A 72,089-nucleotide genomic window follows, 5' to 3' on the forward strand; every position below is an offset into this window, starting at 1 on the left:
GAGTGGATAAAGGATTGGCATTAAGCACAATCAAAGGACAGATTTCTGCTCTGTCAGTGTGGTTTCAGCGGCCGCTGGCCACCCACTCGCTGGTTAAGACCTTCCTTCAAGGGGTCTTACGTATTAGACCTCCAGTTAAATCCCCGCTTTGTCCGTGGGATTTAAATCTTGTTCTGTCAAGTTTACAGAAACAACCGTTTGAGCCGTTGGCTGAAATTCCTTTGGTTCTACTGACAAGGAAGTTAGTATTTTTGGTTGCCATAGTTTCCGCAAGAAGAGTTTCGGAGCTAGCGGCCTTATCCTGTAAGGAACCATATCTTGTTTTTCATAAGGACAGGGTCGTTCTCCGCCCTCATCCTTCCTTCCTTCCTACCGAAGGTCATATCCAGTTTTCATTTGAACCAGGATTTGGTATTACCATCCTTCTTCCCTAAACCTACTTCCAGAAAGGAAGGGTTGCTGCATACCTTGGATATTGTCAGGGCCATGAAGGCCTATCTTAAAGCTACAAAGAAGATCCGGAAAACAGATGTGCTGTTCATTCTACCGGAGGGGCCCAAGAAGGGGCAGGCAGCTGCAAAGTCCACCATTTCTAGGTGGATTAAGCAATTAATCACTCAGGCCTACGGCTTGAAAGGGTTGCCTCCTCCAGTATCATTAAAGGCTCATTCTACTAGAGCCATGGGCGCCTCCTGGGCAGCACACCACCAGATCTCTATGGCTCAAGTTTGCAAGGCGGCAACCCGGTCTTCTGTCCACACGTTTACAAAATTCTACAAGTTGGACGTAAGAAGGAATACTGATACTGCCTTCGGGCAGGCAGTGCTGCAGGCTGCAGTTTGAGACCCTCGGATTCCGGGGGCTCCTCTTTTTTGAGTTAAATTTAAAATTTAAAATTATTTTTCTCAACTAAGTTGGATTTATTATGATTTGAGTATATCTCTAAATTAAATCCTTTTGTCTTGGAGATGTTCTCCCTCCCCTCATTGTAAGCATTGCTTTGGGACATCCCATATAGTAATGAATGCCGCTCTGTGTCCCGTGATGTACGATAAAGAAAAAGAGATTTTTAATACAGCTTACCTGTAAAATCTTTTTCTTGGAGTACATCACGGGACACAGAGCTCCCACCCCTCTTTTTTGAGGACCATTTTGGGAGGCATACTGCTTGCTACAAAACTGAGGTACTCCTCCTATGGGAGGGGGTTATATAGGGAGGGGCATTTCCTGTTTGAGATTGCCAGTGTCTACACCTGAAGGTACTCCATATAACCCATATAGTAATGAATGCCGCTCTGTGTCCCGTGATGTACTCCAAGAAAAAGATTTTACAGGTAAGCTGTATTAAAAATCTCTTTTTTTAGGGGAACCACCCCTTTAAAGTGTCACTAAACCCACATTATAAAAACTTTTAATAAATGATGTAATACATGCTGTTCATACTCACTCTGGTTGATCTTGCTGCTATCTCTCTCTCTCTCTCTCCTTGTTCTGTTCATGTCCCCAATTCAGCTAGGGATTTTGCAGCTGTGGTGGCAACTCTGCACATGCTCAGTTTTCAGTGGGTTTCTATGCTGAGCATTTGCTCCCTATCACATTTGAGCAGCCTATGTGACTATAGAGTCCCACATGTGGGCATATACAGACCATTTCCTCCCTCCTCCTCCATGCCTGCTAACCAGCTAAACACAGTGGGGGGAGGGGGGATGGTATATTACATGTAGATTAATGGAGGCTTCACTTCCCTCTTCTTCTAAAACACATGCTACAGCGGCTTGACACAGCCTGTGACTGTCAGAAATTCCCCCACACCATGTTATTTCCACAAAATAATAAAGATTTGATTTCAAACAGTTTATTGATATTATTTATTTTTACTCTGTATTCCAAAGGCTGTTTTTTATTTTTTTTCCCCTTGTGACCAGCAGCAGAGAACTAGAAGATCCTCCTGGTTATGTTTCCCTGCAGACAGGCCAGAAAGATCTGGGTCAAATGACAGCTGTATATCGATTAGGAAAAGGGTACTTTTTTATTATTATTAATTAATTACAGTGCCATCATCCATATACAGGAACAGAAGGGACAATATGAATTAAACACTGTGGCCCGGATTCACAAAGCACTTACGCCGACGTATCTCGAGATACGCCGCGTAAGTGTAACTATGCCCTGTCGTATCTGTGCGCCGTGCCCACAATCTGAGATACGCCTGAAAATAGGCTTCGACCGACGTAACTTTCCTATGTCGGCGTATCGTGGGCGCATATTTACGCTGGCCGCAAGTGGCGCTCCCATTGATTTTCTATGCACATATGCAAATGAGGGAGATACGCCAATTCACGAACATAGTTGCGCCCGGCGCATAATATACGTGGTTTGCGTAAGTCGTACGTCCGGCGTAAAGTTGTTCCCTATATAGGAGGCGCAACTCATGCAAAGGTATGGACCAGGGAACACAGCCGTCGTATTTTACGTCGTTTACGTAGTACGTGAATATGGCTAGGCGTAGGTTAAGTTCACGTACAACGTATCTTAGGCAGTTGTTTCGACGTGATTCTGAGCATGTGCACTGGGATGCGGCCACGGGACGGCGCATGCGCCGTTCGTTTTAAGTACTTCTATGACGCTTGGCCCATCATTTGCATGGGGTCACGCCTCATTAGCATGGCTCACGCCCACTTCCACCTACACCGGCTTACGCTGAGGAAACCCAGCGCAGTTTAGGAGGCAAGTGCTTTGTGAATTCTGTGCTTGCCTCTCTGCGCTGCGTCGGCGTAGCGTATATTAGATACGCTACGGCGGCATAAATATGCGCCGATGTATGTGAATCCGGGCCTGTGTGTTTAGTATCACTTTAAAACTATTCTTAATTCCTCTTAAAATGGTTGTATACTACCAAATTATCCCAGGGTCATGTCACTACTCAACACTCACATTATAAATAAAAGTGAATGAAATGGATGGAAAAATATTTTTTGTTGAGATAAAGGGAATCATGCACTGGCCGTGTAATCTCTGCCAAAGAAGAAGATTTTGAGATATTGACATGCAGAGACCAGTCAAGCTGAGCAAGAATCTCTTCCTGAACCATCTGCTGATGTCGGCTCTCAAGATTTTCTGCTTTGGCGGAGATTACATGGCTAGATCTCTGCATGAGAACATGAACATCCCAATTACTTTACATATACTTCACTATGCTTTGAAGGGCTCTATATTTGCAGTTCTTTCCTATTTTGAGCTACTTATTCTTCACTGGTTCATTGTCAGGAATTGTGGGCAACCTGTGACTCTTCCAGGGCTAATGCCGCGTACACACGATCGTTTTTCGGCATGAAAAAAAACGACGTTTTTCAGGATGTCCAAGAAACAAGGTTTTTCCAACCTCATCATTAAAAACGATGTTGCCCACACACCATCGTTTTTGAAAAATGATGAACAAAGTGCAGTGACGTACACCACGAACGACAGCACTCTAAAGGGGAAGTTCTATTCGCCTTTGGGCTGCTTTTAGCTGATTCCTTGTTAGTAAAAGACGATTCGCGCTTTTTTTGTCTGTTACAGCGTGATGAATGTGCTTACTCCATTATGAATGGTAGTTTTACCTGAACGAGCGCTCCCGTCTCATAACTTGCTTCTGAGCATGCGCGGGTTTAAAACGTCGTTTTTGCCCACACACGATCATTTTTAACAACACGAAAAACGGCATTTTAAAAAACGACGTGAAAAAATGCAGCATGTTCGATTTTTTTTTTTACATTTTTCAGAAGCCAAAAAACAATGTGAAGCTCACACACGATCATTTTAAATGACGTTTTTAAAAACGTTGTTTTTTTCATGCCGAAAAACGATCGTGTGTACGCGGCATTATGCAATAAGTGGTAGAAATTCTAAAGTGCAATATCCTAGACCAGTGTTTCGCAACCTTTTTCCAGTCAAGGCACGCTTTAAAATTTTGGCAAGGCACCCTATTCTATAATTTAAATAACTAAACTAACAGTTTGTCACGAATGTCATGTCTGCCCCAACGCAGGTGGTCAGACACTATAGCTGGCTACTGTGTGCTTCACTTATAGCAGCCCGCCTTTCCCTTAAGACAAGCAGGCCTACAGATACTTGGTTGCCCTCAGGATGCAACAGGCAACACCCGGCAGCTTGGATAAGGAGCAGGAGCACTTAAGTGATCATGACACAGTTTTACTTAATGCAGCAACATCCACACATTTGGGATACCCAATGCTAAAGGTGTGTAGCGGTTGCCTTGCCAAGCTGGCCGCCGCAGAACTGATATTTACACACAGGCAGAGAGGGAGAACTCTCCTCTCACACACACAGGCATCCAACCACTCTGCTTTTTGTCCTGTCTTTCTATTGGCAAGGAGAGAGAGACAATTGTACAACTGCAGCAGTGGAGGACTATGGGACGTGCAGTCCTATCACAAAATGATTCCACTGATTCTTAAAGAAGCAGGACTACAAAACCAAGATGCTGATGGCTAGAATGGTTCACAATAAAAAAAACTGTGGCTTTGTGTAACCATAAGGCAGGCTGCATCCACATGCCGGCTTGTATACAATGTATACAATGTTTGGGCAATTTTTAGGCATTTTGTCAAGGCACCACTGAAGAAACCCGAAGGCACCATAGTTGAAAATACATATACATATATAGCATTGTGGGGTACTTTAGGACTCGTTCACTCTGAAAAGCAATAACAATAGGCAGTCAATGTATGTTTTTTCCAAGCTGAAATACAAACTGTAGGTGTAGCACCCTTGAGTTTAGGCAGGAATGCTCCCCACAAATTTACTTGCCAGGAGTAGTCCATCTGGTCGATTGTTAGAGATCCATTGATTTCTCTCTACTTTTGGCCTTATTGCACTTTTCTCTTCTAGGTGGCTGGGTACTTGGTGGTACTAGATATGAGAAGGGCAACTCAAGGTCAGGTTATGGGTATATGGGGTATCTCAGCCAATGAGCAGGGGTTTTCTTGAATCCCTTGGCCTGCTGGGAGAACCTATATATTCGGTTGGAGTTAGGTGATCTATGTTCTGTGCCACCCGAATGGCTGTCTGGAAAGATGTGTGTCGTGTTGCCCCGGGTTGCAAGGTCAGAGATTGGGCCTATCCCGGGGGCATCTAAGTTGTCTGAGAGCCTATACAGAAGCAAAAATGAGCAGCGCAGGGTTGGTATTGCGGCTTACAGTCCAACCAGAAGTGACGGTTCTGCTGGCCGAAGAACCTGTCAGCGGTTGGAGGTTGAGGGGAATCCGAAAGGGACCATCCGCCTTATTTCCAGTGAGTAACTGAAGCTAATACCGGAGTCACATTCTTATTGAATGGGCACGGTGGAGAATCGGGAAACTTTAGACGGTGATCAAGTCAGAGACCCAGCCAGTGGGTTGGTTGCTGATTGGTCGGTAAGTTTGAGTTTGGATATTCTATTTGTTTTTGTATGTATACGCGCCTTTTCCAGTGCTCCTTACTGTATAGACCAATCATAGGTAGGGGCAGTGACATTTGTTTTTTGTACCCAGCCACTGGAGGTGACGCTTGAAGAGCAGCATTGTGTGTCAAGTCAGGGACCGAGCAGGCCAGCAGGGGTGAAGCTTGAGAAGTATAAGAAGTGCCTGACTAGGGACCCAGAAGAGAAGCGGATGTGACGCTTGAGGAAGATACCACTGTGGAGATTGGAGTAGCTCAGGGGATTCAGTGGCAGGGAATCAGAGGGTCTAGTGAGAGACCGGAGCTAAGTGGGCTGAAGAACTACAAGGAGAAGTTGTAGTGAAAGTGAGGGAACTGTTGCGTTTGGTGTTAGGAACTGTTAAAGACTGTTGCCATAAGAGACAGCGGGGCAAATCCACAAAGATCCGGCGTAACTTATTTTTTTCCATTTAAGTTACACTGCCTTAAAATTTCTACCTAAGTGCCCGATCCACAAAGCACTTACCTAGAAATTTTGGGCTGTGTAACTTAAATTCCGCCGGCGCAAGGCGTTCCTATTCAAATGGGGGCGATTCCCATTTAAATTAGGCGCGCTCCCGCGCCAGCCGTACTGCGCATGCTCGTGACGTCATTTTCCCGACGTGCATAGCGCGAAATTACGTTACGCCGAGTTGCGTCGGGAAAAAAAAAAAGATACGGCGGGAAAAAAAAAATTCAAAATTTTAAAAAAATCGCGACGCTGGACAGAAAGGTCTGCTTTTACATGGTGTACTAACTTTACACCTTGTAAAAGCAGCCCAAATTTTGCGTATGCAAACTAAAACTTACGGAGAAAAAACGAAGCTGAAAAGCTTCGTGGATCTACGTAAGTGCTAATTTGCATACCCGAGGCGGCATTTCGACACGAAATGCCCCCAGCGGCGGATGCGGTACTACATCCTAAGATCCGGCAGTGTAAGTCCCTTACACATGCCGGATCTTCTGCCTAACTATGGAAAACTGATTCTGTGGATCAGTTCCATAGTTAGGAACAGGGATACGACGGAGTAACAGCAGTTACTCCGTCGTATCACTTTTGTGGATTTGGCCCAGCATTCCTGCACGTGCAGATGTGGCTTTATGCTGGAGGCTTTTCCCTGCACGGCTGTCCTCTTATTGAAGTATCGGAAGTCTGCTAATTGAACTTGCAACTACTCAAGGGAGTCCTGGCACTAGCCCTCTTTCCCCCATAAAAGTTTGTAAGAGAAATAAACATCTCTTTTGCATTCAAGAAGTGTCTGGGGCCTAATAACTTCCACCTTGCACCCATTATGCCTCACAACCCACCACATACTGAAGGATGTCAGCTATCTCTGGCCCTGAAGGTTCTCATCAGACTATAGGAGGCCGGAGACCTTGCTACATAGGATAACACGGCCATTTACCATGTTAGCACACATTGCTGTGGTCACAGCGCAGTAAAATGCTTACAGCATGTTGCATTTGGTAGGTGGTACCACCTCCCAAACACTACCCATTTAAGTGAATGCGACCGTACCCCAACCGCACTTGAAACACATGTAATACACTGGATTGCAGCATAGCAGGGTTTTACTGAACAGGTATCAGGAGGCAACATGTTACCTCCAATCAATCACCTCAGAAAAAATATCCAGTGCAGATTGCTTTTCAGAAGGGCAGTAAACTATACAGCAAATGGAAATAGGCCCTTACAAATGTCCATTGCTATCCCATGGCTTTGGGAATCTAAAGCCAGGAGACTAAGTTTTGTGAAGGGGAGGGAAAGAAAAGGCTGTCAACTGACCGTCCTCCTCCAATCACAGAGCTTGCTCTGTTGCAGTAAGCATCAAGAACTTCATGGTGCAATGGAAGCTTCACAATGCGGTGTGGGCGGAGCCTAGCGGAACGGTAATGCCGGGCTAGAGCTCTGCTCCGTGCAGGAGATATACCCGCATATAAACGACGGACCGTACCGTCAAAACGAACGGGGACACCGGAACGGACTCCCGGAAGGTGAGAGGCACCTAACGATATAAGATGGTGCTGGGAGGAAACAGGGGAAAGAACAAACACAGCGGCACAAACGGCGCTCAGCATTTTAAGAGCGCGGCTGTGAAAAAGGCGCCGGTCCCCTCAGGTGAATTCTCCTCAGAGGTAGTGAGGAAGAAAAAACCATTAACCAAACCAGAGAAGCAAATGGCTTCCCACAGAAATATAGTCACTGATAGTGAAGGAGAGGACACATTAGAATAACCCTCATCTTTATTAAGACAGGATGCAGCGGTCCCCTCAGGTCTTTTGCAGCAATTTGAAAAGATGCTTCACAGAGCGCTGCAAGTTACCTCAGACCAGATAACAGCCAATCTCACCAAGGAGATTAGGGACCTTGGGGGCCGCACTGATGCCCTTGAATCAAAAATGGACGAAATTGAGGTATTCACACAAGAGTGTTTGACTGAAATTGATACCCTTAAAGAAGAAAATGTAACCCTGCAAAACAGACTGGAGGATTTCGAAAATAGAGCCAGGAGGTCCAATATAAGGTTTAGGGGACTGCCTGAATCGGTCATTGATCTGCATACAACCATATTGGCACTATGTCAGGAACTGCTGCCTGGTATACCCGCAAACAGACTGGAAATGGACAGAGTCCACAGGGCTCTTGCCCCCAGGAAAGCGGATGGACCGCCTAGAGACATCATAGCCAAATTCCATTTTTACAAAACCAAAGAACTAATAATGGAGGCCACCAGAGAAAAGAAGAATCTATCCTTTCAGGGGTATGACTTTCAGATTTTTGCGGACATTTCCCAGCCGACGATAAATAAGAGAAGGGCTATGAAACCCCTCCTTCAAGAATTGCAGCATCGCCAAATTAAATACCAATGGGGTTTCCCCTTCTCCCTGAGGTTCACTTTTCAAGGTACCAAAATAGTGTGCAGAACCCCAGATCAGCTTCACCAAGCACTTATTGACTTCAAAATAATTGAAAAACCACCGACAACACATGCTGCACGCAGAAGATCTGCATCCTCCTCTCCTAAGCAGGACCACATTAACGGCATCCATCAAATGCACAAGCGTGGCAGATTTGTGGCTCAAGAGCTAGCACAAGACCAGGAAGATACTATGGACTGATTCCTCTGCGCAAGATACCTATATTTTTCCTCTGCCTAAGGGCAGGAACTTGTTCATATGTTGTTTGCAAAACACACGGCAGTTACAGTGACATTTTTTTTTTCTTCTTTATTTTTCTCTTTTACTTTTCAACCATTGTTATAACCAACGCCCTCACTGCAGGGACCACTAACATGCATGGGATCTTATTTAGTGGCTCAGCTTCTCCACACCACAAGATTAGTCACTCCCCTCCCCTATCCAGGGGACCAGTAAACCCAACTGCCAGATTGTCTACTACTTACACTATTTTTTGTTTTTTGCCAACCTCTCACTAGGACACTTCAATCTAACCCATCCCCTCCTAGTGCCCTACATATAATCCCTTACCTTTATGCTAATTCTTCCCTGCCTAATGGGCGAGAGATAACACCATCCCGGTTTTCACTGAGTGGAGTTTCACATTATTCTCTCCTCCCCCTTTTTTTAAAAAAATTAATAGTTTGTCTTATTTACACAGACCAGTTACCCTGTTTATTATAGAAGTTATTAGAGATGTTGTACATTCAGTGCCCGCTATGGGTACTTACAGAATTTTTTTTTGGACGCGGGCCTCCATCGCACGGAAAATACATGCGCCACATTTGGCTCCCCTCTAATCCTCGCAATAATATGCGGGGGTCAGACGTGGGCCCTTTTTCCCCTGGCCGGGTACTTCTCCCCCGGTCACGGGCCAGTTCGGAACATTTTATATTCATTCTGATGCTTGTTTGTTATTTTATCAGTAATATATTGTTTTCTTTTTTGAAGGTAATCACTTTCATGAACCCCCTCTTTCCTCTTCTTCCCCCCTCTGCACGGACTAGACCGGGTAATCGTTGTACAGGCTCACATGGTAAGAGGTGCGGAACGGTTTGGCTGCCATGGCTCCTTTGAATGTATTATCATTGAATGTGCAGGGTCTAAATGTTCCACAAAAACGAGTGAAGGCTTTCCGATATTTTCAAGCCAAGAAAGCACATGTAGTATGTTTACAGGAAACCCACTTCACCCCTACCACCACTCCTACATTTTTTCATGCTTCCTACCCTCAGGTTTATACAGCGTCCGCTTCATCTAAAAAAAGGGGCACCCTAATTGCCTTTCATAGGTCTACACAATTTACGGTAAAGTCTGAAATAAAAGATCCAGAGGGTCGCTATATCATACTAACAGGTCATATAATGGACACTGCAGTAACTATTGTGTCATATTACGCTCCCAATCAAAACCCACTCCCATTCATGTCGCACTTATTTCAAGTGGTAAACACACACAAATTTGGCTCCCTCTTTATTTGTGGGGATTCCAATCAGGTTCTCCTCCCATTTTTGGACAAAACCCCCTACTCCCCTCCGAAAAAACAGGTTAAATGGTCCCTCTCCAATTTGCTATCTAAGTACAATCTAGTGGACTCCTGGAGGGAAACGAACCCCACCAGGCGCTCTTACACATACTTCTCAAATCCACATCAATCGTCTAGCCGTATTGATCACGTTTTTTTGACAATAGGTATGCTGCCGGAGGTACTTGACTCCAGCATCATTCCTATTCCTTGGTCGGACCACAACGCAGTCCTTACCACTCTAGCTTCTACTATACCCAAAAAGCATGATTCCACATGGTACCTGCCAGACATAATTCTCAAACACCCATCTTATAAAAAGGTAATAGAGCAAAGCCTAAAAGAATACCTGACACTAAATGCAACCCCGGAAATCTCACCGCTAACACTGTGGGAAGCACACAAACCAGTGCTGAGGGGAATAATACAAAAACAATACGGGATCCTTAAAAGGGAACACAAGCAACTAGCAAATAAACTTGAACTAGAGCACAATCTGGCATTCATGGCCTTTCAACATAGTCACTCGCCCAAAACAAAAGCCCGTCTCGACAAGGCGCGAACGGAATACGACTTATTCCTCACGGAATCTGCCGATAAATCTCTGCGTAGGACGAAACACTTTTTCTACAAACATGCTAACAAATCAGGCTCACTCCTTGCAAGATCACTTAATTCAATCAATAAAACATCCAAACCCATTCAATTAAAAATTGCAAATAATAACATTTCTAGTAACCCGATCAAAATAGTGCAAAAATTCAGTACACACCATAAAAAATTATACTCCGAAACTAAAGCATTCAACTCACAGGAAGCTGATACCTTTTTTTCTGATTTACAGTTACCGCGATTGAGTGATTCCCAAAACGCACTTTTAGACGAACCAATAACACCAATAGACATCCTGACGGCCATTAAAGACCTTAAAATAAATAAAAGACCGGGTCCAGACGGGTTCACTGCGCGTTACTATACAACGCTCAAGGAGCAGATCTCCTCCACAATGGCTGATGCCTTCAATGATCTATTGAGCCACAAATCCTTTAGACAAGAATCCCTCACGGCCACGATTTGTATGATACCCAAACCGCATTCAGACGCTACCCTTAGCGAAAACTACCGCCCGATATCCATGCTTAACACGGACATTAAAATACTTGGCAAAATCCTAGCCAGCAGACTGAACAAGATTATTGGATCACTGATTCATCGGGATCAAGTGGGATTCATGCCCAATAGACAAGCAGGGGACAACATACGGAGGGCAAGTCTATTAGCACACATTGCAAGAAAGAGGAAAATTCCAGCATGCTTCTTATCACTAGATATTAGACAAGCCTTCGACTCAGTCTCTTGGTCATACCTAGAGTACTCATTGCTGAAATGGGGCTTTGGTCCCAACTTCATACGATGGGTTCTACAGTTATACAAAAACCCGAAAGCGTATGTCAAATACGCAGGCTATAAATCAGATGCATTCTCCATACAGAGAGGCACTAGACAAGGCTGTCCATTATCCCCTTTATTGTTTGCCCTCCTCATAGAACCTCTGGCTCAAAAAATAAGAGCAGACCCCAAGGTACTGGGTATTGAATTGGGTGGTATAAAACACAAATTATGTCTATATGCGGACGACATCTTGTTGTTCCTCTCGTCCCCCCAAGTTTATGGTCCCAACTTAACCCCAATTTTACACCAATTCGCGTCTTTTTCGGGTTTAGCGATAAACCCTAGGAAATGTCTGGCCCTCAACGTTTCACTTTCCAGCACAGAATTGAATGCGGCGAAAGTGGGTCTTCCCTTCGAATGGCCAGCCAAAAGCATCCCTTATTTAGGAATACACCTCACTGCTGACATATTAGATCTATACTCATACAATTATCCTGCACTTCTGAAACATTTAACAAGTCTTTTAAACTCGTGGGCCCTACTCCCCTTATCCTGGTTCGGTAGAATTAATGCAACAAAAATGACCATACTGCCCAAGCTCCTATACCTCTTTAGGGTACTCCCTATACCCATTCCAGCACATTTTCTTAGAATTGTACAAAAACGGGTCTCCACCTTCGTCTAGGGTTCTTCCAGGCCAAGAATCAAACCACAAGTCTTACATCTCCCCAAGACGGCAGGTGGACTCGGTTATCCCAATTTTGCCCGTTATTACCAAGCAGCACAACTGGCAATGTTAACAAAATATCATGCCAAAAATGAGGTGCCACTTTGGGTATCAATAGAAGCAGTGGAAAGCGACCCTATTTCTATGTCTAACTTATTGTGGATCTCTCCAAAGCTACGTAAGCATATAACCAACCCAGTCACGAAGCACTCGCTTTCCTTATGGGATGCAGTTAAATCCAAACATCACCTATTGTCTCCATTAATCCCGTTACTGTCCTTTAATAAAAACCCGGCATTCTACCCAGCTTGGGTCTCCCCCAGTTCCTTTAAAGAATGGGTGGAAAGGGACTGTACACTCAAATACAAATTTCTTGATTCAACGTCAATGACCCCCTTCCCATCTATGTGTAAAACACATGGTATACCACCGAAGGAAATCTTTAGATATTTACAGATAAAAAAAAATTTCCAACCTCCTACTAACTCAGCATTCTTGCCGAACAAATTCACCGTTTTTGAAAATATATGTGATAAGAATCCCCATGCTAGAAACGTGATTTCAGCCCTATACTCCCAACTACTTTCGCAACCAGACAAAGGGAAACTATCATATGTTCGTAAATGGGAGGAGGACTTGGGTACAGAATTGAATGAGAGGGAATGGGAGCAAATATGGACCAATACTAAAACAGCTTCTTCTAATGTGCTAGCAGCGGAAGCAAACTACAAAGTACTATCTAGGTGGTCCAACCATTGTACAGGTGGCCTGATTTATTTTACCAAAATACAGATAGATCCCCGGTCTAGTCCTGCAGAGCCCTCTACCCCCCCCCCCCCCTCTCCTTCCCTTACCTCCCCTCTTTTAATTTAATGTTTTATTTTTTTTTATTTATTTTTTTTCTTGATTTTGTCTTTCTTTCTTATCTCACATTTGCGACTTCTATTTACCTAAGTTATTAGGAAACTACAACATTAACTAGATGCCTCTAACGACTTGGAAGCAGTACAACGCCTGGAACGGAGTCCATAAGTTACGCTGCAAGACCTCAGATATCCAGGAATATGTGTTAATTGACTTCTCAGTTTTTCTTTTGAGTTTATTTTGATCACATTTTCAAGAATGGAGACTATATGTGATATAGAAGTTATGCTTCATTATATTATATTTAAGAATTTTCCTCTGTATATGTTAATACTATCTGAAAATTCTGTATACTTTTTGTTACTATTACACAATAAAGATATACTGACACAGAAGCTTCACAATGCAGCCCCCATGTAATGAATGGGCAGGCCACATAGTGCATAACCTAGTGCACTATATCATACCCCCAAACATTTTGAGATGGGCATGAGGGACACCTACTAGCAAATGTACGAAGGCATAGGACACGTCCCCTGCCACATCCCCTTAATGGAGAATTAACCCCAAAAAAAGGTTAACACAAGGGCTTTTTTTTTACCGCTACCATTTCTTTATATTGCCTTTTAAAATTTACAAATGCAGCAATTTAGAAATTGGATGAAAGGTTTATCACTGGGAAACACTTTTTGAAAGATAAAAAGTGCATTTTATATACAACTATATAGATCAGACCAAAATGAGGGACAAATGAGGAGGAATGAGGGACAGAGGGACATTAAGAAATGTTGTTCGTACAAATTGTACTCCCGCGCTGACCTTGTGATATACAAAATTACAAAAATAATATTATAATATATATAATGTAAATTGTGATAATTTCCTCACCACCTCTAATGGACGTGTTATCTAAAAAGATACCATGTACTTTTCAAAAAAAAAAAAAATATATATATATTTAAAAATATATATATGTGAAGATGGATAAACTCCTAGCCCTTACAAAATCTAGTGCGCCTACGCGCTAATTGATAGAAAATATAAACAATAAAAATAGATATAAATATAAATATGATGAATATGCAAAATACAAAATAGTCCAGTGCAATCATGCAATAATAAGAAACTCTCAAAAGCGTGTCTTCAGTTAGTGCCAGAATTAGTGCGTTGCTGCAAACAATTTTCGTGACTTTTCCACCTTAAAGTGTCACCACCACCTCCTATTGCGCTATATTCTCACCAGATTTAGGAAAATAAACTGCATGTAACCATATGGTGTGCGGTTTTCCACTGCTGTTTCCCGACTCTCTGCGCTCCTACTTTCTGTGGATGATTTTTCACTCCCAGAAAGAAAAAAGCTCATATGGTGTAGTACTGTTTGACAGGTGTTTATTCATAAACTTTAAAAACTTTAAAAACAATTTAACACTCACATTTTCCTGTGCCTAAAAACCGGCACTAGCTTATCCAGTATTACTGCTACCTCCCCGGCGTGTGTTTCGAGTTTCAGCCGTGGTGCGTCCCAGCGTACGAGAAAAAAGTTGGTGCGGTGTTGTTTTCAGGGGCCAAGATCGTGTGACCTGGGTGTTATATATATGCGGTACCCCCGCGCCTTTACGCGTTTCGAATTCTATGATCCGTTTTCAGAAAGCCCAGAGGGACATTGCTCCAAATCAGGGACAGTCCCTCAAAATCAGGGACAGTTGAGAGCTATGATATAATGGAGAGCCTGGATACCTGGTCTCTATTATAAATTGGCCCCTATGTGTTATGAATTCACCTGACTTGCAGAGAATGCTTGTAGTAATAGTTCTCGGCATGTAGTTACAGTCTGTGTATCTTTCTCAGTAATATATTTCTTTTTAGGGAGCAGCTGTTGGCTTCATCACATATTCTTTGTTTTTACTGTTTTGTAAATCACCTGTCAGCCATACAATGATCAGTTAATTTTTTTTATTAGTTTAGTTTCAGCAGGGCTCATTGTTAGACAGCCAACATATGCCGCCTGTCATAGAATGAATAGGCACTCTTCAATGAACATTACTTTGTGTCTCTTCCTCTCCATATGGATCAGCAAGTGATGTTTTCATGTCTTCACACTTCTGCATGAGATGTGTCACCTCACCACCCCTGAACATCAACTAAATCGTAAGACATCTAGTCGCAGAAGCTAGTTAGAGTTTTTACATATTCATTTTGTGCCACAGCAGCCCCTGGCATAAAAGGGCTCAATTCATTTACTGTTACTAGGTAACTTTTTTTTACCTTTATTTTCCATTTAAAACATATATTTTACAAAAATATTGTATATGTATGTAGTTATCATTCATTTACACAAAATTGCTTTTTATAGGGACTGTGGTTCCACCTACTGACCTCGTCATCATTACATATCATGATAGAGGCATATAAGTCAATGAGGCGTGATTATAGGTGTCACAGAGGTCGCAAATTCCGACCTGGCCCCATGCTTCAGGGGCCTGTGCAGCTCCCCTGTCACATTTGTCTACACCTGGGTGAGAGGGGTGGCAGGGGCAGCATATAACAGAACCAACGCCCTGCATTTTGCTCCTGCAGCTGCTGAATTCCTACAGAATTGAGAGAAGGAGAAGCGGGGCTTCAGTGGCAGCAGGAGCAAAGAGCAGGGTATCAGTTCAGTTATATGCTGCCGCCGCCACTGCTCCTATCCAGCCTGGTGCCAGGTGTTTCTGGCAGTCGTCAGGTGCTAGGACCACTGGCTCCGCCCCTAGCTCCACCCCTGACTCCAGCTCCCACTTCTTGCCTCTGGGCTTCTCCTGCTGGGTACGGTAGGACTAAGTGAGAATGCTGTGTTTTGTACTGAAACAATGCCCCCTCTTTTCACACTGTCCCCTTCACCTGTCACACTGCCATCCCACCTATCCCACTGCCCCCCTCTTATCACACTGCCTCCCCATCATACTGACCCCTCCTGTCACACTGCCCTCCATCATACTGCCCCTTCTTGCTACACTTCCCCCCTCCTTTCCCATTGCCCCCCTCTGGCCCCTTTCTTTGTCTTAATGAATGCAGTGAGTGATCGCTACTGCACTCACTGTGTCCATTCATAACTGAAGCATAGTAACTTTGTTTCCTGTGCGTCAGTTTTTGAATGAATAGAAAGCTCTGTACAGAGCTATTCCTGTCTATTTATTCTGTGCAGCTGAGCCTGCAGAGATACAGAGTGAGGGCCTTAGCTCGGAGTAAAGGGCTCCTGCCAGAGTCCGGGGGCCCTGGGGGTTCTAGATGAGCCTCTAGGTAGTGTGTAGGCAGGTGCCTAGAATGTAACTGGTACATGCACTTGGGTTGATGTTCGGTAATTCAAGGGTTAACATGCTGTGGTGTGTCTGCCTTCTTGGTCTGTTTATGTAGGCAGTGGGAGGTTGGACCTGTGTGGTTGTTGGTCATGGAACTTGGACAGAGACCATACACGTGGAGATGTAGTCATTGCACCAGGAGAGGGGTTCCTATAGAGGGAGGCTGGGTTCACACCATTGCAAATTGGATGAGGGTTTCCCCTCATCCAATTTGCATCTCAGGAGATTGTAACCGGCTCTCTATGGATCCGGTTCACACATCTACGGAGCGGCTCCAATGCAAATGACACAGGAGTCCTGTGCATTTTCTGGTCCATTTCTGGACTGAATTTGGCCAAAATTTCAAGCTGTGAGCCGCTCCACTCCTCAGTCTGAACCCAGCCTTAAACAGGAATAAATTGAGGCTTGTTTGGCAACTAACACAACCTAAAGGTATGAGCAGTAATGCACAGTATCTGCATAAAACTTGAAAAGGAGAGAATGAGTACTGCCATGTTACTAATGCATGCCTTGCCTATACAATCACTAAAGAACTGTATTGTGAAGATGTGCTTGAAGTAATGGTCCCAATGCCTTTTATTCTGTAAAGAAGGTTATGAAGAGGGTGAGTGTGTGCTCCTGCATTACATGCGGATGGGGAAACGAGTGTACATCTTTATGTTCACTTTCTGGGTAGTACGGCGTGAGAATAAAAGGGAAGAAGGAGAGTAGAGAGGGTAGGTGGAAAGGAGACAGGTTCCATAGGAGGGGTGGATTGATGGATGTGCTTTTTGTTTTTCTGATCAGCGGGGTCCCTATGTTAGGGCCCACTGCATAAAGGAAAAGTCCTAGGGACCAGACCTGGACCACAGTGTGCCAGGCCTCACAAAGTATGCAGCAGCTTCCCTCCATGCCTTAAGGATGAAGAGAGTTAGGCCCTGTACACACGATCAGTCCAAACTAATGAAAACGGACTGAAGTTCGGTTTCATCGGTCCAAACCGACCGTGTGTGGGCCTCATTAGTCTGTTATCCTTCGGTCCAGAAATTTAGAACTTGCTTTAAAATTGAACTGATGGACTGATAACCGATAGGTCAAAACCGATGGTTAGTACGCAAAAGCATTGGTTCCAAACCCGGGCATGCTCAGAATCAAGTCGACGCATGCTTGGAAGCATTGAACTTAATTTTTCTGAACACGTCATGCTTTACGTCACCGCGTTGGGCTCGATCGGTTTTTGAACTGATGGTGTGTAGGCACATCAGACCATCAGTCAGCTGAAACTGAACTTCAGTCCGTTTTTATCAGTTTGGACTGATCGTGTGTACAGGGCCTAAGGTGTATTGTGTAAAGTGGGTAAAAGAGCTAGTGGAGGGAATCTGTGCTTAACGTGGTATCTCTAAAAATTTCTCTGTAGTCAGTTCAGGGACAGATTTCACTGGCAAATGAAAATACATTGTCCCTCCAGTGTGGTGCCCAATGTGTAAGTATGGACTCCGGCCATGAGGGGCGCTAACTCACTCATGAAAGCTATACCAACATGCTAACACTTGGCAAAAGTAATCTTAAATAATCATAGAAAGTAATCTTCTGATTTACAATAATTCATACTATTTCCATCAAATTAAAACACAAAAGTTTTGGCTAGATTGATTTTAATGGTAGTCAGCAGGTAGTGGAAACCTACTTTAAAGTGTGAAAACTCATGCAACTAAATTTTGAATGAACTTACTGAAATTCTGGTAAAATTTATGACAAAATGTAAATGTGATAAATTCTTCTGATCAGTGCATTTAAACCTTTGCTACAAATTCTTATTTTTTTGATAGCAAAAATGGAAAAAAACAAGTAATCCAGCATTCTATATCCATTCCATGTTGGCCTAATAATCCAACTTTATTGGAAACGGGATCTAAGAGCAGTAACCTGCTACATTCAATATATTTCAAGTTAATAAAGATGGATTTAGGACCATTGTGGATATAGAGTGCTGGATTACCTGTTTGTTATTGTCTGTAAAAGGGCATTGGCAACAATGTTCATGTGCTTGAGTTGGAGAGATAATCCTTGAGTGAGTGAGCAGTGTGGAATTTGTATTTAGCATTTGTATTTAACAGCATGATAGTACAAATAGGACATGTGCTATGCTTAAAGCGGAACTAAACCCGTCAATTTAATGGTTTAAAAAATACATTGCATTCCCGGCATCATGCCAGGAATGCTAACTGTTAACTTTTGCTTGTGATCTCAACCAAACTGTCAAACTATCAAAATGCTTATGTCATAACTGATCACTTGTGTAGCACCTTTGCAGTTTCAGATCAAACTAAGCCTAAAATGACTGCTTCTTAGGCTGAAATGGATAGGAGGGTTTAGTGTCTCTTTAATCAAACTGATGTTAAAAACTTTATTAAAGAGGAGGTCCAGCCTGGGTGAAAAAAATTAAAAGTCAGCAGCTACAAACACTGTAGCTGCTGACTTTTAATGTTAGGCATTTTCGGACCTTCAGATCGACTCCAGGGTTCTGCCACCGCTATTCCTGGTAAGGGAACAAGGCAGTGAAGCCTTGGGGCTTCACTGCTGATTCCCTACTGGGCATGCGCCAAGTGGGCTGAGCTTTATAATTGGCTCGGCAGCGGAGGAAGGAGGAGGGGGGCCAAACTTCTGAGAGATCAGGTCACAGCCCATTTCCCGGAAGTGGGGAAGAGGACCTGTCAAAAACAGGTCCCCACTCCCCCCTGAAAGGTGCCAAATGTGACACCGGAGGGGAGGAAGTGTATAAGCGGAAGTTCCACTTTTGGGTGGAACTCTGCTTTAAGTTAAACTTGTAACCTTTAGTAACTAACTAGGCAAAGAAAAGTATAACATACGCCTCCTTAAATCTATGTGAAGAAAAAAGAGGGTTGGGACTTTAAATGAGGCATGTGTGGCATGACTGGAAAATCAGTCAAGTTTTAGTAACTAACAAGAAACCATCTTAAGCCGCGTACACACGACTATCTTTCATGTCATGGGAAAAGCAACGTTTTTCTCGACGTGATTCTTGTCAAGCCTGCCTTGCATACACATGATCAGGGCCGGATTCCAGACAAGGCCAACAAGGCCAGGCCTCGGGGCGGCAGTGGGTGCAGGGGCGGCACTGCGGCTGAGAGGAGAGGACACTTTCACTTTCATATCGGGAGTTCCCCCCTGTCATGCGGATGGTGAGAGGAGAAAAAACAGAGGTAAGAGGAGGTGAGATCGTTCTCGGCAGCAGCACCCCCCCTCCCGATTCTCATTGTCATTTTGTTATTTTCGGCAGCAGCACCCCCCCCCCCCCGCACTTCTCAGTGTGTCCTGCCGAAAAAGTCCAACGGCAGATAATGTCCCCCCCGTACTGCGCAGGCGGGGGCGGCAATGAAGGAGCCGGCCTTGGGGCGGCAAAGGGAGTAAATCCGGGCCTGCACATGATCGTGAAAAAAAATGCTCGAGCAAAGCGCTGTGATGTACAACGCGTACGACGGCACTATAAAGGGGAAGTTCCATTCGGATGGCGCCACTCTTTGGGCTGCTTTTTCTGATTTCGTGTTAGTAAAAGCTTGGTGAGAGACGCTTTCGTGTTAGTAAAAGCTTGGTGAGAGACGCTTTTCAGTCTTCGTGCTTTTCAGTCTGTTACAGCGTGACGAATGTGCTATCTCCATTACAAATGCTAGTTTTACCAGAACGAATGCCCCTGTTTCATAACTTGCTTCTGAGCACGCGCGTTTTTTTCCCATCATTAAAGCCTACACACGACTGTTTTTCATGACGTGAAAAACGACGACGTGAAAAACAACCAGAAAAATCATTGTTCTAAATTTTTAATGCCCATTTTTCACGTCGAGAAAAATGCTCTGGAAACCTACACACGATCGTTTTTAATGACCAATTTAAAAAATTGCATTTTTCACGTAATGAAAAGCGGCAACACTTCTCAGGCAACAATTTTTTGAAATTTGATTGGCTGATATGACCTACCAAATTTTGCACAAAAACCTGCTCTTTCAGTGTCTTATTAAACTAGCCTGATTGTTGCATTGCGGTAGTCTGTACAGCACATAATGATTACAATTTACACGCTTCATTATCTCAGTGCAATGTTTTACAATGTCAAACTTGTCAAAAGCTTGGTGTTACACTAAAAGCTTACTTGTAATGTAGCAGTAAACACTATGAAGTGATGAAGAATGGAAGAGAAGGAGAATTCTTTACTTGGTCCCTATAAGGGTTTAGGTTCAATGTATTTTATAGGTGTCAGGTGTACAGCTGTCCATAAGCAGGAAAATTAGCAGTGCTGGGACAATGTCATCCAGTGCCCAGGGTGAAGATACCAAACCGGACCCCCCTACCCCAGGATGAGTAGTGGATGGGGTGAATTGTAATGCATGCAGCACACCACACTAAAACATATGTAATGCCTCGTACACGCGATCGCGATTCCCGAAGAAGAAAAGTGCGATGTGAGCTTTTTGTCACAAATTCTGACCGTGTGTATGCTCCATTGCACTTTTTAGGTAAGAATTCCGGCCAAGAAAAGATTGAGAGCAGGATCTCAATTTTCATGACAGGAAAAATTCCTATCAGGGATCGTGGTAGTCTGTATGCAATTACGACGCAAAAAAAGACACGCATGCTCAGAATCAAGCAGAAGAGCGGAACTGCCTATTGAACTTCATTGATCTCGGCTCGTCTTACGTGTTGTACGTCACCGCGTTTTTGGCATTCGGAATTTCAGCCAAGATTTGTGTGACCGTGTGTATGCAACACAATTTTCAGCTGTTTTATTGCTGGGAAAAAAACGCGGTTTTCCTATCCGAAAAACTGATCGTGTGTACAGGCATAGGTGTGCGCTGCCTATTGCATTAGGGTGTGCACCCTAAAGCTCAAATACATGTGCATCAACCTTGGCACATTGATCTCCTTGCAGGCACAGTGAAAGAGAAGAGCATAATCACTTCTCTTACGGCAGAGCAGGTAAGAGGTCGATCTTTTGCATGTTCCTGCTGCTACACAGAGTGATAATACTAATGCGCATGGGGTGATTAGGGTGTGCCTGGGCACATCCGGCACACCCTGTGCGCACACCTATGTGTACAGGGCATAACAAATAACTTTAATAGCAGTACATGTTCTATCCTGCAGTAAAATCTTGGGCTAATAATGATGTAGAAAGAAATGCCCCAGAATCAGCAGTGTCACTGAAAGGAAAATGTCCCTACTTTCATGGTGTCACTGAGAGGAAAAATGCCCCAGTATCAGGGGTGTCACTGAAAAAAAAAATTCTGTGTCTCAATGGTGTCACCAGAATGAGAAATGTCCTTTGTAATGTCCTTTGTATTGTTGGTGCCACTAGAAGGAAAAAATGTCCCTGCATCCATAGTGTCAATAGAAGGAAAAAAGCCTGTTGTGTTTGTGTGTCATTAGAAGGAAAAGATAACCATGTGATGGTGGTGTCAGTCTGAGGAGGACTTTGGCGGTGGTATGAAGCGGCAAATGGTATCTGGAAGGTTGGGAATGAATATTTTAATATAAAGCTAAAGACTAAGCTGGGCTTTAAAGTATACAGTATGTATAGCAGCAGAACTTTTCTCTCTGACTGCACAGACTGTTTCTTGACTGCTGAGAAGCTTGGGCTTATCTTAACTCCCACTTATTTAAACCACAACAAACCTTGCCTTCCCCCAAGAAATACACATAGACCACTTTAAGTTGGAAGTAGGGCAAGGCCACAGCTTTATTGAATATCAATATATCAACCTTCAAAATACCAATAACCATGCCGGTCACGGTTATACCGTGAGCATCTATAAACAAACCGTCTAGTCTAAGAGGCCTGTCTCCACCATCGATGCGAGACAGGCATTAATCTGACCCCGTAATTCAACTTGAGGGCTTACCCCCACAAAGTAATACCAATTGCTGGCAAGGTAAAACTGCCAAGGAAGCTGTGCCGAAACACCCAACGGGCGGGTGGGTCACCAACTCTTGTGACGTCAAATTCTCTTGAAAGTAGTGGGACGTGCCTCTGCGTAGCCTTTTCTAGAGTTATGGCTCCCCCCAGTCACCTTGTGCCATTGTAGCCAAACTCAACGGAGCCACTCCGACCCCCTGATTAGGTTGACACCACGCTTGGTTGCCAAGCATCCAGCAGTCAATGCTCCCTTTCCTTAGTGCTGGCGGGTCAAGGGGCCTTCATTCTTCTTGCCATGAGATTAACGCAGAAAGACCTGACCTGTCCAAAGTGGCTAAGAGTTACTAAATTGGGTGCCGAGTTGAAGGCCTACTCAATTTGAGTTTTTATATGTTGTATTTTCACATTTAAATAAATGGTTTTATGTACTGGGAGCCCCCTGTTTCTTTAGAGTTCTGAGCTGCAGAGAACACAGAAATAAGATCTGGGGGTCGAAATAGACCAGTGAAGGAGTGGAAACCTGGAGGGAGCTAAAGAAAGCTGAGACTGGTGGCACACCCCAATAAGCGCTTTTGGACCTTTTAACAAATGGAAGTTCCAAAATGTTTTGGTGAGTGAATAGTGGAGTGGGTGGTGGTCACCAGGCCATGTATTGTTGTGGATTTTCACTCTTTGGGCCGGATTCACAAAGAGTTACGCCGACGTAACTCAGAATCTAAGCCCGTCGTATGTTTAAGTGTATGCTCAAACTGAGATACACTTAAACATGCCTAAGACACGACGGCCTGCACCGTCGTATCTTAGGGTGCAATATTTACGCTGGCCGCTAGGTGGCGCTTCCATTGAGTTCGGCGTAGAATATGCAAATGAGTCGTTACGCCGATTCACGAACGTACACTTGCCCGTCGCAAGATACGCCGTTTCCGTAAGAGATAAGCAGCGTAAAGATAAACATGCCCCCTAGGTATACAATTTTAAGTATGGCCGTCGTTCCCGCGTCGCAAGTTGAAAATTTTATATTGTTTGCGTAACTCGTCCGTGAATGGGGCTGGACACCATTTACGTCCACGTCAAAACCAATGACGTCCTTGCGACGTCATTTAAAGCAATGCACGTCGGGATATTTTAGGGACGGTGCATGCGCAGTTCGTTCTGCGCGGGGACGTGCTTCATTTAAATGAAACACACCCCCTACCCGCCGAATTTGAATTCCGCCGGGTGATTTACGCTACGCCGCCGCAACTTTACAGGCAAGTGCTTTGTGAATAAAGCACTTGCCTGATAAAGTTGCGGCGGCGTAACGTAAATCAAATACCTTACGCCCGCCCACAAATACGCCCATCTACGTGAATCTGGCCCTTTGGCTGCACTGTGGAGTAACGGTGTACACTTCTCTAAAGATGAAACTTCTGTATCCAATTGATGAACTTCTATATTTTTAGCTGTTTTATGTTAGTTATGTACATGACATTTTTTTGTGATATACTTGCATTTTTTACAAAGGTATATTAATTTATGGTTTCGAATGATTATATGTGTTTTTGCACACTTTTTTAAAATAGTGAATTTTTACAGATGTGGATATGCATATGTACTAAGCTTGCAGATGATTGTGGTATTTGTATAAATGTGTTATCAGCAATTGTGTACAATAATTTGTATAATAGTACTTCTATGTGCTATTTTGCACATTTTTGGGGAAGATTTGCACAATAAGATAACATTTAGTTTGGACACAAGAGAGAAAAAAACACAGAATGCTAACAATATTTTTATTGAAGTACTGTAATTTTATACTTGAGGAGCACTTAAATTAATTAATGTGGATTTAATAAATCTTATTTGGGTATCTGTATAACAACATCTTCTTAGGTAAGAGATTGGATAATCTTTCCGTGGCGCAGGTGAAATCTTGTACTCTTGTATCTTATTTACAGTCAGAATTTTTTAGGCTAGGTATAGACTGGCAGAACAAAAAAAAACATGCTGTGATCAAGCAGAGAGATATATTTATTTGGAAGGGTGTTTATCAAGCTTTTTCCACTTAAAATGGATGTAAACCCGAAAAGAAAAAAAAATTTGTTTTTTTTGCTGTCACAATGTAGAGTATACGATTTCCTATCATCTGTGCCCAGTCTTGCCACAAAGAGTTAATCCAGCTCTGAGCAATCCTCTTATCTTTTTTCAGTGAGATAAAACAGACAAACTGAGAAAACTTTGTTGTTCTTCCCCTCTGCTGTGAGTGACAGGTGATTTACATATCTCATGCACGAGCCTGACACAGGCATTATTTTTTAATTCCCAACCCAACTCCTTTTCTGAAGACTTGTGGTTACTTTTCTGGTGTTTGACTGGATGTTGGTGATCATAGCAGAATTTAGTGTAAGAAATACACAGGAGAAAATGCATGTTGACAAGGGGAGTGTAGAGGTGGGCGGGGAGTCTACTGACATCACGACTCCACCCACCGAGCTCCAGACGACAGATCCACCCACAGAATCTGCATTTTTTCAGTTCTCATAACAGACGGAGGGGAGACATTTGACAGGTAAGGATACATGCAGGAGGCATCTATACCCTTATAGATCAGCACTATGGCAATAGTTTAGAAAGGATGAGAGAGGCTTTACATCCACTTTAAGGCACCCTTTAAAATTCTGCTAGGCCATGTGAGAGGGGTCTATCTGGGGGAGCAATACCCACTCAGGAGTGAGTGGTGAATACTGGAATTCTGTACTGTGCATTCTGTACCGCGTACCTGAACCTTACCCTTCTCTCTATAATCTCTACTTCCTTTACAAGTTTATGCAGAAAAAATAAAGCCTACAGTTGAAGGTTTTACATCTTGTGTGGACATTGCAATTTCTACAGATTTCCTTCCCTGTACAACGAACCTAGAGGTAACGTGCAAAACCCAAAATCTAAACCAGTAGCTCCTACAGGGTTAGTGCTACAGATGGAAAAGATTTACAAAAATTCTCGGACGACAAAGGCTTTTTTTGTTGTTGTTTCGTTTCTGATCATGCACAGTCTTTTATATGTGATTTTTCTCTGCCGGAAATTGTAAGAAGAGTTTGTTCTTTTCACGTAGAGAACATTTTTGGAGTTTATCCCTTTGGAAATTTTTGTTTGGAATGTCTGAATCGGATGTTAAAAGTTGTGAACACACTATACGAATATCGAACGATTCAGATTTTCTCATATCGTGTATCCAGCTTAAGTCCAAACAGCAGCACTTTAACCACTTGACCTCCGGATGATTTACCCCTTTCACGACCAGACCATTTTTTGCAATACAGCGCTGCGCTACTTTAACTGACAATTGTGCAGTCATGCAATGCTGTACCCAAATAAAATTTATGTCCCTTTTTACCCACAAATAGAGCTTTCTTTTGGTGGTACTTGATCAACTCTGAGTTTGTTTGTTTTTTGCACTATAAACCAAAAAATACAGACAATTTAGAAAAAAAATAAAACAATATTTTTTTCCGCCGGACCGTTTTCATCGGACATGTCCGCTGGGAGATTTCGGTCTGATGGCTGTACACACCATCAAACCGAAATCCGCGGGGACAGAGAACGCGGTGACGTAGACGACACTAACGTTCTCTATCGCGCGAGTTCAATGCTTCCACGCATGCGTCGAATCAATTTGACCCATGCGCGGGATTTCTGTCCGCTGGTTAGACGTACTAACCAGCGGACATGTCCGCCGGACAGCTTCCCAGCGGACATGTTTGTTAGCATGCTAAGAAACATTTGTCCGCTGGAAATCTGTCCGCTAGCCTGTACACACGATCGGATCTGTCCGCTGACACTGGTCGGCGGACCAGTTTCAGCGGACATGTCCGGTTGTGTGTACGAGGCCTAAGAGATTTCCAAGCTCAAACTTACTAACCAGCCAGCGACCAACCAAATTGACCTGTCTAACAATATGCGTTAAGAACAGGGGTTTAGTCTGCACACATTTGGAAATACATGCGTAAGCTACAGGCCCCCGTCAAGGCACCCTGATTTCTGTAGTCCCTACTCTAACTTCTGAGTCCCCACAATGGGAGCGCATGCATTTTAATGGATAGGCAGAGGGCAGGTGAGCCTGGACGGAGCCCACCCCTCTATATAGGTACAGGGTCACATTGGACACCCAGCACATACCCTGTTTCCCTGAATATAAGCCCTACCCTGAAAATAAGACCTAGCGTTACTTTTGGAGATGATTGCAATATAAACCCTACCTGGAAAAAAGTCCTAGTTAAAGTCGTTGTAAAAAACATGTAATCCATTTTGGAAAAAGATTATATAATGTACAGTGTGTCTCCTTATTGTGGAAAAAAACAAATTTACATTGACATTCCCATGACCTGCCAGAGATCTTCTCCTCTCCTCCCGGATGATGTCAGCGGCCCCTCCCTCTGCAGTGCTCGAAGCGAGGCTGATGTCAGTGGGGATCTCGGCCTCTCCTTCTGAAGTATTTAGTGCAGGGAAGAAGATCTCCGGCAGGCATGTGAGCGCCCAGTTGCGCTGTAAATAAGGTATTTTCCACAATAAATTTACAAAAGGAGACACACTGCACATTATATAGTCTTTTTACAAAATGCATTACATCATTTTACAATGGCTTTGACCGAGGTTGATTTTTGGGATTACAGAATGTCATAATGCTGACTCCTGAGCCGACAGGGGGAGAGGTGGGGAGAAGACAGGTGGACACAGGAACTTTAAAAAACATTTTTTATTGTTTTATTCCATTTTTTTTAGAACATAGAAAGGAGTAAATGACACAGAAAAAGCACTGTGCTGTCTACCATGCTCTAAACTTCAGGGGTGTCAAACTCAATTTTATTGTGGGCCACATCAGCTTTATCATTGCCCTCAAAAGGGCCGGTTGTATCTGTAAAATTGGATGTCCAGCGCATCCCCTCCCCCTATACATATGGGGCCAGATCCACAAAAGAGATACGCCGACTTAACTCGATTTTTCTAAATTTACACGGCGTGTATCTTTGCGCCCGATCCTCAAAACGAGAAGCGCCTGAAATTCCGGCTTTTCCGTCCTACCTAAAAAAATTACACCGGCGCATTCTCGTGCGCAAATTACGCTAGGCACGCCGCTTTATTTGATAGGCAAAGATGCAAATGAGGGAGATAGGGCGATCCACAGAATTAAGTGTGTGCGCCGTAGATTACGCCCTGTGCGCACCTGTTAGTTTTCTGGTGGGAATTTACACTTTATAAAAGCAGCCCTAATTTTACACATGCCGTCTGAATGTCTGCTGAAGCAACACCATTGCTGAAGAGCTCAGCACACACACGTTCAGGACTGAAATCTCTCTGCCAAAATGCCAGGACCATCAATGATACTAGCTGCATTAGTCTCTATAGAGGCACAAAGAAGGAGGAGGGCACAGAGGAGGAGGAGGAGGGCACAGGAGAGGGTATACCGCCCACGGCAAGATTTGTTTGGCATGCCTGCTTCTGAAGTTTACCGCAACTACAGATTTACCTGTGAGGCCATCCTGGAATTAACAACAATACTTCAGGATGATCTTACCAGCCCAACCCAACGCTCCCATGCACTGCAGCCACTCACCAAAGTACTGGCCACTTTGCATTTTCTGGCCACTGGCTCATTCCAACGCACAAGTGGAGGCGTGGCTGGGATGGCACAATCCTCCATCAGCAGGTGTGTGCACCAAGTGGTCCCTGCAATCCTGCGGCGCATGGGAAATCAGTTTCAAAAACCCACCCAGGAGGATCAGCGTTTAAAGACCATGACCGACTTTTATCACATTGCCAGATTTCCACGCACCATCGGGGCCATTGATTGTACCCATGTGGCACTACAACCACCCCATGATACTGAGCACATGTTCCGGAATCGTAAAGGCTGGCATTCCATCAATGTGCAAGTCATCGTAGATGCCCATGGCCTCATCTGGCACGTCTGTGCTAAATTTCCGGGATCCTGCCATGATAGTTATATTTACCGGCAGACCCAGATCTCAAGAGATTTTGATCAGAACATGTATGGAGACAGCTGGCTGATTGGTGAGTGACATGTGTGTCAGGTATGTCCCCCCCATGATGCTCACATCACAAGGGGCACATGCATGACTAATATCCTCCTGTCTTTTCCCTTACAGGTGACTCAGGATATGCCTTGGGACCTCATCTAATGACCCCATTCAGGAACCCCCAAACCCCAGGAGAGCAACGCTACAACCAGGCGCACATACGAACCCGGGGAGTGGTTGAACGGACCTTTGGGCTTATGAAGTCCCGCTTCAGATGCCTGGATAAGTCTGGGGGTACCCTGCTGTATTCCCCTGACTTTGTGTGCCAAATAATTGGGGCATGTTGTATACTCCACAACTTTGCCCTCTGAAGGGGACTGCATATTGACTTATGTGATGACCTGACCCCTGACCCAGGCAATACTCCCCCAACCAACTCTACCCGGTCTGCTGAGGGCACAGCAGCCAGGAGACGCCTTGCCGAAGGCATTTTTTCCCAGTAAATGTACATGATTAATGTCACAATAAGAATGTATCTTTTCCCTGTAAATGCACATCAATAAAGTCACAATGATAATGCATGAATGCACACCACTGTGGTTCCTTGCACAGACACATCACATGCACATCGAATTGGATTAGATCCAAGTCCCCCCCCCCCCTTTGGGACTTGGGAGCAGTAACGCCACGCCACGGCTCCAATTATGTCACTGTGCATTCATACACCATTCAGGAACCTGGGATTGCACTTCTCCCTGGTCCTGGGGATCCCTTCTCCACCAAAACTGAGGGTGACACCCTTAATTAGGAATGCCACCCCCCCACATTCACACATCATTCACACACATAAATCAAATCATAAGTACAGAAGACCAAATAAAAAAAAAAAAAAAAAAAAAATGCATAAACAAAAAAACAAAAGTATCCCAGCAAATTAATTAGCGCCGGCGATTGCTACGCCTTGGCTGGGCAGGGGCACGGGCAGGGGCACGGCCACGGCCACGGGCACGGCCACGCCGTCGCGGAGGATGTCCATTGGGGGGGGGTGAGCTGGGGAAGGAGGAGCCTCCTGGGGGGGTTGAGCTGGGGAAGGAGGAGCCTCCTGGGGGGGTAGAGCTGGGGAAGGAGGAGCCTCCTGGGGGGGTTGAGCTGGGGAAGGAGGAGCCGCCCCTGCATTGGCCTGGCCAGACCTTGTATTGTCCTGCACAGCCTGGGTCAGGGCACTCAGCTCATGGGCCACGCACGTTGTGGCGGTCTGTATGTCGTTCAAACATGTAATGACCGCCGTTGAGTTGGTGGCCACATCACCGAGTGCCTCCATCATTTCACCCTGGCTGTGCTCCATCTGCGTAAGTTTTTCCAGGATTTTTCCAAGAGTGCGGGTCTGCCGGGCATTGTCCTTCACCACACTGGCCGACAGACGCTCGCCCACAGCCACGGTCTCCTGGGTTGGCCCCCTGGCTGCCGCTGAGTCTTGCGGGCCTGGAGGAGGGGAGAGAGTGACCCTGGTGACTGGAGGCCTGTTGGGGGAGAAGTGGGAGGGGCTACCCCTGATGGTGGCCTGACTGGTGCCAGCCTCAGGGGTAGTCTCAGGGGAAGACTCAAAGGTCATCATATCAGTGGCCAGGAGGACTTCCCGGCCAATCTGCATATTTTCCTCCTCCTCCCCCTCATCATCCTCCTCCCACTCAACCTCCTCCCCCTCAACCTCCTCCCCCTCAACCTCCTCATGAGTGGAGGTTTGGCCAATCCCCTCCCCTGGGGAATCCTGCCCTTCTTGGGACTCATCATCAGCCTGTCTTGGGGGTGGTGCTGCAGCCTGGCCCGATGGGCCTGCAACCTCCTGGCCTCCAACCTCCTGGCCTCCAACCTCCTGGCCTCCAACCTCCTGGCGTGTAACCTCCTGGCGTGTAACCTCCTGGCCATCTGTGTAGGACAGAAAACAATCACATGTTTGAGGAACCACACACTTGGCACATCTTCCCTTCCCCCACCCACACATGCTAATCAACAGAGAATAAACAACAAAACCTACCTGTCCTCCTAGGAACATCTGACGTATAGCCAGGCAGGCCCACCACCTGCTGTGGGTGGAAACACTGGGCCACTGCCCATTCCTCCTCCGTCAGTCTGACTGGGCAGGGTCCCCCTCCTCCAGTGCCCCTGGTATGGGCGTCGATCCTTGCCATCTTATTCCGGACGACGCTTCTCAGATCATTTATTTTTTTCTGTATGCCAGCGGGGGTCCTAGTCTCCCCCCCCCCCCCCCCCCGCCGCATTGATCTGGTCGGTGATTTTTTTTTTTTTTTTCAATCAAGTTTAAGTTTATTTTGAAAATATAAACAGTACAATCGAGTTCATACATCAAGGATAACATCACAATGCATTACAGGAAGATACATTTCGACATCACATATTCCTAACTATACTTAGGTCACAATCGAATAAACGATCTTTATTCAAAAATAAACAGATTTGGAAGAAATAAAAAGATCATGTGTCCACAAACCGTTATAACGGAAATATAGTATTTACCCTAAATTTTCCTATATAAGGTTCCCCTGAGAGATATTCAAGTGCAACGTAAAAGTTGATACTTGTGATACCATAACACATGTGATATTAGTCAATAAAATAGAGTTCATTCTTAAATGACCCTCATATAACCCCCTTACCTTAGTAAGAATCCAATCATTTCACTAAGAGTAGGACCCCACCTTCTGTCCTAATACTCCCACCGTCTTCTCTCTTTTTCCCCCTACTTACTTATTGTAGAGCAAATTCACTTTGTGAATTAGAAGTAGATCAATGAAAAATTTTTTAAATTGAGAAGATTAATATTATGACCGACAACTCGTTAATTCCGGATCAGTGTAATAACCTTACGATACCTTAAAGCATCACTAAACATTTAAAGTAACAAAATGTTTGAGGAATTGACACCATTTTTAAGATTAAGTCTATGGATCCCGATAACTCAAAAAAAAATATGGCAAGTCCGGAAATCTCAAAATACTCATGGCGACAAAAGGTTCAATCAGAATGGACTAAGTAAAAAATATAGGAATATAGAGGATTAAATCCTCAAACAACACTATTATGTAATGAATGTACTTTACGATAGCAAATAAAATAAAAAATAGAGTAAAGAACTCCAATCATAAGAAAAAGATATAGAAAACCAAAAAAGGAAAAATAGAATGGAAATTTAGAAAAGAGAGAGATAAGAAAAGGGAGCCTACCTGCCAATTCCACATCACAAAAAGCAGTAAATCGTCTTATGAAACTATAAGTTGTTTATGATACCCATGTATTGTAACCATGGTCCCCAAATTTCATTGAACTGGTCTTCAGAATCTAACATCAAGCCTATCCTCTTCTCTTGCTCCATTATCCAAGTCACCTTTCTCTTCATATACAATATCGAAACAGACGTCCTTTTCCAGGCAGCAGCTATAGAAATTCGAGCTCCTACAAGTATAAACAATATCAATTTCCTGGTAGACTTGTGAGCTTGCGGTATAAGTCCATTTAACAAAGCAATCGATGGAGATTGATGAATATTACAACCAGTTATCCTTCTAATAATGTGAAAGACCATATTCCAGAATTTACGTATTTTCGGGCACTCCCACCATATATGAATCATAGAACCAACCCCACCACATCCTCTAAAACATAGAGGAGATTGAGAAGGATAAATATTTGCTAATCTCAAGGGCACTAAGTACCATCTAGTGAAAATCTTTAAATTTGCTTCTATAAGTGACACATTAGTAATCCCTTTTATAGATCTTTCAAAATTAGAATACCAGTCCTTTATATCCCAATCAATCTGAAGATCCCTCTCCCAGGCTATCATATGTGGTAATTTTTGACTATTATCAGCTAGTGATCTATAAATAAGAGAAATCCCCCCTCTTCTTCCTATGGCTTGGTCACATCTAATTTCATAAGCTGTCATAGAGCCCGAAACGGCTTCATCCAACCAAAGCTTTGTAGCATACTTATAAATATGAGAAAATCCCGTTGTTTCAGAGTGAGGAAGACCTAGGTTTTTCACAAAATATTGTTCGGTATGGGGACCTGAATGAGAAAAGAAACGTCCAATGCGGTACACCCCCTTGTCAAGCCACCATTTGAAGGATTCCCCTTCTAACTTAGAGATGAAGTCAGGTTCTCTAAATAGATTGGCTAAAGGATGACCCTTGGTAATCAAAGAAGGATCTTTTTTAAGGGAGTCCCATAGTACCATGGCTTGAGAGAGAGCTGGTGACATAATAGGAGGTCTACTTTTGGGAGTAACCCACAATAAATCTTCTAATGTGTAAGAGGGAGTAGCCTGTTCCTCCAAACATACCCAATCTGGTCTATCCCCTCGGACGTATACATCCGAAAGTTGAGCCAATCTAGCGGCCTTGTAATACCACATTAAATTTGGAAGGCCGAAACCACCCTGTTCAGGCAGATTAAAAAGAGATCGCGAAGAAACACGCGGATTCTTCTTCTTCCAAACAAATTTAGTAATTTTGCTCTGGAAGGCTTTCAAATGGTTTGTCTTTATTGGTATAGGGAGTGAACGGAACAGGTATAAGATCCTAGGTAGGAGAGTCATTTTAATGGAACTTATCCGTCCTATCCAACCTATGTTATGTGTATTCCACTCTTCTAGATCAGTTTCAAGTTTTTTGTACATGGGAGGGTAATTGGCCTGATAAAGATCTTCGAATTTCGAAGTCAAATTAATACCTAAATATTTAATGGACGATGTATTCCAGCAAAAAGCATAATTTTTCCGAATGAGGGAAACTATAGAATCAGAGAGTGACACATTAAGGGCCCTGGATTTAGCAATGTTGACTGTAAGACCTGAAACTTCAGAGAAGTCATCTAATAGTTTATATATAGCAGGTAAAGAAGAGCCTGGGGAGGTGACAAACAACAGAAGATCATCTGCGAATAAAGCGCATTTATGTTCCTTCCGGTTACAGTTAATCCCCTTGATATTCGGGTCATTCCTGAGTGCTATAGCTAGGGACTCTATTACAACAGCGAACAACAGAGGGGATAGGGGACAGCCCTGGCGAGTACCCCTTTTAATTTTGATAGTCTCCGAAAATAATCCCAGCAGTCGGATCTTGGCCTCAGGCGAAGAATATAGAGCAGCTAGAAAACCCAAAGTCCTGGGACCAAAACCCCACCTTTGCAAAATCAAGAACATATACGACCAGGAAACCGAATCAAAAGCTTTCTGTAAATCTATTGACAAAAGCATACCTTCCTGTTTGTCTTTCCTAATCCAGCCAGTTTGCAATATTGAAATTAAGTCCACCGCCCTCCTGATCTGATCCGGGGCTTGTCTATTAGGAATAAAACCTACCTGATCTTTATGTATATATAGACCTATGAAGTTCGAGAGTCTATTAGCCATTATTTTAGTCATTATTTTTAGGTCATTGTTAATCAAAGATATTGGTCTATAATTCTCAACTAAGCTGGGATCTTTGTCAGGTTTAGGGATTACAGAAATGTATGCCATATTAAGTTCACTGCCTATTGGATTACCTTCGGACAAACCATTGAAAAACCGTGCAAGATAGGGTGCTAAGAGGATCGAAAACTTCTTGTAATAAGGAGACGAAAATCCATCAGGGCCTGGTGCTTTGTTAGTCTTCAACCCTTTAATAACCCCTATAATTTCCTCAACCGTTATAGGAGCTTCCATTTCGCTACTATGTAAATCCGATAATTTTGGGAGATCTAGGCCGTCAAGGAATTCTGCAATTCTGCTAGAGTCACAACCACCATCGGAATGATAAAGCCTCGAGTAAAAATTTTGAAAGGACTCCATCACCTTTTGAGGGTTTAGAGTAAGGGAGCCATCGTTATGTTTAATCTTAGGAATGATCCTAGATCTAAACCTGGGAGAAAGTTTATTGGCCAACATCGGGCCAATTCTATCTCTCAATTGATAGAATTTAGTCCCGGACCACTTAATGGCTTCATCCGCTCTAACCGTAAGTGCAAGATTAAGAGCAGTTCTGGCTGCGTCTAAAGCAGAAGTAGGAAAACCGATAGGGTCCCTTTTATGTTGCGAGATTAAAGTATTAAATTCACGTTCTAGCTTCTCTATTTCCATTTTTTTCATCCTTTTTTGTCTGGCCGCTATCTGTATTAGTTTGCCCCTGATCGTTACCTTGTGAGCTGCCCACAATATTTCTGGGGAGATCTCGTTAGTATCATTAACCTCAAAGTAATCTTTTATGGCCTGTTCAATTTCATTAGCTATATTGGGGTTTTTCAAAAGTGATTGATTAAGGGTCCAATGAGAAACCTTCTGCTTAGCGTGTACCCTTTTCAATGTCAATACGACCATGGAATGATCAGACCATGGGACATCTATTATAGATGAACGTATAGCGCTAGGGATATAATGAGTAGATAAAAAGATATGATCTATCCGCGAAAACGACCGGTGGGGATTAGAGTAGTGCGTATAATCTTTCGCTGACGGATTTAGTTCCCTCCATATATCCGACAATCCGGATTGGTGAATTAAGCGAGCTATTTGTGTGCTGGCCTTGGTTGGTCTGATCAATTTAGTCTTTGATGGACCAGATTTATCTAGCCCTGTATCAAAGGCCAAATTGGAATCACCACCCATAATTATGATTCCCTCCATTAAAGACTGAAGTGTCCCAAACAAATTGTCAAAAAAAGATTTTTGTCCCTTGTTTGGGGCATAGTAGGAAATGAAAGTGTATAAGTTTCCATCAATCGTGCCCTTAACCAGGACAAACCTGCCTTCCGGATCAACATACTCTTTAGACAAGGTAAAATTGCAGTGTTTGGAGAACAATACAGCTACACCTTTGGTTTTATTTTCAGCTTTGGATAAATAAAATGTAGGGAAGTTTTCATGTAAGAACGAGGGGGTGTACCGCCTTGGAAAGTGAGTTTCTTGAAGAAGTACTACATCAACATGAATGGTCTTATAGTATTGCAATGCTTTTCTCCTTTTGATTGGAGAGTTCAACCCCTGTGTGTTATGAGAAATAACACGAAGGGAAGATGGAGAACTAACTGAACCAGCCATGTATTAAAATAGTATGGATCCCAAGCATTGAGTCTAACAGGGGTGTGATGGTTTCATAATCAAGACCGTAAGAGAAATAAGTATTTGATGAGCCATAAAACCGCATCATTAACCTCATCCCAATATGAGCATAAATTGGCAGGTAGGCTATAGAGGAAGAAAGATCAAGGAAAACAGAAAAGGTCAAAGGAAAAGAATATAAAAATAAATTTATCAGGATTAACCAGAACATTATAGGGCCTAACGATGGCCCTGAGTAAAGGGAAGGCAATGTCCCCCTCCCTTCACTCAAAAACAGAAATTTAGAATAGCCCATAAAGAGGGCTACAAACTCACACCCCAGGACGACCAAACGTCAATCTAAGGAGTGAGTTGAGGCCTAGCGACTCACCACTGACCTGCTATTATTGACTAATGATATATAAAACATTGTAATCCCTTTAAAAAAAGGGGAAGAAAAAAATGAAAAATACAACTTCTATATAATTCACACATCAATCGGGGATGGCATTAAATGCATGTTCTCCGTATATGAGTGGAGAGGAAGAGAAAGAAAACAAATAAAAATTATCTTCTCTCTCCCTCTCTCCCACTCCCCATAGACTAACACATCCAAAATACTTATATATACTCATACTCTAGAGTAGAGACATAGTTACCAGCAAATGACCCAAAAAAAAAAATAGGTAAATAGATAAAATAAATAAATAAACAAAGGAAAGAAGGAAAATGAAAAAATTCCCCTTCCATCCTCATTCAGGTAACAGAGTCATCTTTAACCTTCCTGTACTTGACTTTTGTCCATGTAGATGATGTCGGACTTATAGGGGTCTGTCTTTTAGTCGAGCCCTGCTGGATCGGAGAAGTGTCCATATCAGGAACAGTAGATATTATATTGAGACTCATCAGTAGACGTTCACCTTCTTGAAAGTTGTGGACTGCATAGTGGTTGCCTTTATAAGAAAATTTCAGAGCAAAAGGAAAAGCCCATTTATATCTTATCTCTTTCTGTAGAAGGGCTGATAACAGAGGTTTCATCGATCTTCTCTTCTGTATCGTATAAGGAGAGATATCGGAAAAGATTTGAATATTGGCTCCTTGATAGGTTAGTTGTTCCCTTTGACGCGAACATTTCATTATCTCCTCCTTAGTAGAAAAATAATGAGGTTTAATCACTATATCTCTTGGCAAGCCATCTTTCCGTATAGGTCCCAGTGACCTATGAGCGCGGTCTAAGTCCAACTTGTGGGCTGGAATGTGCGGCAACAACATTTTGATAATATCCTGTACTGCAGAGTCAATATCAAGAACAGATTCAGGAAGGCCTCTGATCCTAAAATTCCCTCTCCGAGATCTATTTTCAAGTTCATCGATCCTGGCTTGTGCTAATTCCAGCTGATCCTGCATGTATTGTAGGTGATCGGCATTTTGAGTTGTCCTAGCAACATTAACATCCAAATTATGTTCAATAGTTTCAATTCTTGAACCTAGATTTTGAAAATCAGCTCTAATTTCTCCAGTTATCCTTTCAGCAGTTTGTGCCAATCCTCTTTCCAGCATTTCAGATATTCTAGCATACAGTTCAGACACATTAAAGGTAACATCAAGAGCCTGTTTACTATTTGTTGTAGCATTTACTGTTTCACATGAGGGAATCAACATAGACGACAGTTGATTAGATTTCCCAGGGATCGGTTCCTGAGGTAAAGTGTGGTGTATTATAGAGGGAATAGGATCCATATGTGATGAATTCACATTTGCTGTGCATTGAGCATACGTTAGAGGTACTGTTGACATCTTAGAAGGATCCCTTGCAACAGCAGCTTGCTTATTGTTTACTTTGCCCTTTTTCTTATTCCTATATGATTTAACAGGCATGTACCAGTCTCTGGATATATCTACCACAGAATGGTAATATGGTAATGTTCAATTCTTATGTATATCACTCTAGTATCTTTGTATTATAAAAAGTCAGTATGATTTCATCCCATGACAGAGGTCAGTGGTAAGGCAAGTCCCCTTTTAACAAGCCTTCATCCCAGCAGCACGAATTGTGAGGTAAAATAATCAGCTGTGAGGTGAATAATCATCACAGCCAGAGGGCCTAAGGAACATTGCAGATGCTGACTCTTACCTCTTGTACATATAGCATTTTCTTCACACAATACTCCTCTGGCGGATATTGGGTCTGTCTTTAAGCATTCAAAACCAGGGAACATAAATAATATAGGGCCTGGCATCCAACTCAGAGCCTCCTATAGGTGCTGTGTCACAATATAGACAGTGGTGTCTTAAAGGCCACAAAATGGCGTCTCGAAGGTAGCTTCTTGTTCCTCTCTCTAGTCGTCAGTCAGCTTTCTAAAGCGAGTTTCTTTAATCCGCTTGCGTGACTGCATCGAGTGTGGTCTCCCCTCACAGAATATCAGTCGGTCGGTGATTTTTTTAATAAGCTGCCTCCTCCTGGCCGGGGTGGTGTTCTGGCTCTCAGGGCCATGCAGAAATCGCCCATATTTCACAATGCTCCGAGCAAGAATTTGCTTCTCTCCCAGGGTGAAATTAAGCTTCCTGCGTTTGGGGGGCATCACATACACCACCCAGCAACAACAAACACACCCGACAATCAATCTACAATACACACCCAAAAACCAGACAAAATTATATACCACAAAAAACTAACCAAAATCTAAACACACAAGGACACAGCTAATAGTAATTCAAAAACAAACACGCACCAACAAACAACCAAAAAACAAACACCAAAAAACAAACACCAAAAAACAAACACCAAAAAACAATCAGCAAAAAACAATCAGCAAAAACAATAACAAACAAAATAAATAAAGACACTTCTTAAAAACAAACAACAACTAGACTCTCCAACTCCTCAAACACTTTTCTCACAAACACAACTTACCAACACACAAACAAACAGAGCAGAAGCAAATTGCTCATGGAAGGGGAACAATGGGATATACTTTTGCAAGGGAAGTGTGTGTGTGTGGTGCTTTTTAGACACAGGGCGATCCTCAAACTAAGTACACTTGGCCTTTTACCTATCTCACTGATTGCGCCGAGACCAGTTCTGCACATGCCCAGTGAGGTCCCGATTCGTGCGCGCATGCGCAGTACGGCCGGCGCCTCATTTGCATGGGGTCACGGCTCATTACAATGAAGCACGCCCACTTCCTTCCCACTTGCAAAAACCCCGCCTTACGCCTCTGAATTTAAGTTACGCTGGCGCACATTTAGACGCAAATGCGCTGTGGATACGGCACTTACGACACCAACTTAGGGCAACGTAACTTAAATGACATAAGTTAGGACAAACTAAATTTGCACCGCTGGCTGAGGATCTGGCCCTAGATGTCAAGAGCCACCCCACCATCAGAAGTTGAGTCCCTCACTCTCCCTTACATCACAGTGCACCCCCTTTTCCTTTTATTGCTGCTGGGAAGAAGCTGGATGCATTGCTTGAAAGCAGAAAGTAAGGGTCTGGAGTAGGACCAGAGGAGGGCTAGAGCTCTCCAGCAGCTGCAGGAGAGGTGCGAGGGCCACATGAAATGAACTGGCGGGCCTTGTGTTTGACACCTGTGCGCTAAAGGATCAGGATATTTTTTTTTTCCAGAAGAAGATGACACAACTGTATTTGATAAAATGTAGATTATTGTACATACCGTAAATAATAAATAATAATAAATAATAAATAAATAATAAGACATCCCCTGAAAATAAGCCCTATTGTGTTTTTGTAGCCAAAATAAATATAAGACCCGGTCTTATTTTCAGAGAAACATGGTAGCACTATGGCAGCAAAGATGCATTGTCTGACCAATTAGTACTATGCTGCCATAGTACTAACGACACTGGCTGGGAATGGATTAACATCAGTGGCAATCCAAGGATTAAGTGTGTGCCTAACCAATCTTTTACTATACTGTGGGAGGTGCTTTTACCAGGGTAATTCAATAACCGGAGAGTATTTACAATATTATTTCATGCTTGCTGTGTAAACTGTCATGTTGTTTTGTTTTCTGTGTCTCTTGATATGACACATTTTTTAAATGATTATTACATGTTCGAATGATCAAATTTTATGTATCACAATAAATATATGTTCTACTCTACCTTTGTGTGCCTATAAAGTCCCAAACAAGGGGGGTACTCTTATTTCCTTTTACAGTGGAACCTTGGTTTACGAGTAACGTGGTTAACAAGCATTTTGAATAACAAGCAACTTCTGACTTGGTTTGCAAGTGTTGTCTCGCAAAACGAGCAGCATTCAAGCTAATAGGGTGTGTAGTACCGCATTTGGGCAGAGGTGCGGGGGCGCCGGTGACACTCAGAACGGTTCGGAGCTGTTTGGAAATACTCTGTGTTTCCTAACCTTTCAGAGGGTTTCCGAGATCAGCCGAGCTGTCCCTGTGTATCTCTGAGGCTCTACGGCGCCCCCCACCTCTGGCCACATGCGGTATTGCATGCCATAGAAGTCAATGCGGAACAAATTATCGTTGTTTCCATTGACTTCTATGGGGAACTTGCTTTGATATGCGAGTGCTTTGGATTACAAGCATTCTCCTGGAACGGATTATACTCATAATCCGGGGTTCCACTGTACTAGAGGAAGAGATGGAACTTTTTCCCTGCTGTGCAGGGACACAGATTCTGTCCCTTTCCTCCTGTCAGAACTGCGATCTGTCTTGTTTACATAGGCAGATAGCAGTTTTGTCACTCTGCCTAATAATCGGCGGGTGCCATGTGTAATTACAGTAAAAGCGAGCCACCTCCAGCACCCGGAAGTGTTGGATCATGTATGTATATGTGACCCGGCGCACAGCGCCACCCTGTAGCAGTAAAAATGCTACAGGGCGGACCTGAAGCGGTTAATGGAATGATCTAAAAACAGCAGATGTGCCTAAATCCAAAATGACCAATCGTCTATTAATCTCTCCCTTAGGGCCAGATTCACAGAAAAAGTACGCCGGAGTATCTGCTGATACTCCGGCGTACTTTCAAATTTGCTGCGTTGTATCTTTATTTTGAATTCACAGACAAAGATACAATGGCATTTGGCTAAGATCCGACAGGCGTACGGCTTCGTACGCCTTCGGATCTTAGGATGCAATACTTCGGCGACCGCTGGGTGGAGTTCGCGTCGTTTTCCACGTCGGGTATGCAAATTAGCTGTTTACGGCGATCCACGAAGGTACGCGCGTTCGTCGCATTCTCTTACGTCGTCGCTAGTCGGCTTTTCCCATCGCAAAGTTACGGCTGCTATTTAGGTGGTGTAAAAATAGACAGCCCATGTTAAAGCTGTCGTTCCCGCGTCGAATTTCAAATTTTTATTTTTTTGCATAAGTCGTCCGGCAATACGAAAGGACGTAACGCACGTCGCCATTCAAAACATTACGTCGGGGCGACGTTATTTCGCGCAAAGCACGGCGGGAAATTTCAAAACGGAGCATGCATAGTACGTTCGGCGCGGGAACGCGCCTAATTTAAATGGTACACGCCCCATTTGAATTAGGCGGGCTTGCGCCGGACGGCTTTACGCTACGCCGCCGCAAGTTTACATGCAAGTGCTTTGTGAATCAAGCACTTACGCTGAAAACTTGCAGCGGTGTAACGTAAACGGGATACGTTACGCCGCCGCAAAGATATGTGAATCTGGCCCTTAGTTTCTTAAAGTTAATTTCCAATTGGCTGATTTTTAGTTACTATTGCACCTTGCACTATGGGATTGCTTTGTTTTCAGCTCCAGTACCGTGCAGTACAATATACCAAAGCTTGACTTGCTTTATATGACTGAGAGATTTTATTGAAACCGTCACAATAAACTAAACAGTGTTATATTTATAGGCATTTATTCTCGTCCACCTTTTCACCCCATTAAAAGGAGGAAAAAAAAATTGTTTCTTAAAGCAGTTTTGGATTATAAAGGGGAAGAAAATCCTGGTGTCTCTTTGACAGTGTAATATTTTATTTGTATACAAATCAGCCCGGGCTAGTTGTCTTGACAAGCGTGCAGAGCTTGGATGCTGAATGAAATATAACTCTTTATTTTCCTTGCAGCATTTGTGGTTTACAGAGATAGAAAATCCATTAGTTCAGAGGCGCTGCAGGCAATTTGCGCTCAGTGATGATCTGCTGCTGTCAAGCGCTAGAGTAACATGCTTGCTTGTCAAATATTTCTGCAAGCTCATTAGCAGGACTACAATAGGCTTTTGTGTTTGATAAATGAAGCCTGTGAATAATGGGCAATTTTAGGGAAGAAGGACACTTTTTTTTGGGGAACTCATTGTCTAAATTAGAAATTACATTTAGGAAATGGGAAATGTGTGGCCTAATGAAGGATGATGCTTGGATGACAAAAGGTAAGGAACGCCATGACAGAAATCCATCATCGTAGGTTTGATCAAACACAGGATTTTTCTATGGAGTTTATGCCAAATTCTTTGCTAAAGAACAAGATTATTAGTGCATTTTATGTATTGCTGTTCCTGAGGGTGCTGTTGAACACTTTAAAGGAAAGCTGATGCAAACCTGTCCAATTCAAACTGAGCGTGTGATGAAAACAGCTTGACTTAAAGTTATTTTTAATGGAAACCATGTCAGATCGATCAGCAGAGACAGAGGCAACGGATTGCAACTTTTTCTGTAAAAGTTACTGTAAGTGTAATCTGTGTGACAGACCAAACCAGGACAGGGGCTTTTGGAGGGGACTGCAGGGTGGCCTACAACGCCGCAAATTTCCAGGTAAGTGCTTTGTGGATCGGGCACTTAGCCAGAAAATTTGCGGCGGTGTAACCTAAATCGGTTACGTTGCGCTGCGCCCGGGCTACGTGAATCTGGCCCTTTAAGACCGGGCCTATTTCTCAAACTTGTTTACATTTTTGTTGCTGGAAAATTACTTAGAACCCACAAACATTTTATATACAGTACAGACCAAAAGTTTGGACACACCTTCTCATTCAAAGAGTTTTCTTTATTTTCATGATTTTCATGACTATGAAAATTGTAGATTCACACTGAAGGCATCAAAACTATGAATTAACACATGTGGAATTATACAGAACAAAAAAGTGTGAAACAACTGAAAATATATTTCATATTCTAGGTTCTTCAAAGTAGCCACCTTTTGCAGCAGACACATCTCTAGAACTGATAAGAGGAGATTGTGTGAATCAGGCCTTCATGGTAGAATATCTGCTAGGAAACCACTGCTAAAGAAAGGCAACAAGTAGAAGAGACTTGTTTGGGCTAAAGAACACAAGGAATGGACATTAGACCAGTGGAAATCTGTGCTTTGGTCTGATGAGTCCAAACTTGAGATCTTTGGTTCCAACCCCTGTGTCTTTGTGCGACGCAGAAAAGGCGAACGGGTGGACTCTACATGCCTGGTTCCCACCGTGAAGCATGGAGGAGGAGGTGTGATGGTGTGGGGGTGCTTTGCTGGTCACACTATTGGGGATTTATTCAAAATTGAAGGCATACTGAACCAGCATGGCTACGACAGCATCTTGCAGCGGCATGCTATTCCATCCGGTTTGCGTTTAGTTGAACCATCATTTATTTTTCAACAGGACAATGACCCCAAACACACCTCCAGGCTGTGTAAGGGCTATTTGACCAAGAAGGAGAGTGATGGGGTGCTGTGCCAGGTCACTACCTCTTGAAGCTCATCAAGAGAATGCCAAGAGTGTGCCAAGCAGTAATCAAAGCAAAAGGTGGCTACTTTGAAGAACCTAGAATATGAAATATATTTTCAGTTGTTTCACACTTTTTTGTTATGTATAATTCCACATGTGTTAATTCATAGTTTTGATGCCTTCAGTGTGAATCTACAATTTTCATAGTCATGAAAATAAAGAAACTCTTTGAATAAGAAGGTGTGTCCAAACTTTTGGTCTGTACTGTGTATATATATATATATATATATATATATATATATATATATATATATATTTATATATACAGTAGATATATATATAACACCCTAGATAATAAAATGGCGGTCGTTGCAATACTTTCTGTCACACCGTATTTGCGCAGTGGTCTTACAAGCACACTTTTTTTAAATACACTCTTTTTAAGTAAAAAATGAGACAACAGTAAAGTTAGCCCAATTAGTTTTTTATATTGGGAAAGATGATGTTACGCCAAGTAAATTGATACCCAACATGTCATGCTTCAAAATTGCGCCCGCGCGTGGCATGGTAACAAACTTTTACCCTTAAAAATCTCCATAGGCAATGTCTAAAACATTCTACAGGTTGCATATTTTGAGTTACAAGGCTAGATCGCGGCGATACCTCACATGTGTGGTTTGAACACCGTTTCCATATGCGGGCGCTACTTACATATGCATTCACTTCTGCACGCGAACTTGGCAGGATGGGAGCGTAAAAAATATATCTTTTTTTTTCTTATTTATTTGACATTTATTTTTTTATTGTTTTACACTGTTCTTTTTTTTAAAAATGTGCCACTTTTATTTCTATTTCATGTAAACATCCCCTGTAATAGAAAAAAAAGCATGCTCAAAGAAACCTAATTCTGAGGTCTCCTAACATAATCTGTTTAAGGTGTTATGTTTTAAGTGTCTTTCTCTCATTGTGTGCCTCCTAGGTGTGCATTCCCTTTGTTAATTGAGTCACCTATTGTTCCTGTCTGACTGCTTATCTTGTAAAGGTGATTAATATTGTGACCTGACCACTCAACCTTGTTATGGAACTATTGTGGAATGTTATGTGTTTGTTGATTAGCTTACTGGTAATTAGATCACTGTCAGCTATTAGTTGCTAGATGTGGATTAACATTATTTGTATGTTGGCTGTTCCTTAGCTATTATACTCATGTTTACAGTTTGTATTGTTAGGGTAATGTGATCAGGCCCCACCTGAACTTGTGTGATATATAACTTCTGTGTGAGTTTTCAATAAATTGAGGCCCAGTTCCAGAATACCTAAGCTAGTGTCTGCTATATTTTTGGGTGCTCAGCTATAATACCTGGTTCTTGAGTCCAGATTGGAGGAAGCTGTATCTTGAGGGAAGCACCAAAGCTGGGTGTTGGACGGTTTCATCACAATCTGTCCTTACCTTATTGGTCCTTTAATGTGATAGGTGCAGTGGCATATCTATATAGAACCGCAAGACTCTAGTCTAGAAGAAAATCTGTTGATTGGGGGAGAGCTTTTAATTTTGGGTGACTTTATCATGCCTGATATTAAATGGAATTTTCAAACTGTGCTTACAAGCAGGAGCATACATATAATAGAGGTACTGAATGGGGCTTCTGTGTTAACAAAAGGCTGAAGCTGGAGATCATATCTTACACCTGGCACTTACAAATGGTGATAAATTATGTATTGTTGAGTTGGGTTATAATTTGGGTTCTAGTGATCACCAACGGTTTGATATTAAAGGAAGAGATGAAAATGTATACACCAAAACAAAAGTTTGGAAGTTCAAAAAGACACATTTTACTGAAATTATGGAATTTCGAAAAAAAATACATTAAAAGGTTGAAGTAAAATGGCAGGTGTCAATAGCGAGTGGTCACTATTGAAGTCTACGGTCCCGGAGACAAACTAGTATGAGTAAATGAAAGAAAGAAGTAATGAGAATGGTAAAGGAGAAAAAAAATCGATTCAGTATAACGAATATCGACACTCTACAGAAATAACAAATTATCCGAAAACGAATTAACATAATCAATATAACAGAGCGAAATTATGTATTTTACGAAAGAAAACTAAACTAAACAAAATTTTCTGTTGTGCACAAGTCTTGTGGTTACAAATAGACAAAAAGGCTTAACACATTATTAGTGCTGCTAAAACACAAGAAATTATTGGATCTATTAAAAATGGAGACAAAACCTTTTTAGGTACTTTACATCAGTGATGCGCATGAACTATGGGCCAAATCCACAGCCCCGCAGCGCAACGTAACTTAAGTGATTTAAGTTAGACTGCCGCAAATTTCCTAAGTTAGGTATCGATCCACAACACACTTACCTGGAAATTTGCGGCGGTGTAACTCAAATCCGTCCGGCGCAAGGCGTGCCGAATCTAATGGGGCGAGTCCCATTTAAATTAGGCGCGCTCCCGCGCCGGACGTACTGCGCATGCTCCGTCGGGTAACTTACCCGACGTGCATTGCGCTAACTGACGTCGCTCCGACGTCATTTGCTTAGACGTTAACGTAAATGGTGTCCAGCGCCATTCACGAACGTCTTACGCAAACGACGTAGAGTTTAAAATTTCGACGCGGGAACGACGGCCATACTTAATAGGGCTTAGTCAAATAGGACTCAGCCCTATTTTTACGCGGCGTAACTCGACGTAAACGACGTAGATTTAGCGCGACGGGCCCGTCGGAGCGTTCGTGGATCGCCGTAAGTGTTCATTTGCATATTCTAGGCCAGCCGCAATGGCCTCGCCACCTAGCGGCCGGCCTAGAATTGCATCCTTAAGATCCGACAGTGTAATTCAATTACACATGTCGGATCTTCTGCCTATCTATGGTAAACTGATTCTGTGGATCAGTTCCATAGATAGAAACAGGGATACGACGCGTATCAGTAGATACGCCGGCGTATCCCTTTTGTGGATTACCCCCTATGTACACTATTTATGTGTAGGTAGACCTGGATATAGCAAATCATTTAAACCATTACTTCAGAAATAACTGATACTAACAAGATACATTTTTAGGATTTCCAGAGGCAGCGGTAGCAAAGGAACTAGCTCAGCCTAATGCCGGACACACGACTGTTTTTCATGACGAGAAAAATGCTATTTTTTTAATTGGTCGTGAAAAATGGTCGTGTGTAGGCTCCAGAGCATTTTTCTCGACGTGAAAAACGCCCTTTAAAAATTTAGAACCTGCTCTATTTTTTCTCGTCCTTTTTCACGTCGTCCTTTTTCATGTTGTGTGTACGCTTTAACGAGGGGGGAAAAAACACGCATGCTCAGAAGCAAGTTATGAGACGGGGAAATTAGCAAAAGCAGCCCAAAGGGTGGTGCCATTCCAATGGAACTTCCCCTTTATAGTGCCGTCATACGTGTTGTACGTCACCGCGCCTTGCTCAAGCATTTTTTTCACGAACGTGTGTATGCAAGGCAGGCTTGAGAGGAATCACGACAAATCACGTCGAGAAAAACATTGTTTTTTTCATGACATGTATAACGGTCGTGTGTACGTGGCATTAGCCTAATAAAGCAATGAGTCCTGATAGTATTCATCCAATATTTCCTAAAAACTTCCAGAGTTCCAGTTATAGTTGTGGAACCATTAGCTGAACTTTTTATTCAATGACTGGTTGACAGCTAATATTACACCTATACGCAAGAAGAGTAGTAAGAAAGAAGCTAGCAACTACAGGCCAGTGAGTTTAATATCGGTTGTAGTTAAAATAATGGAATCACTCCTAAAAAGAAGGATCAATGATCACTTAAAGTGGAGGTTCACCCTAAAACAATTATATAACATTACATCCAGCATACTAACGACATGTACAGAATGCTGGTATTTTTTTTTTTTCGTTGTACATACCGTTTAATTGCTATTTTCCCCCCGAGTTCCGGGGTCCTGATTCCCGCGGGACTGGGCGTTCCTATTGAGAGCTTCGATGATTGACGTCTGGTGAAAAACTTCCCATGGCGCATAAAGCGCGTCACCAGTTTTCCGTAAATAGCCGACCTGCGAGTCGGCGCTATACGATGCCTGCGCCCGCCGTGTAGAGCTGACTGCGCAGGTGCCATATAGAGCCGACTCGCAGGTCGGCTATTTACGGAAAACTGATGACGTGCTTTATGCGCCATGGGAAGTTTTTAACCAGACGTCAATCATCGAAGCTCTCAATAGGAACGCCCAGTCCCGCGGGAATCAGAACCCGGAAGCCGGGGGGAAAATAGCAATTAAACAGTATGTACAGCAGAAAAAAAAAACAGCATACTGCCATGTCGTTAGTATGCTGGATGTAATGTTATATAATTGTTTTAGGGTGAACCTCCACTTTAAAAACACACAACTTGTTTACTGAGGACAAATCATTTCAGACTAACCTGAATGAATTTTATGACAATATCACATATGTTTTCGGGATTGTGAGTAATCACAGATCTCCACTTGATCTCCCTTTGCTATAGGCAGTATTTGTTCAGCTGTCTTAGTGGTATAGATGTTTTGCCTTCAGATAGTTTACTTATAGCCCTGAAACAAACCTGTATGCCACTGCCTATCACGGTCTTCCTCAGGCTGTAATAAAATGTATGTTTCCTCATCTAAAAACCCGAGCTAAAGGAAGTTTGTAAAATGTGACAATTATATATATATGATATAGTAATAGATATAAGTTGTTGTAAAGGTAAGACTTTTTTTTACCATATTGCATTCCCTGCATTACGGTCAAAAATGTTCAAGCATTTGTATCGCCCAGTCATCATCCTTATACTTACCTTTCTCTATCCAGCACTGTGCCCATCTGCAGTAACATTAGATTTTATCCTTACAGGACAAAGAGGCAACAGTGGGTCCCCAGAAGAGAAGGTTTGGGGTTAATTTGTGCAGTATCATTGCACAGCGCAAGTAAGTATAGCATGTTTATTATTTTAGAAAAATTTGACTTTATAACCGCTTTAGGACATGATTAGAGCATATGATAATCAATGATGATGTTCTCTTGTAAAAGATCACCCACTGTGTATTGTGATTTTATTAGTAAAACACACCTCTATAGTTCTCTAATTTAGCCACATATGTCCACAGGTGGCTGGGAAAGGCAAAGAAAACAAAAGTCATCACTTTTCATCCTAATGCCGCGTACACACGATCATTTTTCGGCATTAAAAAAAACGTTGTTTTTCAGCATGTCCAAAAAACAAAGTTTTTCCAACTTCATCATTAAAAACGACGTTGCCTACACACCATTGTTTTTAAAAAATGATGAAAAAAGCACGGTGACGTACAACACGTACGACGGCACTCTAAAGGGGAAGTTTTATTCGCCTTTGGGCTGCTTTAGCTGATTCCGTGTTAGTAAAAGACAATTCACGCTTTTCTGTCTGTTACAGCGTGATGAATGTGCTTACTCCATTATGAACGGTAGTTTTACCTAAACGGGCGATCCCGTCTCATAACTTGCTTCTGAGCATGCGCGGGTTTAAAACATCGTTTTAGCCCACACGCGATCATTTTTTACTACCCGAAAAACCAAATTTTTTAAAACGACGTTAAAAAATGCAGCAAGTTCGAATTTTTTTTTGGTCGTTTTTCAGAAGCCGAAAAACGATGTGAAGCCCACACACGATCATTTTAAATGACGTTTTTAAAAACTTCGTTTTTTTTCATGCCGAAAAATGATCGTGTGTATGCGGCATAAGACCTCATTCACATGGGGCGTATGAATCTGTGCCCCATGTGTGTGTCGTGTTTGCCCGCACGGGAGGGGCCGAGATCTCCCTCTGATGGGAGAAAGGGGGGGAGAGAGGAGAGACATTGGATGACAGAGGCACGTAAACTGACCAAGGTATCAGGGGCTCAGCAGCCATTAGAAGGCAGGGAGGAGAGGAGGGGGGTTAGAGAAGATACAGCAGATGACAGAGGCACGTAAACTGACCAATGTATCAGGGGCTCAGCAGCCATTAGAAGGCAGGGAGGAGAGGAGGGGGGATAGAGAAGATACAGCAGATGACAGAGGCACGTAAACTGACCAATGTATCAGGGGCTCAGCAGCCATTAGAAGGCATGGAGGGAAGGAGGGGGATATAGAAGATACAGCAGATGACGGAGGCACGTAAACTGACAAGGGTATCAGGGGCTCAGCAGCAATTAGAAGGCAGGGATGGGAGGAGGGGGAAAGAGAAGATACAGCAGATGACAGAGGCACGGAAAATGACCCCGGTATCAGGGGCTCAGCAGCCATGATAACCATGGTCAGTTTGCATAGAAAGGGCCAGAACCAGGCAGGGTCAATCAGGTTTTTTACAGCTTACAGAGGGACAGGTTAGACAACACAAGCACTGTGCTGTTTAACCTGCTATAAGGGAACAGGATATCTTTTTTTTTTTTTAAGGCTACAACCACTTTAAGCCATGTCTCTGCAGGTCCTGTTTGCCAGATTATTGTGCTTCATACATCATCCCACCTGCTGCCTTGGGCTATCTCTATTGCTACTTGGAATTGACCTTGGCATGTGACCCCAACTACAAAACTCTTCTCCTGTATTGACCTTGACTTGTGATCCTGACTACGAAACTCTTCTCCTGCATGGACCTTTGCTTGTGACCCCGACTATAGAATTCTTCTCCTGCTTGTGACTCCGACACTGATCATCCATCTAGTGCAGGGATATGTAATTAGCGCACCTCCAGCTATTGCAAAACTACAAGTCCCATCATGTCTTTGCCTCCAGGTGTCATGCTTGTGGCTGTCAGTCTTGCTATGCCTCATGGGACTTGTAGTTCTGCAACAGCTGGAGGTCCGCTAATTGCATATCCCTGATCTAGTGGTTCAGACATTTCAACCCCTTAAAGAACTGAGAACTGTGCTTAGCCTGATGTTTTCAGCCATTGGTCTCCACTCGCTACAGGTATTCTCCTAACAGCCACTAATTGAACTCAGGTCAGTTCTTGACTAACAGGGTGCTGCCTAATGATTTCATCAACACAGACAGGCAGCACATACATTTTTAGTGCTCTCTCTCAGCCTTTTCACACAGCAGCAAGGTCCCACAGCAGAGAGAGCACTGAGCATCAGTCAGTTCACATATAAAGAGACATGTGGACATCTGAAACTAATAATGAGGTCTGATTACTATGTGGAGTAAAATGAGGGCTTAGAGGTATAGTCTTTATCATATCTAAAGCTCTACAGAGTCCCCAGGCTCCAGGACCCAGACATGATTTATTAAGACAACGGAACACAAACTCCTGCGCACGGGTGGGATGTTCAACACTTAGTCAATAGTCTGCATGCAGATTTCCTCAAATGTCAAAAACAGTGGTAACACAGGCCTTGCTGCCCTTCATGGATGGGGAAATCCTTGCAGAAAACAAGAAGGGAGAAAGAAAGGCGCACCAGCCTCGTGTACTACCATTTGACAATTTATTAAATAAAAAATAAAATTGAAAACTACTCACAAACAAATGGTGATAAAAGGCTTGTCACAAACGATGAAATAAAATACCCCTCGAACACACTCCGGAATATAGGGGGGGGTTCGAGGTACGTCACTGCTGGCTTACGCGTTTCGAGGCGTCAGGGGCCTCTTCCTCAGAGCCCAGCTCTGAGGAAGAGGCCCGTGACGCCTCGAAACGCGTAAGCCAGCAGTAAATTGTCAAATGGTAGTACACGAGGCTGGTGCGCCTTTCTTTCTCCCCCCTTTATGATTTATTAAGATTTTGATAAAACAATACAAATTGCTTTCTCCATATCAGTTATCATTTCTTCAGCCAGTGGTGGCTGATGGGTTTTTGTTTGGGGGCAGAAAACAATCAGCCCCTTGCGCTGTTTGCTGGTCCACTGGCACTTACCCCATCGGCGGTGGGGATGGGCAAGCACTTCAGGGATTGGTGGGCACATCGGGGATCGGTAGGCACATTGGGCAGGGGGACAGACTGCGGTGGACATCTGTCAGTGTCTCCTAGGTGCCCAATAGGATCGCCTGACCATTAAGCCAATTTGAAAAGGCATAACAGACCCACAATTCCTGATTGGTGGAGAGGCGATTCAGTGTTAAAAAAGCAAATATTTTCTAAAACATCTGGGTGGGCTCCGAGCACAATGCTCTGCACTCAGAGTCCACCCTATTTTGAAGCCTATTAGAGCCTATGGCTCTAATCATGTGCTAAAAAACACCCCTGCCGCTGTAATTCACGTGCCTGGCATCCGGAAAGGGGCCGAACGCATGAATAGGGGGTGGCCGTGGCAGCTTTGCATGAATCTATCCATTAACCATATAGGGGGTGGCGTGATAGAGGGGGTGGTGCCTGTGCACCCTTAATGGATGGGGCGCCGGTGCCTGCAGCCCCTTACCAAGTGTAAGTTGGAAACTTAGTTGACGCTGTTTTGGATCAGACCAATCGTCTGGTGAGTATCTGCCCCCATCCTGATTAAACCTATATAGTTAGGTGCATACACAGAGAAACCACACTGGAGCCGTGCTCAAGGTATGTGTTACTCCTTCATTTGCTTCCGGATGCATGGGGTTTTATAGGTGAGCTCCTAAGGCGGTGAGCATATGTTTCATTAGCATAATGTTATCTAGGTATTAGTAGTTTCTGATTGGTCATGTCCATGTAAGGTGAACTTCCTCCAGGATCTGTGCGTCATCAGATAGGGTGTAGTCCTGGGCGGAGGCACCATGTTTGTTTCACATTTTTCATTCGATGGGAGGGGGTGATACTGGAGAGGCTATGATGCTGAAATCACCTGTTGCTGTAAAAAAAGACGGAGAAGAAAGCTGGCCGATATGCAAGCTAAGCCAGAGATGTAAAAAAGTTAATGATAAGAGTCCGCTGCTATACTGAAACATGATACCTCACACGGCAGTCAGAAAAGCTGCTAGCGTTCAGTTCTTAGTAGGGAATAAGAAAGCACTTTAATATATATATATATATATATATATATATATATATATATATATATATATATATATATATATATATATATATATATATATATACATACAGTATATAAAATATATATAGGCTTTGTGGTATAAAAAGGATGCATAGAAAATTGGCATTTTACCTGATCCATCACAACATCTATACTGTACACCACCCACAATCCTGCCAACCTGTACTGTGCTATATAATTACATCATTCATTAAAAACAACAACACATGACATAAGGGGTGGAATTTGTACAGAAGGGCATTGTGACCTGCATATTCCTAGCGCCAGATTGCTGCTCAAATGAAACCCTGAAAATGGCTGATGTTAAAAAAACACAAAGCAAAACAGGACTGTTGCCCAATGCAATCAATCAGCTGCCAACTTCATTTTGAGCCTGGAAAAATGACAGGTGGAGTTTGCTGTGTGCAACACTGAAACTTTTATTTACTTAAACCATTATACTGAATTTTAATGTTTTCTCTGCAAATCCAAATAATTTATGCAGCATTTAAAGGGCTGGTTGAGCGAGAGAAGCTGCCATGGTAACGGGAAGATAATATGTAATTATAGAGCAAATTCATTGAGGTAATAGTAACAGCATAAACACAAATAATTAGTGTACATATACAGATGATAGACATCAGGAAGACAGAGATTTAAATGTGTCGCAGTAGACTCTAAAGTGTTATGAAACAATAGCCCTCTTACTAGTTTAATCAAGAAACGTCTGCATTGCTACTGACAAATGTTACACCTGTATAGTAATATACCTCCCAACTTTTTGAGATGGGACAGAGGTACAAGTATGCAAAAGTATGTAGGCATACCGTGCACTTCCCCCCTTCCTGTCACGCCCCTTAACCACTTCCATACCGTGCACTTCCCCCCTTCCTGTCACGCCCCTTAACCACTTCCATACCGTGCACTTCCCCCCTTCCTGCCCAGGACAATTTTTAGCTTTCAGCGCTGTCGCACTTTGAATGACAATTGCGTGGTCATGCTACATTGTACCCAAACTAAAAATGTATAATTTCTTCTCACAAAAAAGAGCTTTCTTTTGGTGGTATTTGATCACCTCTGCGGTTTTTAGTTTTTGCGCTATTAACGAAAAAAGACCAACAATTTAAAGAAAAAAAAATTGATAGGCAGCAATGGCGACACTGATAAGCGGCACTGAAGACACTGATGGGCACTGATAGGTGGCACTGGATAGGCAGCATTAATGAGGAGCTACTGACAGGCATTACTGAGTGGCACTGATTGGTACTTTGATGGGGCACTGATTGGCACTTTTTTGGGCACTGATCGGCACTGTTGTGGGCACTGACAGGCATTTATTAGGGGACAGGCTGGCAGGTGTTGATCACTGATTGGCAACTTTTGATGGGGGCTGTGCTGATAATCAATGTGCTGATTATCAGCACATACCCCCCTCCCCTTCTGACAGGGAGAGCCGCCGATCGGCTGATCACGTGGTAAGAAGCCTCACACCACGGTCAGAGTTGCTGTGTGTCAGACTCTATTTTTCAGTCTAAGCCTTGCCCCCAACCAGCACTAAGCCTAAATTACCACACATCCCTCTTTCCAATGAGAGAGAGTTGGGGTACTCTTATTGGGCAGATGGATGATGTGTTGGTGGGGCTTGGTTTTCGGGATGGGGTTTAGCCTAAAGTCAGGTAAGTGGAACTCGAATGCACTCTACACACGATAGGATTTTCCATAAAAAAAAGTTGGATGTGAGCTTTTGGTCGGAGATTCCAACCGTGTGTATGCTCCATCCAACATTTTTCTGTCAGAATTTCCCCCAGCAAAAGATTGAGAGCAGGTTCTCTATTTTTCAGATGGAAAAAGTTCTTGCCAGAAATTCCGCTCTTCTGTATGCAATTCCGACGCAAACAAAACCACGCATTCTCAAAATCAAGCAGAAGAACCGAACTGCCTACTGAACTTCCTTGATCTTGGCTCGTCGTACGTCTTGTGCGTCACCACGTTCTTGACGGTCGGAATTTCAGACAAGATTTGTGTGACCGTGTGTATGAGCCAACATTCCATCAGAAAAAATCTACGGTTTTCTTGTCGGAATTTCCGATCGTCTGTACAGGGGAATTAGAACAAAGTGAAACCAGCATCATAAAGGTGCTCAGAACCATTTTATATGGCTGGCCAAGGTAATTGCAGACACTTTTTGCCAACTGCTGTTTGCCATGATTTATAACTTTTAAAGTGCAAAGTGTCTGACAATTCCAGTATAAGATTACAATATCTCCTTTTTTTAAATTCAAACATGTTGAACCAAGGCATTTTCCCATTGCATAATTTTAATCTCCTCATTTTTTTTTTTTTTACCAGCTTGAGTATTCTGCAGAAGTGAATTGCTGATGCACTGTGTTGAGTGCTGGCTGTGCAGAATAAACCATGGAGTCCAGCAGAGCATCAGATAATTGATCAGACTTGCTCTAAAGCTCCGGGCTGTTGTCAGTAAAATTATACGGCTCATGAGAGCACAACAAATGGACGTGCAGGATGACCGCTGCAAGACCAGAGCCGCGCTCTCAGATAATGATGGCTGGATGAATGGAAACTTTCCCAGCATGTACAGATAGGTATCTTTCATATTTTATTTTCTGACTAGACCACCATCCGTGAGTCAGAAGGAGCAAGAGCAAATTCATTTGCTCTGACATAGAATGGGAGATTGTGGAGCCACTGCAGCCATCCAAAAGCTAAAAAAAATCTCGAAGTGTGTGAAGTACTGAGAATGAGTACTTAGAATTCACCTTCCATGTACGTAAAGAAGATTGGTCAGTGGCAGATAAATACAAAAAGTCATAGGCTTTTTTTTTAAGATTATACTGCCCTAGGAACTCAACTGGCATTTTTTTGTACCTGCCCCTTACCTTATGTCATGTGATTTTTTTTTTTTTTATCATTTTTTTAAAATACTACTGCTGTGTTATTGGAGGCAGAATTTTGTATATTTTATATCCATATTTACTTCTCAACTGTATAACCTGTCAAACAACTAATTAATTTTCCAGAACTATAAGGAGAATTCAGACTTCTGTAATAGAGGACTTCATTCTTCCTCCCACCATATTTTTTTTTTTTTTATCCCCTGTTACTTTATGTTGGGTTTTCCTCAACTCAGATACTTACCCACCCAATGGATTCAGTGTTGTCCTTCTGGAACCTGCCTCTCCTCTGGCACTGCTCAGGTCCCACGCCACCATCTTCTTTAGTGTTGTCATTGGGAGGAGGCTGTCTTTACTGGTGACTGATGACACGCTACCAGGTCCACCCTTCTGCTCCTTTCATGAATTTGAGCCGATGCCTCCTAGGACATGTGACATGCATATCTCAGGAGCATTCAGGAGCGCAGCACATCATTCTAGCAAGGGCCAGAATGGAGGAGGGGTGAGGCGGAATGTGAAAAAAAGGCAAACAAACAGCAAGAAAAAAAAGGGGGGTGGGGGCTATGGAGAGAAGGAAAGTTAAACTTAAAGGGGTTGTAAAGGTTCGTGTTTTTTCACCTTAATGCATCCTATGCAATAAGGTGAAAAAACACCTGGCAATGATGGCCCCCCCAGTCCCCCCGTTTTACTTACCTGAGCCGTTCACCTGCTGTGCGCGTCCCCCCGGCATCCTCTGCTCCACGGAGTCTGCCCATTGATTGGATGGTGGATGTGAAAAATATTGCGCTATCCCAGAACAAAAACCAAAAACCCTAGAAAGGGGGGAGGAGGGTGTAGCAGATGCACTAGAATGTGACAAAATTCAAAAATAAGTGTGGGGGAATGTGTAGCCCTACAGTACGTGTAAGTGAAAATTGAAAAAAACACCAAATAATGTATACTCAACAGAGTATAACTATAACATAATAATGTTCAGTCCACATGAAAACAATCAGTCAATGTAGAAATTCAATGTGATAAATTGTCCATTGTGCGTGGATAACATATTAAAGATGTCATGAGATTGAATAAACCATCCCAACAATAATCTTCAGATGAGAGATGTAATTGAGACTGTGCTTACCGGAACTGTTTGACCCGACTGTCGTACGACAACAGGTCAATCGAGCTTAAGGTATCCAACCAGCTGTGCAACGGGACTGTCAACGAGGATCCAAGAAGAAGTGGAGTGCACTTCCCTGGTGTCCAGAAGACGTCAAATCGAAGTAAGGTCAATAGGCCCGATGTTCCTCAGCCGGAGGTGACTCCAATGGATGCGTCAAAAACCATGGAGCAGTTGGAAAATTGAAGGTAAGTATGACATGTTTGTTGTTTAAAAAATAAAAATAAAACAAAACCATACAACCACTTTAAGTGTTAAGTTCCATTTTAACAACCCCCCTACTGTCTTCCTGCCAAAGTTTTCTCGCTCAATTTACCTCAAATATCCAGAGGTGGCCAGAACAGGAATACAATATAAGACAAAACTGATCAGAATTTCAAGTTCAGTCATGGTGCTCTGTATCTAACCTTACTGTCCTAGGCGCTTTGCCCATTGCAAATGCAGTCCTGCAAAAAATCCCCCTCCCTTACCAACTGATATCTTTTTATACCTAACTTCTGGAGCAACCTTTCTCAACCAGAGGCTGCTAGGGGTTCCTTGAGCAGTGAACAGTGATGGGTTGATCTCCTACCTGATGGTGCCCAAATAGTTCCGGCAACAACACCAGTCAGCAGAACGACAAGAATGATGCAAGTGGAACTTCTCCTCTTGTTTCTTTTTCTTAGGTAAGTAACTTCACCAACTACTTGATGGACTTGTGTCTTTTTTCAACCTCACATGTAAATATGTAATCACGTTTACTGTCTGTAATGGAAAGATTCTTCCCACTGACTACCAAAGTAAGGAACATTCTTTCTACTGTTCCCCAGTGTATGGGGGGCCCAACACTGACCACCATTGAAATTGTAATTTTCTCATGAAACACTATTGGAATGGGAATTGTTCTCACTAAAGAAGAGAAGAAAGAGAGCGGAGGGCGCACCGACCTCGTGTGATACTGATAAAAAATATTTATTCCAATAATAAAATCAATGGTTATACTCACAAAATTGGAGTTAAAAACAGGCTTTAAAAGTGAGTACAGCAGATGTCCAGCACCGTCTGTGGAACACGAATAATCGTTTGAACCAATCGGTAGATGTAAAAGCTGACGCGTTTCGGGGGCGTACCCCTTTCCTCAGAGCTAACGTGGTCTGCAGTGCTCCCTCGCCGTGGAGATTATGGGCTGCCCATAATCTCCACAGCGAGGGAGCACTGCAGACCACGTTAGCTCTGAGGAAAGGGGTACGCCCCCGAAACGCGTCAGCTTTTACATCTACCGATTGGTTCAAACGATTATTCGTGTTCCACAGACGGTGCTGGACATCTGCTGTACTCACTTTTAAAGCCTGTTTTTAACTCCAATTTTGTGAGTATAACCATTGATTTTATTATTGGAATAAATATTTTTTATCAGTATCACACGAGGTCGGTGCGCCCTCCGCTCTCTTTCTTCTCTTTTATAGCTTCATGAATACCCACGATTCTGAGGAGGGCTGCAAGACTCTAGATGATAACTTTTAATTGAACCGCACCACCCCATAGCACTCCCTACAAAATATCAGAGCGCAGGAGACTTGTTCTTGTATAATTGTTCTCACTAACCACCAGTGCAAAGAAGCACCATCTCTAGCTGACTAACGATGTGGTATGGCTAATAGCTGTAGATATGATTTTTAGCATGGGTTCCCTGAGACCTGAATATTATTTTAAGGGTTCCTACATGGTAAAAAAAAAGTTGAGAAAGGCTGTTCTGAAGCATGTATAGATTCACCCAAGTCCAACATCCAGGTCCCTCATTGTTCCCCTCTTGCTGAAAACAAGGCTGAAATTTCTGTTTAAGATCATGAGAGGACCTTGCCATGGGACAGTTAATAAGAAGTGAGCAAGTACAAGTACTCCGCCTTCTGTACATAGATGAAGAGGCAAGACAAAAGACTGGAACGTGACCACAAATTGTGGGAAGAAAAAAGAGCATTTGGGTAGCTTTTTTTTTGTAAACAAGTAGTTAAGACCATTATTAATAATACAGTGTCTTGAAATTTTCCACATTTTGTCATGTTACAACCAAAAACGTAAATGTATTTTATTGTGATTTAATGTGATAGACCAACACTAAGTTGCACATAATTGTGAAGTGGAAGGAAAATAAATGGTTTTCTAATTAAAAGTGTAGTGTGCATTTGTATTCAGTCAATACTTTGTAGAACCCCCTTTCTCTGCAATTACAGCTGCGAGTCTTTTTGGGGATGTCTGTACCAGCTTTGCACATCTAGAGAGTGAAATTGTTGCCCATTCTTCTGTGCAAAATAGCAAAAAATGTGTTAGATTGGATGGAGAGCGTCTGTGAACAGCAATTTTTAAGTCTTGCCACAGATTCTCAATTGGATTTAGGTTTGGACTTTGACTGGGCCATTCTCTGTTTAGGGGCGTTGTCCTGCTGGAAAGTGAACCTCTGCACCAGTCTCAAGTCTTTTGGAGACTCTAATGCTCTGTACACACAACCGTTTTTCTCGGCAGGAAAAAAAACGAAGTTTTTCCCAACAGGATTTCTCTCAAGCCTGCCTTGCATACAAACGTTTAGGCCAAATACCGCACGTCCAAAGCGTGGTGACGTACACCACGTACGGCGGGACTATACAGAGGAAGTTCCATTCAAACGGCACCACCCTTTGGGCTGCTTTTGCTGATCCTTGTGTTGGTAAAAGCTTGGTGAGAGACGATTCACGCTTTTCAGTCTTCGTGCTTTTCAATCCGTTACAGCGTGATGAATGTGCTATCTCCATTATGAACGCTAGTTTTACTAGAACGAGCGCTCCCGTCTCATACCTGATTCTGAGCATGCATGTTTTTTTCCCCTCGGAAAAGCATACACACGACCGATTTTCCAGACGGGAAAAAGTCTGCCGGGAATCCCGGCGGCAAAAAATAAAACATGTTCTCTTTTTTTCCTGGCCAAAAGCTCTCATGGCAGTGTTCCTGCCGGGAAAACTGGTTGTGTGTATGAGGCAAAACATGTTTTCTTCTAAGATTGCCCTGTATGTGGCACCACCCGTCTTCCCACCAACTCTGACCAGCTTCTCTTCCCCCGCTGAAGAAAAGCATCCCCCCAACATGATACTGACACCACCATGTTTAACGGTGGGGAGAGTACCTTCTTCCACATGTTTGCTGTGACCCCCACATGGCTTCTCACAAACTGCAAACAGGACTTCTTATGGCTTTCTTTCAACAATGGCTTTCTTCTTGCCGCTCTTCCATAAAGGTCAGATTTGTGGAGAGCACGACTAATAGTTGTCCTGTGGACAGATTCTCCCACCTGAGCTGTGGATCTCTGCACCTCTCCCAGAGTTACCATGGGCCTCTTTGCTGCTTCTCTGATTAATCCTCTCCTTGCCCAGCCTGTCAGTTTAGGCGGACGGCCATGTCTTGGTAGGTTTGCAGTTGTGCCATACTCTTTCCATTTTCGGATGATGGATTGAACAGAGCTCTGTGAGATGTTCAAAGCTTGGGATTTTTTTTTAGAACCTAACCCTACTTTAAACTTCTCCACAACTTTATCCCTGACCTGTCTGGTGTGTTCCTTGGCCTTCATGATGCTGTTTGTTCACTAAGGTTCTCTAACAAACCTCTGAGGACTTCACAGAACAGATGTATTTATACTGAGATTAAATTACACACAGGTGGATTCTATTTACTAATAAGGTGACTTGTGAAGGCAATTGGTTCCACTAGATTTTAGTTAGGGGTATCAGAGTAAAGGGGGCTGAATACAAATGCACGCCACACTTTCACATGTTTATTTGTAAAAAATGTTGAAAACACATTTATCATTTTCCTTCCACTTCACAATTATGTGCCACTTTATGTTGGTCTATCACATAAAATCCCAATAAAATACATTTACGTTTTTGGTCGCAAAAAAAATTTCAAGGGGCATGAATACTTTTTTTAAGGCACTGTAAAGGCCTGAAAAATATACTGAGATCAAATACATGTCCCTTTTGTTTGAAATGTACAGAAATATTATTTAATCCACCATGCATCTCACCCACTGGGACCTACAATTTCATTTTTTTTTTTCATTTCCATTAAAATGTATTAAAACGATCCTAAGCCTTTATATCTGTAGTGAGTAAAAGAGAAAATAGCTGACTTTTTATTATCTACTGTATGCTGACTACAAGTAAGTACTATCTCCAAGTTACCTAATGCTTCCAAGTGTTAGTCTAGTGTATAATACATTTATAGCCTTCTTCCAAAACCATAAAAACATGGATGTACTGTATATATCCTGACCACAGATAAATTCTCAAATTTAACTTACAAAATCTAAGAATTAAAGCCTAGTATATACCGGTACTATATTTATGACCTTCCCATAGATCCATAAGAAGCAGAATACTCTATCTATACTGAAGATGAAGGACATTTTATTATCTATGCTGGCTACAAATAAGTACTATCTCCAAGTCACCCAATGCTTTCAAGTCTCAGCCTAGCCCTATTGTATGCTACATTTCTAACCTTCCTAGAAACCCATACAAAATGAAAGTAATATATATCTTGGCTGCAGTTAAATGCCCCAAATCAGCTTGCAAAATCTTGGAATTACAGCCTAGTGTATGCTATATTTCTGACCTTCTCTTAGATCCATAAGAAGTGAAAGTACTCTTTCTATAGTGGCTGCAAATAAATTATACCTGTGAGTCACTCATTGCTTACAAAGCAATTAAGTATCAGCCTAGTATCTATTCCTTTTCTGTCCGATAAATCCATGAAAAACAGAAATGTTCTATCTAAACTGGCGGCAAATAAATTTGATATCCAAGTCATTAATAACTTCCAGTGCTTGTATCCACAAAGTATAAACTACGTTTTATATCTTTCTATAAATACATAAATGGACTAAATACCCTATACTCTCTAATAAGAAATCACTTTGTTTAGTTAACTGGGGTAGGGCTCAAACCCAAAAATGTCTTCACTGCTGCCTCAATCCCTGGTAAAAAGGACTTGTCCATGAAATCAATATGAATGTCAAGCCATCATTTCGGCCATAGACGGGATAATAGGGAGCATAAATCCCTGTCAGGGAATGCAAATATGTTGGTTAGCCACTTCATCCCCGAAAGGATTTACCCCCTTAATGACCAGACCATTATTTTCCATACAGCACTGCATCGCTTTAAGTGCGACGTTGTACCCAAACAAAATTGATGTCATTTTTTTCCCACAAATAGAGCTTTCTTTTGGTGGTAATTGATCAACACTGTGGTTTTTATCTTATAGAAGAAAAACATCCCAACAACGTGATGTTGCCACCACCATGTTTCACAGTGGGGATGGTGTGTTCAGAGTGATGTGCAGTGTTCGTTTTCCACCACACTTAGCATTTTGCTTTTAGGCCAAAAAGTAACATTTTGGTCTCATCTGACAAGAGAACCTTCTTCCACATGTTTGCTGTGTCCCCCACATGGCTTCTCACAAACTGCAAACGTGATTTCTTATGACTTCCTTTCAACAATGGGTTTCTTCTTGCCACTCTTCCATAAAGGCCAGATTTGTGGAGTGTGTGACTAATAGTTATAGGGGTATGAATACTTTTTTTTAAGGCGCTGTAGGTAAGCTGACTGGGTTCTCCATTGCTCAACAACCCTACTTTGCGTTGTCTAATGATCTGCCGCCTGGGTAGTCACGCCCATCTAAAAGGTTGATATATTGCGTATTGCTGGCTGCAAAAATCACCATTGCAGGAGCATGGAAGACCACGTTGGTGTCCGTTAGAAGGCTGAAACAAAAAATCACATGGATTATGATTCATGAGAAGGTTGCTAGTATTGTTAATGACCGGCAGACTGTGTTTGAACAAACTTGGGCACCCTGACTATCGTATATGCCTCTGTCACCAATTTTGGATTCTCCTCAGCCACTAGGCTCCTCATCATCTCCTCCTCTCCCAGTAACTAAGACTCCCTTTCTTTTTCTTAGGGTGTTATTCCCTTCCTTTTCTCTATCTTCTCCCCTCCCTTTTAATCTTTTCTTTTATGACCTGTTTACTATTATGTGGTTACAGTGTTAATTCGGCCATTACATACGTATTAACATGTAGTGGTGATTGCAGAACGGATGTTCTCAAGTCCAAAGGTGCCCTTTAGGTGTTGATCTTCACCATTTTGCTCTATTTCATGTTCTCGTTATCATTTATGTAATCTCTATGCCATAACCTATATTCGTTCTATTCATTTATGTATTCTGGTCTGGAGATCTGACTGTGCTACAATTCACCAGCACAGTTCACCAGCATGGTGGACCCGATCAAGGGTACGGGTGATGGGCTGCAGGGAGTGGCTCCGTTGCACTCATCTCGAGCATGGCGGCTTTCGTCGTGCGTCTCCTCTCTCCTCCTCCTAGGCGCTAGGTGTGCAATAGGATTGCATGACGTTTTGGCGAATCGGGAAACGTGTCTCACGACCTGCTTCCTGATTGGCGGGAAGAAGATTTAGTGTGAAAATATTGAATATTCATATGCTATTATCACACAACTGAGTGGAATCGACCCACTTTTTTTTAAAGTCTATTAGAGCCTCTGGCTCCAATCATGTGCTTCAAACCCCCCCCCCCCCCCCATTGGAATCCATAATCTGGTGCCCTGTATGTAGATCAGGGGGCCAGATGCATTGGATGGGGGGGTGGTGCCTATGCTCCCCTAATGGATGGGCTGCCACTGCTAGCTATGCTGGGAACTCAGCCTGCTGTCCTCCAATGATCATACTTGTCCTGACTGGAAGGATACTAAAACCTGACTTACAACAAGTTAATAGTACCTGTCTATCATTAGGGATGTAGGGCCAGATTCTCAGAAGAATTACGATGGTGTATCTCAGGAAACACCGTTGTATCTCTGTTTTTTGACCCGAGTATCTATGCGAGTGATTCCTAGAATCATTTTCGCATAGATACGGCCTAGATCTGACAGGTGTAAGTCACTTACACTGTCGGATCTTAAATGTAATTCGCCGCCGGCCGCTAGGTGGCGTTTACGTTCAGGTCTCATTTGACTATGCAAATGAGCCTGATACGCCGATTCCCGAACGAATTTGCGTCGTGTAGTCGTCGTTTACGTCGTTTCCGTAGGCGTAAGGTTACCCCTGCTATATGAGGGGTAACCTTACGCCAGTCCGCTGTATGCCATGTTAAGTATGGCGTCGGGTCCGCGTCGGTTTTTTGTCATTCTTGAATACGACTTTACGTCAATGACGCTCACGTCGGCGTCATTGACGTTTTCCGTCATGAGCTGGAGCATGCGCACTGGGCTATTTTTCAGCCCGGCGCATGCGCAGTTCAATCGACGCGGGGGCGCGCTTAATTTAAATACAAGCTGCCCCCTTTGAATTACGCGGGGATACGCCGGGCCATTTACACTACGCTGCCGCAAACTACTTGAAGAAGTGCTTGAAGAATACGGCACTTGCTCCAGTAAGTTGCGGCTGCGTAGTGTAAATGGCTTACGCTACGCCGCCGCAGAATGGACGAGAATCTGGCCCGTAGTCCCTATATATTACTCTTATACTAATCTGTGTCGGCACTTTCTATTCCACACTCCCAGACACACAAACAGTCCTGCGGTAGAAATGTAGACTGAAGTCAAAACACAGACACAGAATAATGCATCACTCGTCTTTATTTCCTGGTTCAGTATCTTAAATACGATTATATTATCAGCATATGATTGGGTAATGTTTACAACAATAAACCAATAGAAACCAATATAAAAATGTCCACCCATTGCTTGTCATCATTAAAGACAAACCCACATTCACAGAATTGTTTATACACATATGTTTGTCACTCCTAATAACACTTGTTAGTAATTAATACACCTCTTCATAAAGTATATACTGTATGTGTATTATTGTACAATCTTAAAGTTAGTTCCAATTATGTTCCAGACATATTTATCAGTATTTATGATTATATTTTGTAATTTTCTGGGCGTATTGCCAAACTATCTACAACCATCTTTCTCACGCTTAGTATCATCTTTTCTATGATAACAGTATTGCCACATATGAAGACTTGTCTGCTAAAAAGCCAACGTTAAAGAAGCACTCTGAATTAAGTCATAGCAAAGGACAAACTGAAGCCAATGTTTAAGGGACACATCCTTACACTGACACCCCCCCCCCACACACACACAGCCTTTCACTGGGGAGATCGGTGTGCTGCTGTGTTTCCTCCCTGAGCTACTTATGCATATATACTGGGCTAGATTCAGAAAGCCCGTCGTAAGTTTGTGCGGGCGTAGCGTATCTGTAAATGAAGTCTCTAACGAACGGCGCATGCGTCATCCGTGAACGTATCCCAGTGCGCATGCTCCTAATCACGTCGCAAATAGTCAATGCTTTCGACGTGAACGTAATTTACGCAAAGCCCTATTCGCAAACGACTTACGCAAATTACGTAAACGACGCAAAATTTGATGCTGTCCCGACGTCCATATTTAACATTGGCTATGCTTCATATAGCAGGAGTAACGTTACGCCGGAAAAAACCTTACGCAAACGACATTAAAAAAGTCCGCCGGGCACACGTACGTTTCTGAATCGGCGTACCCAGCTCATTTGCATATTCTACGCTGAAATCGACGGAAGCGCCACCTAGCGGCCACCGTAAATATGCAACTAAGATACGACGGCGTAAGAGACTTACGCCAGTCGGATCTTAGCCTAATTTCGGCGTATCTTGCTTTCTGAATACAGAAAGAAGGTACGCCGGCGCAGCTTTGAATTTACACGGCGTATCAATAGATACGCCGACGTAAATTCTTGCTGAATCTAGCCCACTGTGTGTGTGTATATATACAGTATATATATATATATATATATATATATATATACTACACTGACTACACGCTCTATCCACAAACTAACCTGCCTAATCTAACTCAAGATCTTCACCCCAACACACTACATATGGCCGCCGTGTAAGGAGCCCTAAATAGTGTGGGGCTCTGAGCCATGATTGGCCAAAAGCACCCTGCCTTTGGCCAATCATAGCCTTCACAGCACATTGCACTGTGATTGGCCAAAGTATGCAGGTCAGGTACATGCTTTGGCCAATCAGCAGCCATCAGTGCACTGCGATCTCGCAGTGCATTATGGGGTGCTCGACGGCACGCAAGCATCCCGTGAGCGCCCCATATGTTCGTTTGTTCTATGAAAAAAATGAACACCCGATGTTCGAGTCAAACTTACATTCAACTCGAACATCGGGACCATCCCTACTTTCCTCTGAAATTACTCCTTTGTTTTATGTGTGTGACCACAACCTCCAGTAATGATGTTACTACGCTGGCTAAGCTCATTAAAAATATACTAATGAAAGAATTGTGAATCTATTACACATTCATTAAAACGCATAAATATTTTATCACAAAGATGAGTCCTCATTAAGTTTTTTTCACAGGTAAAGTTTAGCAAATAACTGACTTTTTCATTTTGAATTCAAGACAAGCAGATTTCCCATTAGCAATTAATTATTTCAGACTATTTAATGAGATTGTTATGCCCATTTAGTGCTGTTAGTGTCTGCAATTGGGTCATGTTGGTTAAACAAATAAAGGAAATCATGACCGTCTAATTGAAGAAAGTTTTCCGCTCTAAACTTTCCATACAAAGAATGGGTAGTTGAATAATGAAAGGTTTAAAGTATGTGTAATTGGGAAATTAGGAATCATTAGGCTAAAATTTTAGTGATGTTACAAATTAAAAACAGAGTAATAAAGATGAAGCATGCCAAAATAATGTATGTTCTATCACAATGCTGCACCATTAGTTGTTCCTATAGTCCTACTTATCACGTAAACTAAGCATGCCTTAAAATCTATGTAAGCCCAATCACTAAAATCTTATACACTCACCAGCCACTTTATTGGGTTCAATTGCTTGGTAACACAAATTGCTAATCAGTCAATCACATGGCAGCAACTCATTGCATTTAGGCATCTAGACGTGGTGAAGACGACTTGCTGAAGTTCAAACCAAGCATCAGAATAGGGGGGAAAGGGGATTTAAGTGACTTTGAACGTGGCATGATTGTTGGTGCCAGACGGGCCGGTCTGAGTATTTCAAAAACTGCGGAACTACTGGGATTTTCATGCACAACCATCTCTAGGGTTTACAGCGAATGGTCTCAAAAAGAGAACGTTTCCAGTAAGTGCTAGTTGTGTGGATGAAAATGCCTTGTTGATGTCAGAGGTCAGAGGAAAATGGGCAGACCGGTTCCAGATGATAGAAAGGCAACAGTAACTCAAATAACCACTTGTTACAACAAAGGTATGCAGAATACCATCTCTGAGCGTGCAGCACGTTGAACCTTGAAGCAAATGGGCTACAGCAGCAGAAGACCATTCCGGGTGCCACTCCTGTCAGCTAAGAACAGGAAACTAAGGCTACAATTCGCACAGGCTCACCAAAATTGGGTAATAGAAGATTGGAAAAACGTTGCCTGGTCTGATAAGTCTCGATTTCAACTGCGACATTCAGATGGTAGGGTCAGAATTTGGCATAAACAACATGAAAGCATGTATCCATCCTGCCTTGTATCAATGGTTCAGGCTGGTGGTGGTGGTGTAATGGGGTGGGGGATATTTTCTTGGCACATTTTGGGCTCCTTAGTACCAATTGAGCATCGTTTAAATGCCATGGCCTACCTGAGTATTGTTGCTGACCATGTCCATCCCTTTATGACTACATTGTACCCATCTTCTAAAGGCTCCTTCCAGCAGGATAATACACCATGTCACAAAGCTCAAATCATTTCACCATTGGATTCTTGAACATGACAATGAGGTCACTGTACTCCAATGGCCTCCAAGGTCACCAGATGGAACGGGAGATTTGCATCTGCAGCAACTGCTCCTTGCTGTTAAGGCCAGTCATAGGTTGGGGCAGGTGCCATTTGTTTGCACTAAGGGACCCATTCTGTCTGAAAACAGCCTTATTTGAATGGGAAAAAGACACAGCAGGCTTTCATAAATGCAACAGAGGACCGACGAAAAATCACTTAAACATCTAAAACATCATTAGTTTGGAGTTGTGAAGTGAGGGTGTCATACACATTTGCGCGTAGCTGTGTAACAAGAGGGCACGCACAAGCGCATTAGTGCCAGGCGGGCTATTTAAACTGCACTAGTCCTCTGTGTCAGTACGGTTTGGTCTATTACACTCCTAAGCATCTGTTCCTGTGTTGATCCCCTGTTGCGGATCTCATCTGTACCTGACTGCCCGAACACTGCCTGTACTGACCCCTGGCCAGTCTCTGGACTATTCTTCTGCCTGCTCCCTTGGATGATCTGCCTTGCTGTTACCTACCCTGGCCTGGTCTCTGACTACCCCCCTCCTGCTGTCTGTACATTGATCTGCCTGAACATCACTGACCTGGACTGTCCGACCTTGCCTTGGCTCACATACCTGCATCTGCATCAGCTGACCTGTGCCTGCCTCCAGCTCTGGCCCTTCCTTCTGCTAGTCATCTCTATGCACCTTAATGCACATCAGCACCTGCTGGCAGAAGACTTTACAAGCACTCGTGCCACTGTAGGAGAGGCCTACCTCTGCACTTCAGACTTCATCACCAAGAGAAGGGCAACCAAACTGATAAGAGGAATGGAGGAGTTCAGCTATGAGGAAAGATTAGAAGAACTACATTTATTCGCTCTTGAGAAGAGGAGAATAAGGGGGGATATGATCAACATGTACAAATATAAAAGAGGTCCATACAGTGAACTTGGTGTTGAGTTATTCACTTTACGGTCAACACTGAGGACAAGGGGGCACTCTTTACGTCTAGAGGAAAAGAGATTTCACCTCCAAATACGGAAAGGTTTTTTCACAGTAAGAGCTGTGAAAATGTGGAACAGACTCCCTTCAGACGTGGTTCTGGCCAGCTCAGTAGATTGCTTTAAGGCCTGGATACTTTCCTAAATGTACATAAAATAACTGAGTACTAAGATTTGTAGGTAAAGTTGATCCAGGGTAAATCCGATTGCCTCTCGGGGGATCGGGAAGGAATTTTTTCCCCTGCTGTAGCAAATTGGACCATGCTCTGCTGGGGTTTTTTGCCTTCCTCTGGATCAACTGTGGGTATGGAGTTGGGTGTATAGGATTGTACTGTGTTTTTTATTTTGTTTTTTTATTTTTTGTGGTTAAACTGGATGGACTTGTGTCTTTTTTCAACCTGACTAACTATGTAACTATGTAACTATGTAAGTACGTTACAGAGAGGTTAAAGAGTATTGTGCTGTGATGTGTGAAGGGGAGGGTAATTTCAACTTGGACGTGTATGCCCACCCACAAGTTACAGAGGACAAGAGTAAAACCCAAAAAGCTACCAAAAAAGGTATTTCTCTAAAAATGTTTGTTGCACTATCCATGCAGTAAGGTTAGAGGTGTTCGTGTGCATTGCCTTATGCGTTTATATTAGTGTACAGTGGAAATGTATCCAATGGAGATACAGAAGCAGAGAAAACCTGACAAGGTTTCTTGCCCAGTGGTGGTCAACAGGTAAAAACCAAGATGTTTATGGAAAGAGGAGCGACAGACAAATTGATGAGAAACTGAGGGTATATACTGTATTTATTGATGCATAACACTCACTTTTCACTGTGCCGATACTGCAATTTGGGCCGCCTCGGAGAGAACGGGGAGGGGGGCGGGTCGAGCGCCGTAAGATTATATATAGGAAGTCCCGTCTCCTGGACCAGCATTGGACCAGTGTTCTGTCTATCATAAAAGCTGTACAGGAGGCGGGATTTTGTATAAGAGGCCGTCGAGTAAACAGGAGATTCTCGCTGTATGTAATCTAAAGGCGCTCATCCCGTCCCCCCTCCATGTCCCCTCTGAGTCAGCAGTAATTTGAGGTGAGATGGCCCCCTGATTAGGCTGCATTCATGGTGAGGCTGCAGATGGGCATTGATCAAACTGCAATGATGGCCAATTATGAGGCTACAGATGGGCGTTGATAAAGCTGCATTGATGGGCAATTGTGAGGCTGCAGATGGGCATTGATCAGGCTGCATTGATGGGCACTGAACCTTATTTTGCTTCAAAGTTTTTTATTTAAAATGTAGTTTTTTTTCCAGAAACTTCCCTCTTAAAATGAAGGGGCCATATTCTCAACCAAGTTACACCAGTGTATCTACTGATACACCGGCGTAAACCGAATTTCCCGCCGGCGTATCACTATTTTGTATTCACAAAACAAGATACGCCGGATTTAGGCTAGGATTCGACTAGTGTAAGTCACTTACACTGTCGGATCCTAAATGTAATTCGCCGCCGGCCGCTAGGTGGCGTTTACGTTCAGGTCTCATTTGTTTATGCAAATGAGCCTGATACGCCAATTCCCGAACGAAATTGCGTTGCGTAACCGTCGCTAACGTCGTTTGCGTAAGCGTAAGGTTACCCCTGCTATATGAGGGGTAACCTTACGCCTGTCCCACGTATGCCATGTTAAGTATGGCGTCGGGTCCGCGTCGTCTTTTCCCGTCGGGTACGTCGTTTTACTAAGTCGTTCTTGAATGCGACTTTACGTTAATGACGCACACGTCGGCGTCATTGATGTTTTCCGTCGTGAGCTGGAGCATGCGCACTGGGCTATTTTTAGCCCGGGGCATGCACAGTTCGATCGAAACGGGGGCGCGCTTAATTTAAATACAAGCCGCCCCCTTGGAATTACGCGGGGATACGCCGGGCCAATTACACTACGCCGCCTCAAACTACGGAGCAAGTGTTTGGGGAATACAGCACTTGCTCCTGTAAGTTGGGGTGGCGTAGTGTAAATGGCTTACGCTACCGCCGCGGGAAAAGTACAAGAATCTGGCCCAAGGTGTGTGTTATATGCCTGTGCATGTTATATGCCAATACATTTTAAAACACCAAAAGGACAACCCAATGTGTTTTGGGGATTTAAAAGGGCTCCCTTCTTCTGAGCTTAGATGTGTTGGTGGTAATAGGGTTGGTCTCACGTTAAAATTAATTAGAAGCAATGAATATTATAATCCAAGGGCTTTAATCTGCAGAAGATAATTTATTAAATCTTAAGAGAAAAAATAAATAAACTCTCAACAATTGGTCTGGCACTCCTCTTTTCCGTACCTCTTAAATTCCATAAAAAATAGTCCAGGCCACCTAAATATTTGCTTCTGCTATATTTTTTCTTTAACAGTCCATGCAAAAACCATTTTTGTTAAGGAAAAAGTGTTCTGTTCTATCTCATTTTCTCTGCCGTAAACTCTTTTGTTTTAATACTTTGGTGAAACGCCGAAGCATTCTTGTCAAGATATCCTTCCCTTGGCTTTTCATGTGTATACTGTGCTGTCAAGAAATATCAGATAATCCCCATATAAAGAATGACCTTTAGTTAGTGCTGTAACAGCTAAAGCCTCACGTTGAATCTCATGAATTTTTGCGGATAGAAAACGTCAGTCAGCTTTTCTAATGCTGTCACTTCTCAGAAGAATAGCACAGAGTAAGCAGCATACATACTTTATGGTGAAGAGTTATTTTGGCATATGTAATAAATAATGCAGTTTTAGAATGAATAAAAAAAAAAAAAAATGAAAGAAATAGGGTGAGATTTCAACTCATTGAGGACTCTGGAAATCTGACAAAGGTTCTAAAGTGTGATGGACAAAAATCAATTTGAAAGTCACTTAAAAAGACTTTAAAGTGACTTCTTTTTAGAGCAGCCGGCGGTTCCTCACCGGTCCAATTTTTGGTTTCTCCTGTTTTTAAAGAGAAATCAAAAGCAAATCGTTTTAAGGAAACCTGCACTGAGAGAAGTTCAGTGATTGCTGCCACTGGCTTCTTTCTGAAAATATTACCTGCCTGGGAGTCACGTTGATTAAACTGCTTCAAAACTTTGGAGTTGTGATCCAAAACACCTAAGTAGATTCAGGGGCGTTTGAAGGAATTTGGGGGCCCCAAGCAAGAAGCGGGGGACGGGGTGTTGCTGAGTTTTAAGTAGAGGGGGGGGGGAACAGCTGCCGCAGAACACCGAGATATACTTCTGTCATTGCTTGCAGTTGATAAGCGGGGGGGGGGGGGCCTAGGGGCGATGCGCAAGCATTTTTTTTATCAATTTAATAAGTGTATATAAACTGGGTAGTACTTCTTCTGATAATCGGGGGGGGGGGCCTAGGGGCGCTGTGCATTTGAATTTTCAAATTTCAAATTCACAAACAAGATACGACGCCATTTGGCTAAGGTCCGACAAGCTTACGGCTTCGTACGCCTTCGGATCTTAGGCTGCAATACTTCGGCCGCCGCTGGGTGGAGTTCGTGTCGTTTTCCAGCGTCGGGTAAGCAAATTAGCTTTTACGGTGATCCACGAAGGTACTCGCGTGCGTTACTCGTCACAAGTCGTTTTTTACCGTCGCAAAGTTAAGCCTGCTTTTTCATGGCTTAACTTTAGACCAGCCATGTTAAAGTATGGCCGTCGTTCCCGCGTCGAATTTCAATATTTTTTTTTTCCTATGACCTCCGGGAATACGTTACGCACGTCGCCGTTCAAACAATACGTCGGGGCGCCGTAATTTCGCGCAAAGCACGTCGGGAAATTTACTAATTTCTAATTTACTAACGGAGCATGCGCAGAACGTTCGGCGCGGGAGCGCGCCTAATTTAAATGGTACACGCCCCATTTGAATTAGGCGGGCTTGCGCCTGACGTCTTTACGTTACTCCGCCGCAAGTTTGTACTCAAGTGCTTTGTGAATCAAGCACTTACGAGGAAAACTTGCGGCGGTGTAACTTAAAGAGGATACGTTACGCCGCCGCAGATCTCTATGAATCTGGCCCTGAGTGTGTGCACTTCCTGTCAGTCCGGCCGGAAACAGGACACTGAATCTCCTGTACCGCGCGTTTACGGGTACCCGGCCGGACTGCAGGAGGAGCTCGGCCACGCTACAGCAGGCTGCAGCACTTATAGGAAGAGGCTGCGCAGCGGCACGGCAAGGGCCCGTCTTGCTGGGGCCCCTGGCCAGCTCTGGGGAGCCCAAATAATTGCTTGCTTTGCCTGTCCTGTTCTGACGGGCCTGAGTAGATTAGAACGTCAAAGTGAAGTTGTAACT

The sequence above is a fragment of the Rana temporaria genome, chromosome 6, assembly GCF_905171775.1.
Source record: "Rana temporaria chromosome 6, aRanTem1.1, whole genome shotgun sequence".
Taxonomy (NCBI): domain Eukaryota; kingdom Metazoa; phylum Chordata; class Amphibia; order Anura; family Ranidae; genus Rana; species Rana temporaria.